General features: G+C 42.2%; 1 protein-coding gene across 7 annotated transcripts; it reads left to right on the forward strand.

Annotated features, from left to right (window-relative positions):
* The first annotated feature begins 10,191 nt into the window (after positions 1-10,191).
* On the forward strand, positions 10,192-33,496 carry LOC134533707 (coiled-coil domain-containing protein 86). 7 transcript variants are annotated; one of them, XM_063371274.1, is made up of 3 exons: positions 10,192-10,302; positions 23,354-23,438; positions 31,155-33,496. In XM_063371274.1, the coding sequence occupies exons 2-3, from the start codon at positions 23,403-23,405 to the stop codon at positions 31,632-31,634; spliced, it is 516 nt and encodes a 171-aa protein (XP_063227344.1). In that variant the 5' UTR covers positions 10,192-10,302; positions 23,354-23,402; the 3' UTR covers positions 31,635-33,496. The 7 variants fall into 7 exon arrangements, with proteins under 7 accessions (XP_063227344.1, XP_063227343.1, XP_063227346.1 ...); XM_063371273.1 differs by lacking the exon at positions 10,192-10,302 and adding an exon at positions 10,309-10,515; XM_063371276.1 differs by lacking the exon at positions 10,192-10,302 and adding an exon at positions 15,977-15,996.
* Positions 33,497-72,089: the final 38,593 nt, after the last annotated feature.

The raw sequence follows: 72,089 nt of genomic DNA on the forward strand, positions 1-72,089 counted from the left end.
TAGCATGGGTTGGGAGAGGCTAATGATACGACCGCATGCTTTACCAAGGAACAGTCATCTCTCTTTCACGCTTAGTTTGTACATATATGGGTTTAGAGTTAGATTTTCAATGTTGTATATAGTTTGTGCAGGACAGTGTGTCAGTGGTGGAGTAGGTGAACAATACTCGCGTTGCCGCACAAAGCTTCAGACTGTCGCAGGCAGAGCCGGGCCAGCCCCATGTAAAGAGTCCCTCTGCGAATAAAACAGACCTTCCGCTAATACAGGCTTTGAATAAATACATATTCGAACTGCTACCTCCTCTTTATTTAAACAAAAACCCGGGTCACAGCCCTGTTCGCGGCGCAACACTCCAGCCATGGCCCTGGTAGTGCCACCACTCGTCACCAGATGGCAGTTGTAAATATAAAGAGACAATGTATTATAGTTATGTTATATATGTTGGGCTGGCTGGCAGCCCAGCGGGAAACAACTAAAGTCACCCCCGAAACAACCAGTGCCACCCAGAACAATGCGGACAGCAATGTCCAAGCCGCCAATCCCCCCACATGGTAGACTCTTTTCTACTCTGTCCAACTCTTCTTCCAGATCCATCCCTCTGTTTTCCCGTAAGCCTCCTGCTTGATACTAATGCATGAAATTTTGCATCCCGCATGTCAGAGCCCAGGGTTTTCCCTGTGTCTATGCAGGTTTTACCTGGGCTCAACTTATCTAGTTTTAGTCTAGTATAGTCAGTGAGGGGAGTTAGTCATGGCGCCAATCGCTGCCATGGCTGGCCAATCCCCTCCTAGCACATGATGCATGCTACCCCTCCTGCATGGCTAATACCCTGCATGATTAGAGCGTATGGGCTTCGGCCTGAGACGCACTTGGTCTCCCTCCCTAACCCGGAACCCTCCCCAACACACTTAGATTTAATTTAGGTTAGGAAAAAAAAAGAAAAAAAAACCTAGACAGTTCTTCTCTCCCAGCCAATCTGGGAGAAGAATTACCATTACAAGCTCTCCTCTCTCCCAGCCAATCTGGGAGAAGAAATATTGACACAGGGAAAAGTGGTATTAATGGCTTGCCTTCCTCACTTTCCTTTCCTCAGCTAGCGACTCTTTTTAAGACCGCGGGCTTCCCTTCTCTCTCTCTCTCTCTCTCTCTCTCTTGCACCTATCCCCTAGCGACTCCTTGTGAGACTGCGGGCAATCCTCTGCTAGCGACTTTTCGTGAGACCACGGGCATCCCTCTCTCCAACTTCCATCCTTTCCGCTAGCGACTCTTCGTGAAACCGCGGGCATCCCTCTTTTCTACACCCAATCATCCTGCTAGCCACCCCCTGTCAGCACGTCCTCGGTCAGCTGCACTGGGCCGAACGGTCCACTCCCGCCTCAGAGTGTGAGGCTGCTCTACCCAAGAGCTGACGCCGGGCAAACATCACGACTACCGAACGACCGAACGACGTCCACCCCGTCTCCACAGCTTCACCAGAGACGAGGCCGCGACAAGGTGATGGCATATGAAGCACTAAAACATGAAGAAAGACATTTGATGAACTGCTTACCTTAATTACATACAAATTACAAAGGATACTATTAATATTCGCCAATGACACAGAATGATCGGCAACCTAGAGGAACACTTGAGCCTCGTTTTAAATAGATAAAAATACTTGAAACAAAAATGTGTCTCAGAGGAACCAAGTAAAAATATTTAGGCGAACGGCGGTGTCTGGCTGAGTCGAGGGAGGCCGGCCTTGGAGCAGGTAGAAATGGTTTTGAAAAGAATTTCACTTTTGCTGCTATTCAGTGATGTTGAGAAGGTGATGGCTCCATTATGCATGGATGCGTCAAGCTTCGGCACCAGGTGATGGGCATCTCCTGTGTCCATCAGAAGGCGTGAACCATCCGGGGTCACTTTCGTGCATAAAGTGCTCAAAGCGTGGGAAGGGAATTAGGCTAAGTATTAGATGTCGTACAGTGAATAAAATTTCATCATTAAATCGTTATAATATAATTATTAGATAATTAATACATGTCTTTTAAACAATTTTGAAATTATATTCAGGAGAAAGAATACATATACACTTTTGGTGGAGTGATACCTGATTTAAGGTGGATAGTCGCGCAAGAGGCTATCGACACATCGGCGTTGCAGGATTATTCGGCAAACTACACTTTTTTGCATCGCACTGCATACATGAACATGTTCGTTGCACATGTACTGGCTGAGGTGCCGATAAGGAACAACGGCCTGTGCGACCAGAGGGAGCCTCGATGTTCAGCGTCAATAAAGTGATGGATGCTAAAGGTCCTAGGAAAATCTAAGGGCTGATATTATAACCTCCGGCTAAATCCTCAAGTTAGCTAGCCTTCAGGTTAGGCTAGCCGCCGGTTAACGAACGAGGGGTGTATTATGACCCATACTTAGCCTGCGGTTGGCTAACCCGAACCTTACGAAGCGTGTGGTGTAATAATGGGTGTATTGGTAATGAAATAAACTAGAATTTGGTAACTTTTGTTGCAAGACTGTTTTTTTTCTGGTAGAATGTTAGTCAGCTGTTTTTTTTTATTGTGATTCGGAATGTTTACAGCTGCAGTAAAGAAATATGTCGCTAACTTTATCTTGCAACAGATATAATTAAATTAACCAAAAACTACTTTGACGTCAAACCTGCTTTGTATTTGACGCCGCCGTCAGTGCTCCCTCTGAGAGCACAGGCCGTTATGTGTCCCAACACCTGATCAGTGCCGTGCCTCGAACACGCCCGTGCGTGCAACGTAGTGAAGTGCCCCGAACGGCGTGACGTCAGTCACGGCCTCCTACGTGTGCAAATCGCCCGGCCGGGTGTGGCACTGCGAGACTAAATAATCTGTTCATGCATTCGATAAAATAAGCAAAAACTAATACTTGTAAAATAACTAATAATTAATGTTAATTAAATAATCTTTTTGTAAACCAATATCGTTCACAAAAATGGCCGAAATCATCTTCCCGCGCTTCGCAGTTTCCCGCGGAATTTTCCCCCTCCCTGGCCCCGGTGGCCAGGGAGGTTAGTCAGTAGTCATCCAGCACTCGCCAAGGCCGGCAGCCCCGCGCACGGGGAGCATTCATCTTTCGCGCCAACCTCACCATTAACAGCAATAGGTAATTATAGTCAAACCGTTTCAACAGCTCCCCGGTCGGCCCTAACCGGCCGTACGATATTTCGTGCGGTCTTTCAATATAATGAGTGACTTGCCACCGGGTCTTTCTTGTGCTACGTAAATTAATTAGGTAACCCACCGTGGCGCCCACGCCTCACACTACTGAAACTCCCCACGTGGGCAGCATCCAAGTTTCTTTCATTGATTATTTTTATTCAGTACTAAATCTTTAAATTTAAAACCTTTTGTTAATTCACCGCTGCCCACGTCGACTCGGCGCGTATTTTGCGGAGCCGGGCCTATCCCAACCGTCTTCAGTGTGATACCGCGCTACGTATCGTATCACAGAACGTACGGTACTCGCCGACTCCAGCGAAAGTGTTTTTACTTAAGGACGCCGTGCATATGCCTGCCGGCTGCACACACGTAAGTGTTTCGCCGAATTTAGGAGCCCGCTCATATGGTCACCCCTGCACCCGTTAACTTTCGGCGCTGGCCGTCTTCAGCGAGCATCGACCCACGCCCCGCGAGACTGCTGGGGTAACAATTACTCATACGCCCCGAGACTGGCCGCGTCCGTTGTCGGACCGCTATGACACGCGTATCTCTAAACGTGACGGTTCGCGCGACCAAGATAGATTGCAAAGTTATATTGACACACTGAAACCGTGGCTTCACGTCCCTATGGAAGGTTTAGCATGTAAATGAATGGTTATTGCCACAATTTTGGCTGGCACGTAAATACTTAGAAAAGATCCTATGCTCAGGATAGTTTGCAGTCTAGCCTGCTACGAGATTAACGTCTCTGAAATTACGTGGGCACGCCGACTGAAGACGTGCACGTAAAAGTTTCTTACACATAAAAGTTAGTCACTTAATAACACGTTACACTTTGCACAATAAAACGGAGAAAGTTACAAGACGAAAGTTAGTCAGTGTTATTCTCAACACTTATTACTGAGGATCTACGACGATAACGATTAATTGGCTCATTAGCCGGAAACTGCGTATCACTACTACGCGGTCCTTAAACTGGACATGGATTTACGTATGACAAGTTAAGCTCCCTGGTGGGAAGAATTTAAATTAATTAATAGCCGCACGAAATATCGTGCGACTGGGTTGGGGTCGGCGCCGAGTTAATCAAAAGGTTTCCGAAAACTTACACTATTGCTGAAATGTTGAAGAGATGCTAAAGTTGAAGACCCGACGATTGCGGAGCGTCCGACCCCTTCGAGTCCCAGACGGTAACTGAGCGCGAGACCGCCCTGCGGCCTCGCGCCTAACCACGTGAAACGCGGGAAAACCGACCCGGCCAGTTTTGGACTTAAAGACAAGTTACAAAATATAGGCTTATAAAACAATTAGACATAATTACCCTTACATGAACCCTTCTTTTAAATTGTTATTAATTTGGTTGTTCTAAACTTGACCAATAATTATATATAATTAGTTAGGCGCATTGCCACACCCGGCCAGGCGCTGATGTCGTCGCGGCGTTCGTTGCGGTGCACTTTCTTACACTTTGTGAAGATCACGCTCGGGTGTGTTCGGCGCACTTAAGAGTAAGTGTTGTTGTGACATAACGGCCTGTGCGAACCAGAGGGAGCACCGGCGGTCGGCGTCAATTTAAGTTTATATACATTGCATACGTTTATGTACTTCGTGATCAATTAAAGTCAAATAATAATACACGACTCGACGAGAATAGAAAAGCGTGACTACACTTTCATCATGCCATGTAATTTTTAATAAAACTTTGACGAATACGGCGAAGCATTTTATATTTAGTAAAAAATTATTCCATCGCATCCTGCAAATATTCAATAGAATTCCTCAAATAGTCATCATCACTATCAACAACTAACCTCGCATGATACATCGCCATTTTATTTTCTGTTGCTTAGCTTCCGGTTAAGCAGCTAGCGGCAGGTTCATCCACCCGCTAGGTTAGCCGGGACTTTAACTGGAAGGTAGACGTTAACATAGAGTCATAAAACCAAAATAAGAGCTAGCCTGTGGTTAAATTTTAGCCGGAACTTTAGCCGGGGGTCATAAAACCTGCCCTAAATATTTAGTTCTGCTTCGTTTGAGACATATTGCAATCATTACTACCAGATATAGAAGACCATTTACATTCCAAAAATTTATAATATTCTTTAATTTGGAAATTAGGGTGCTAATTGGTGCGCTGCTGTGCAGGCATCACGGTGCCAGATGAAGCAGATGCACAAACAGACATTAATAATAAAAACTAAGGCTTAAGCCGAGTCCACACAAAAAGCTATGCTATATTTGTGATGTTTGCTATATTCGCTGCGCCAAGTTGGAAAACAGGACAGTCTAGTTCGCGATGTCGGAGAGACGCAAGCTGTGGGTTTCGGGTGATGTTTTTGACGATGATAATATTCTTTTGGCTCTCACAGTATGTGAACTTAAAAAGAAAATGGTTCATGAATTCAATATTATGACGCTACTCCCGCTGCCTGTTTTTAGCTTTTATTTAATTATTAATAATGTGAAATATCTCAGGGGTTTTACGGGGGTTCGGCCTCGTGGCTGCAGGCAGGAGCGCGTCTCGGAGTTTGAAAATTACGTTCAAAATTACCTGGGCTGTTCAGGCCACCCAGGACGCCTTGTAAATAAATGGTAAACGATTTATAGGACACTGCACTTTATTCAGTATCGATACACTCATACGCCCCGAGACTGGCCGCGTCCGTTGTCGGACCGCTATGACAAGCGTATCTCTAAACGTGATGGTTCGCGCGACCAAGATAGATTGCAAAGTTATATTGACACACTGAAACCGTGGCTTCACGTCCCTAAGGAAGGTTTAGCAAGTAAATGAATGGTTATTGCCCCAATTTAGGCTGGCACGTAAATACTTAGAAAAGATCCTATGCTCAGGATAGTTTGCAGTCTAGCCTGCTACGAGATTAACGTCTCTGAAATTACGTGGGCACGCCGACTGAAGACGTGCACGTAAAAGTTTCTTACACATAAAAGTTAGTCACTTAATAACACGTTACACTTTGCACAATAAAACGGAGAAAGTTACAAGACGAAAGTTAGTCAGTGTTATTCTCAACACTTATTACTGAGGATCTACGACGATAACGATTAATTGGCTCATTAGCCGGAAACTGCGTATCACTACTACGCGGTCCTTAAACTGGACATGGATTTACATATGACAAGTAAAGCTCCCTGGTGGGAAGAATTTAAATTAATTAAGAGCCGCACGAAATATCGTGCGACTGGGTTGGGGTCGGCGCCGAGTTAATCAAAAGGTTTCCGAAAACTTACACTATTGCTGAAATGTTGAAGAGATGCTAAAGTTGAAGACCCGACGATTGCGGAGCGTCCGACCCCTTCGAGTCCCAGACGATAACTGAGCGCGAGACCGCCCTGCGGCCTCGCGCCTAACCACGTGAAACGCGGGAAAACCGACCCGGCCAGTTTTGGACTTTAAGACAAGTTACAAAATATATGCTTATAAAACAATTAGACATAATTACCCTTACATGAACCCTTCTTTTAAATTGTTATTAATTTGGTTGTTCTAAGCTTGACAAATAATTATATATAATTAGTTGGGCGCATTGCCACACCCGGCCGGGCGCTGACGTCGTCGCGGCGTTCGTTGCGGTGCACTTTCTTACAATTTGTGAAGATCACGCTCGGGCGTTTTCGGCGCACTTAAGAGTAAGTGTTGTTGTGACATAACGGCCTGTGCGAACCAGAGGGAGCACCGGCGGTCGGCGTCAATTAAAACAAAAGTATTTGAAGAATTTAATTTTATGAAGTAGTTAATGAATATGAAGTCAAATTTTTGGATTATTAATTTAGGATAAATTAAACCAAGTTTGATAGCATATACTTGGAATAAAATCCCAGGCTTTGTCCTCCATAGAGTGCCTTCTATCTTCTTCCATCGATTCATTCAAAAAACATGGATATTTTCGAAATATTTTAATTAACTATTTTGTTGACTTGACTATTTAGAGAACCATACTGTGAGTAATTAAACTTCATAAAAAGCACAAATGCAGAAGTACAGCACACTTCTGTGCGAAAACAGATTTTTGTTATCTGCACATGTGCGAAGTAAGCGACGCTTAAGAAAAATAGCAGAGAACCAAACACCTGGTGACGTCGCTATCATAGCGAACATATCGAATAAAGTGAACATAGCGAACACAGCTAAATGTTGCCATTGTGACCTAAGATGCAGCTGGCTATTTTTTTACTTGCGTAACGAACACCGCGAACATATTGAGCATAGAGCCCTGGTTGGCCATATATTTAGAAAATTAATTTCCTAATTTTAAAGTTTACATGATAAAGTTTCTGTCTGTAATGAAAAGTTAAATATTAATTGCGTGACATTTTTGATCTAGTCAATGTCCTTCGAATGGTTGTTATTAAGGAACGAATACACAGACATTCTCAACTAATTATTCCAAACATAATATTGCCTTTGAATATATATACTAGGTTAGGTTAGACTAGGTTAGGTTAGGTTAGGTTAGGTAAGGTTAGGTTTGATTGTGGTATTTCGGCATTAAAATACATTTAAGAAACACACACAAATTCATTCAGTTGTTATTTCGGTGTTGTGGTACACAGCAGCTGTCGGCGTTGTGGTCAATTTTGACATTCGGCGTTATGGTATTACGGCGTTGTGGTAACGACCCCTCGTAGTGAAGCAACTTTCCGTGACGTCCGTCATCGGTGGTGACGAAACCTAATCTCACGAGTACATATCTAAAAAAATTGTGTGAGTGGTCTGATCTAGACAGGCAGACACAAAGAGACAGACACAAAGAGACTGCCTTATGAAGTGCACTCGACATTGTAGAATGATGGTGATGTTAATTATGATCACGTGAAGATGGTGCTGTCGGACCTCATGCAGTGCCAAAGTCATTGATTAACGTAAACAAAGAAACTGTCCTTCCTTCAACCTTTGAATATATATACTTGCCGTCACCCGACCTATGTGAAAGGTCCGGGGGGTACCTGACGGGCGCTACGGGCGTCGCGATGCTCTGGTTGTCCGGAGGGGCGCCAGGCTAGCGGGCTGCTAGGTCGTTGGTGTGGGGTCGTGGGTACTCTGCCCCCGTGTGCCCCGCCAGGTACATGGCTTGAATGTAACCTGAATGGTTCTACGCTTGACTGTGAAGGCCGCTCGGACGTGTGGAGGACGGGGAATTACGGAAAATTAGTGTACACGAGTTGGCGAGAATACGTTTAATTTGTGAGTTTCACCGGGGGTCCATGTGGGTACACGGTACACTCTACAAGTCCGCTCCGCGGTTCATTCTCGCTACAAAAATTCTCACCAACACTAACACAGAAAAACATACCACTATGTGACACTGATGGTTACCGCGGCAGTCTCGCGGGACGCGGGTCGATGCTCGCTGGAGACGGCCAGCGCCGAACATTAACGGGTGCAGGGGGGGCTCTATGAGCGGGCTCCTAAATTAGGCGAAACACTTACGTGAGTGATACGATCTGCCGCATGGTATCACTATGAAGACGGTCGGGATAGGCCCGGTTCCGTAAAATACGCGCCGAGTCGACGTGGGCAGCTATGAATTAATGAGGTTTAAATTTAAAGATTTAGTATAGAATAAAAATTAATAAAATGAAAGAAACTTGGATGCTGCCCACGGACACACGTCTGTTCCCGGCGCGGAGTGGTTCGAGACTGCCGGACATGGCCGCCTCGCAAGGAAGAGAAACTTTCTCTTCTTTGTGAGTCGGCGTCAAAAAACATATATCAATTTAATTTACTATATTACCAGTTAAAACATGTTACAGGTGCCCAATTAAAATGTAGCACCTGGTAATTGGGTGCTTAAGGCTTAACAATAGTTTTAATGTATTTAATTATTTAAAATGTGACATCAAGTTGGCGACTGTATTTATCAACATATTGTCTCACTGTGAGCTGTAATAGTTGTATTTCTTCTAATCTGACACGATCCTAGTCACGGACATTTTAATTAAGGCCAGTGGCCGCGGTGACTTTTAATAAGGTTTGTTGTCTATTGGGGTCACGCCCGGGACGCTCGCCTGACTCAATCCGGCTGGGCAAGGGGCGCGCTCCGAAAACGGGATACGGTACTGGCGGTGCGGAGCACGGGCTTAAAGGCCATGGTCGGTACGACGTCAGTATAGAAGTCGCGAGTGGATAGGATTTACTCTACGTTTTTCAAAAGCGTATGATGAGCAGCTTGGGAACTTCACCGCTGCAGTGCGCTGCCGTAACGCCCTGTATCGTCTTAGTTGTTATTTACACGTTAGAGCGCAGCACTGTCGCCCGCTCTCATTCCCCGCACCCCCCATCATTCATTCTATGCAGCTCAAGGTCGTTCAACGGGAGGGGGAAGGGGTGTTTGAAGAGTTCGACACTTGTCCGCCAGGGACCACCACAAGTCGATGCCCTAGAGATGGTGGCGATTGCGGCGGTGAATTAACCAACTACCTCAAACCGTATTAGAAATTTTAACCTGGGCTGGCGACTTCTATACAGTATATATATTCAAAGATATTTCTGTCAAAAATTTAAATGGTTATGAAATTTTTTATTTATTTATTTATTTATTATTTTCCTGTTTTATACACTCACAAGGTGAAATAGGAGTTGTCAATTGATTACAATATTATAAATGATAAAAATCATAACAAACAATATAATAAATATCATACAAAGTATAAAAAGGACATATTATGTAATAGCTAATAAATATAAAACAAAAATACACGATAAAATAATAAAATTGACAAGACAATTAATAAGTATCTATACATTAATCACAATTATGAGAATATATTAGGTATTCATCCACACTGTAATAGGCTTTCTTAATAAGAAATTGTTTTAAACTTTCTTTGAAAACTGGAAATTTATTTATTTTAAAAGATAACTGACCCATACAGCACACTTGGTGTAAGAAACGTCGCATCGACGTGGTAATGTCGAAATGTGGTCACGTCACTAAAACCGACGTCGAATCGACGTGGTCTTTGAAACCATGAAGTAAGTGTACGTTGTCCACGTCGGAGCGACGTGTTTTTCAGTTTCCCTGAGGTTCGAGTCGCCTACAAGACGTCGGCATGACGTCTATCTTTCGACCATCATGTTCCGTTTTAGAAAGTAATAACTGTATAATTAATTAATGTAAAATTATAATAATATAACATTAATAAATGTTCATTGTCCTTTTTACTAAATGTAATAAGTATTTTTTAAAATTAGATTTAAACGGATGTTTGAATTGTTTCTGCGCAGTTGGTCATTAACGGTTAATGGCGTGTTTTTGGAATATTATTGGCGTTGTTCTGAATTCTGTGGTTCTGGACTAGTTTGGTAAGTTTAGATTTGTAACGCTATGTACTATTTGATGCAGTTTTGTTTGTTATGTTTAGAATGATGAAGTGTATTTTATATTGTGGTTTCGCGAATCCCATGTTCTATACATAACCTCCATAGACACACTTCACGTGCGGCCGTTTTCGAATATAAAATGTTGGACTTGTGTACACAAAAGTTCCCGTCACTTTTTGTGAATAATATATTGAGGACTTATTTTGTTAGTTTTTAAAAGCATTTGCAGGCGTATTGTAGAATACGATACCAAACAAACAAAGGTTAAGTTAGGTTGGGTACGTTACGTTGCGTGTTGTTACGTAGGAAATCGGAATAATGCATGTTTATGATTCCTGTTGCAGTGGTAAACGGTTACAGGTAAAATAGGGGCAGTAGCTCACTTTAACCTACTGAAATTATACTTTGAAGTTCTGATGTGCTACCATTAAAAAATCCCATTGCAGTATCAATACAAGAATTGTGGGTAATATTTGGGTAAATATGTAGATTAGCTGTATTTCCTTAAAAAAACACAATGTTACTCTCCAGTTTTACAAAAACGGCGATATCTCCTAAATATTTGGAATTTCTTATCTCCGCCGCCTTTAATGAAAAGAGGAAGTCAAGGAGCTCAAAATGACACTAATTTGGGATTTTTAATATATTTTTTTTAACAGATGTCGTTACTCTCCAGTTTTACCATATTTTAATGCACGTAGGTACGATAAATTCATATAAACTATTATTCTTATGATGTCACACATTTATTTGTAATATTGGTAAAAGTTTCGTATTGCGTATTCAAGGAGATCACTTGATCCTGAGGACACGATCCTGTAAATATTGATGCTGTGGTACATGATGCTTGCTGTTGTGATTTAGTACGTTTTGTTAGGTTAGTACAGCTGCATTAAGTATACTTGAATAACATGCCATCATAATGAAGGTATCTCCTTGGATACGCAATACGAAACTTTTACCGTGATATTAATATTGTGATCATGACGTACAAAATGAATTGTACGGAATTACTTTTACATGCTGACTAAAAACGGCGTATTATTGCTGAAGGTAATTAGAGGAAATCACTTACAAGGAAGTGTCGCAAATTTGTTCAAAAGAATGTTGACAAATCAACTGGCACAAGAGTACAGTTGGTGGGGAGCAAAAGGGAAGAAAAATTTCAGAAAATTGGAACTTTCACATGTTGTTATGAGTGAGTATCCAGTATTAATTTGGTTAGCCAAAAAAATTTTTCAATTAGTTAAAAAATTAATAATTGCAGTGTCTTAGTCAAGTATAAACAGATGTGTATTTGTGTACAGCTGAGGAACAATTTCATGTGTAGCTTGATTTTGCTGCCATGGGAATTATTGTTGTGCAGTAAATTATGAAGCAAGCGAGAGTTGGTATTAGCAGAAGATTTCAATTACAGTTATCACTCTATTTTTGCCACTCCTTTTGGATCTGTTCCTCCTCTGCCACGTCCAAGAATGGTAAATCTGTGACCTGATGTTTCCGAAGTTTTTAGATATGCTAAACCCCTTGTAATTTCAATTTTTTCTTTGGCCATTCACATACTGAGTAAATTCATCTGCATTTATAATTATTGTAATATAGTGAGTTTAGAAAAATTGTCATAATGCATCCCGTGTGATATCAGGCCTTAAAATATAACGTAAAAGCAACAAAATACCAAAATAAATGTTTGTAGTATATGCACTGATTCCCTGTAACAAAACAATATTTACTTCATGTGGAACTCATTTACCTTCAAAAATTTGTTTCAGGGGTGGTTCGTTTCCATTATCCGTCTGCTACCGAGACTGAAGTGTCCATCATTATTTCTAATTGGTTAAAACATGCGAAGAAGAGATGTAGCTAGTGTTGTAAATAAAAAAAGCATGTGTTTTTTTCTCTCAAATGTTTTTTTTTTTTAGAAAAAAACTTTGTCCCTAGTTTTTTTCCCCCACTTTTCAGGTTTGTTTATTATTTTATATACTGTAGCTCATACTTTACAGTTAATCTTTATTGTGAAAAAAATACTTTTTTTTGTTTTTTGTAAAATAAAACAGGTTTTTTTTATAGAAAAAATGCTTAAAAAAAGCATTTTTGTATAAACTCTACACGTAGCACTCTAATAAGTAATATATTTTGTTTAGTGTTTATTTGTGATATGGGCCTCCAGTCATCATTATAAGTTAAATTATGGCTTGGGCTTCTACCCTCAAATACGTGTCGTTAGAAAAATTGTGAAATGTCAACATGCTGCCAATTTTTGATATTTTGAATTATATTAATTTGTTTTCAACTACTTTGAATACTATGTAAATAATATCCACTTTTTTTAATTTCATTCAATAGACCGTACATAATGGTATAGAATATGTCAATAAAATTACAAATAAACATAAATACAAACACATAAACAGGTACAAGAACAGTATTTAAAGCATTACAATATTAAAATAATACAATATAACAGCTGCACTTCCATGAATAAGCACCTATTTAGATAATATATATAAAAAGTAATAAATAAAAACAAAAGCTACCCTCTGTTCATAATCATCTATATTATAAAAAGCCTTATGTGATAAATAAATAAATAATTCCTTTTTAGATAAATTATATTGGTCCATATTTTTTGGAACTGATGGTAATATATTGAGTAATCTAATACCAACATTTCTAACTGACTGTAAAGTTTTTTTTCTTATGAACCCTTTGCAGATGAAAATCTGCATTAATTCGCGTGAAATGCTCATGAATATTAGTATTTTTTATATAAATTAATTTGTTTTTATGAATAAACAATAATACTTTGTAAATATAAATACAGGGCACAGTAAGAAGACCTAAGGATTTATAAATATTACGACAACTGTCCAAACGTTTCATGTGGAGTATAATTCTGATTAATTTTTTTTTGTATAATAAAAACTGATTGTAGATGATGTCTATTACTCCCCCAATACATAATTCCATAGCTGATTAAAGAATAAACATAGCCAAAGTAGGCAGACCATAGGCATTGTTTGGTAGTTATATGAGAAAGTACAATAAACATATAACACATAGGTACTGTTTAATTTATTTAGCAAACCAAACGTGTGTTTGTCCCATGAGAAAAATTCATCAATCTCAAGTTAGTATTTTTTAACAGAGTATTTGGTTTATTTGATTTAATTTAGAGGGAAAAAAAATAAAATTTGTTTTACCATAATTCAGTAGCAGTTTATTATTTGTAAACCAAGAGTTTAATGTATGTAGTGTATTCATAACCAGAGCATCAAGTTTAGAAGCTGGATTGGCTTTAACCAGTACATTAGTATCATCTGCAAAATAAATGATAGGAATATCAGTAAAATGATAACTTAGATCATTTACATAGACCAGAAAAAGAAGTGGCCCTAAAATGCTACCTTGAGGAACTCCTACATTCATAAGTTTAGGTAGGGAATTATAAGACTCTAATATATTGTTACTATTGACTCTAGTAACTTGAACTATCTGCATTCTGTTTGTGAGATAAGACTTCAACAATTTATTGACTACACCTCTAATTCCCAAATTATATAATTTATCAATAAGTAATTTATGATCTACTGTGTCGAAAGCTTTGGACAGATCAAGAAAAATACCGACGACATCCTCTGATCTGTCCTTGCGTTACTTGTTTAAGTGATTTTGAGTTGTAATTTGTAAAAAAAAATAATGAAAAAGTTATATTTGTGAAAATATTTAATTATCATGTTACATTCTCTTCACACTTTTTAAGGTTACTTAGCACCCAATGTTTTCAATTAATTTGTGTCATGGAGTGTACTGATACTTTAAGTTTCAGTGTGAAATATTTTTTTGACGTTTGCCAATTTAATTGAAATGGTATTTAATTTAAAAAAAACCCACGAATTTTGCAATTACTGATGCTTACAGCTGACTAAATATGGAAAATGTAATTAAATGCAACTGTATTGGTTTTGGGGGGGGGGGGGGGGGGGGGGGGAGGTTGTTAAAATCAGTGTATAACTATTTTGAATGAGTATCAATTTTTTAGATGTCATTCTTAGGCACTGTAAGAACACTTACAATATGTGCTTTTTAAGCAATTTTCATGCCTCAAGGTAGAGAATTTCACTGGCAGGAAAAAAAATATTTTTTCCTTGAGAAAATTGGTATGTTTGTTGTACATAATCAACCTCCACCAACTGATATTGAATCCATGTTCCCATGGCCACGTAGATTCTACGACTTCCGATAGACATGGCATCAACGTCACCTAGCCGACGTGGTATCCACGGCCTCAACCAAACGTACAATCAACCTCCACCAACTGACATTGAATTCACGTCCACATGGCCACGTAGATTCTACGACTTCCGATAGACGTTTCATCAACGTCGCCCAACCAACGTGGTATCCACGTCCTCCGATCGACGTAGAATTAACGTCCATCTGGCGACGTCGCCTGTCGCGGACATTTCGATGTTCTTTCTACGTTGATAAAACGTTGAATATACGTGTAATAGATGATGATTTAACGTCAGCAGGTTTCCTAAACAACGTATATTTCACGTTTTTTCTACGTCACTGTGCTGTATGGGGAAGATTTTAGGAAGTTTGTTTATTAATTTTGCTGCTGAAAAATAAGGATTCTTTTCATATAATGTTGTTCGATGAGATTTAAAATATATATATCAGCCTTTTTTCGAGTGTTATAAAAGTGGATATCATTATTATGGGGAAACCTAATATTTGTTAACCCAAAAATTATTGTTTGATATATATATATAAACTTGGCACAGTAAGAATTTTTAGGTTTTCAAAATGGGGTTTACATGTAATTGAAGACTTAACGTTTTGAATTATGCATATTTTTTTTTGCAAAATGAATACATTTTTCCAATAGCTAGATGCCCCCCAAAATATAACCCCATAGCTGATAATAGAATTAACATTAGCAAAATACATTGTTCTTACTGTATCATGAGTACATGTTTTCCTAAGAGCATTAAAGCTGGGTTTACGATTGATTTCCTTAAGAATTATAACTTAACATCGAGCACACGATTAAGTCAAAACTACATTTTCCAGTTTATGATTGACATAGAAGTCGTTAATTCTAACCAATCACAGCACAAAACACATGGTCGGCCATTGTTCGAAACGGAGAAGCAGGTTTGAAATAGGTAATTGACAAATGGGATATCTATTTTTCGAAATGGATGATGATTACAAATGACAAATATACGAATTCTAACCCAAAATACTGCCTATCTCGGTCGAATAATAAGACATAAACTTCCGGTTGAAAGGTTCCGGTTTGTTGTGATTGGTCGCTTCCTTAAGTCTTAACGAAAAATATAAAATATAACCATTTCTGTTAAGTCTTAAGTCATCATATGGTTTGCACACGACCCGTCAAAATTCACACACGACAATCATAAACCATTCCACTAGTTTACATAGAGTCATATGGTAAGTACACGACTAAGTCTTAAGTCTTAATTCTTAATTTTCAATCGTAAACCCACCTTAAAAGTATAACATATAACATAATGAGCTTAGTCTGCTACATAAATTTGTGATATGTGTTTTCCAAGACAAGTTATTGTCTATTGCTAATCCAAGTAATTTAATGTTATCATTTATAGGAAAAATGTCATTTTTTAATTTTATTGAAGTCACAGGTACTTGTGATGAATAAATAGTTTGAATAACATTTGCGAGACTGTTTCTGCATGGTTATATGTCCAAATTTATTATTTGGAGAAAATTGGAAGTCATATTCCGTCAAATACTATCACTTCTACTCTTACTCAAATATAGTTGGTGATAAATAATTGTTAGAGTGAAAGGGCCGTAACCGAGTGTTATTTGGGGTAATCTATGGAGTCTATTTTTGTATGTCCACGTGCTTTGTGTTTATGTGATAGATATTGAAATTTTAATTTGCATTAATTTAAAGGTATTCTCGACTGACATGTACTTAGTTACTTTCAGAGTTTTAGGTGATATATTGAGAGAGATATTTATATTGGTGTGATATTGTAATCCCTCATTTGTAAGGAAGGTATTGCGATGTTTCAAATAATTATTTATTGAATGGTTGTTTAGGTTAGATTCGCTGCATTTAACGTATTATAAAATCGTTTTTACGACTTTTTAGTTTTAAGTTAGTTACATTTGAGATACTAGTAAATCGTGTGAATGATTGGTTAGGTTTGCTAAATTTAAAATACATACTCTAAAATGGTGGGAACGAATGTTTATAAAGGAACGGGAAATAAGCAGTTGAATATGACTTTTTTAAATGTCAGTTTTTAAAAAATAGTTTTTACTAGGATATTTCTAGGAGAAAACCACTTGCCCGAAAAATGTTTTTTCCAAAATGTTTGTTTTAATTTTTTGACATGTTCATACGTTCATAGAGTCATTTCTTAAGAGGGTTGTTTACCGTTACAACGTGTGTGCTTGTTTAGCGGTGCAAGTTTTATTATGTAACTGGTAACATCCAGTTTTTTTTCTTGATTCTGATGACATGCTCCTTAATACATTGATCCTGTGGTACATGATACTTGCTGGTTTAATTTAGTAAGTAGAAAATCTTGGCCAAATAAAAAGTTGTAAATGACAATACTTACAAATTTTGTTAGGTCTTGTGGATTTTATTTGTATTCATTAATTATCGGACATCGTGCTTTTTGAAAACGGAAAGTAAAAACCGGAGAACATGGTTTTCACACACTACACATGTCCCTATATTTATTCGGTAGAGATGGTTTCATAATTCCTATTATTTTGGGTAAATCTGTATTGTACGGATTAGCGCCAAAAAAAATCGTACAAATATGAAATAACTTTCATTATATGCTCTTTTACGTCCTCTTTTCAAAACCGCCTGCGGAGATTAAAAATTCCAATTACTTTTGGAGATATCGCCGTTCTTATTTTGCAATTCAAGCCCTATGTAATCATTCAACAGACGCCATTTTATATTTTGCCGTGTGCGCGTGAATGCCTAAATAACAGAAATTTTCCATTAAGTAAGGTTAGTTACATGATAAATACTTCAAAATAAACGGAAATGAAAAATATCAATTAATTTTACTTGTATAGTTTTAAGTATTTATAATGTAACTGACCTGACCTAACAAAACGGGAGAAAGGTAGAATAGGTCAGGTCAGCTACAGTATAAATACTTTGAATCTGAAGGGACATTAAAAATAATAAAAATTAATTTTAATGGTTGTTTAGTTTTAAAGTATTTATAATGTAGCTGACCTGACCTAACAAACCGGGAAAAAGGATGAACAGTAGGAACTCACGTAATTTTCATTTTACGTGATGTAGTCGTTCAACTACGTCGCGAAAAAAAAAAAAAAATCATACTTGTAAACAAGCAACAATGGTGAACGCGGGAAGCCTACAATTCACTCATCTTTCTGGACATACCCGAATACTCACGTTGGCAAGCCTTCTTTCAACAGACGAGATCGCGCATCTTCGGTTTTTTTTTGTTTATTGTAAATAAATATGCAACTCATGAAAACTAATGGTCAATTAGGTTATGTTAGCTACATTATAAATACTTCAAAACATTGTGGATGGTTGATTTGGTTAGGATAGCTACATTAAAAATACTGTGAAATCATGTAAACGGTTTCCTAGCGCTGGATAGCTACATATTAAAAAGTTATTTGCTAAGCAACCATAAAATGATTTTACAGTTTTTTTAATGTAGCTATACTTACCTAATATAACCAACCATCCACAGTGTTTTAAAGTATTTTTAATTACTTCTTGCTAATTTTAAGAAAAGAAGGCTTGCCAACGTGAGTATTCGGGTATGTCCAGAAGGATGTGTGAATCGTAGGCTTCCCGCTCAACGCCGCATCAGTGCACATCATGAAAATTAAAAAATTCCATATCTCCTAAAGTATTTGGAATTTCTGATCTCCGCCGGGTTTAATGAAAAGAGGAAGTTAAAGAGCACAGAATAAAGGTATTTTTGGATTTTTAAAAATTTTTTTTAAAAAAATCGCCAAAAAGTGAATATTAAAAACATTCGATATCTCCAAAAGTAATTGGAATTTTTTATCTCCGCAGGCGGTTCTGAAAAGAGGACGTAAGATAGCATATAATGAAAGTTATTTCATATTTGTACGATTTTTTTTGGCGCTAATCCGTACAATACAGATTTACCCTATTTTGTGAAAAAATTAAGTTTTATATCTTACATTGCAATACCTGTGCTTTTAAGCTACTGTTGCAATTCATTGTTTACTCTTGATATAGGAATACATATTTTCCATATACTTGAGATGTTACAGAATTATCCCTGAAAGGAAGGTTTCTTAATTCCTACTGGTTTGTACATTACAATATAGGCTAGTCAACAAGAGGAAAAGTAGGCCTAAGCACTTTTTACCAGTAGACCTGAAAACTTGATGTAAGGGTAATTTGATGACACTGAATCGAATGGTGCTAATTTTTTTGCAATTGGACGTGAAGTTTTTGGAGAAAAGGGAAAAAAAATTGGTTTTAATAAGTTTTTCTCAGAATCTAGGCGTTTGATCAAAAAAAGTTTCAAACAAAAGTTGTGGAGAATTAAAAAATACATAAAAAAAAAGGTTCTTAGGTCCATCTTTGTGTTTGCAAACATGAGCGAAAAATATTGGAGAGAAATTAGTAAACCGTAATTGTAAAAGTGGGGCTAGTGTGCGTGCGAGCGAGCGCACGTGTGAACTAAACACAAACGAATGGTCTCCTGCTATTCTCGGGCCTCTCCGTCATGACTAGAGAGTGCGAGTGAGAGAACCGTTTGATCTCTCTTTCTATTTTCTCATGGGTTAGCGAGTATTTTTCGTCTTTGGCCGTCAAGTGTCGAGCATTATATATATATATATATATATATATATATCTATATCTATATACCCTCTTTTATCGCATAATTGTCGCACCCATATATTAGGGCGTCAAAATTTGGATAAAAAAAAAAACCTCTCGCGTAATTGTTGCATGATGTTTTTGGTCCTGCTATTATATTCCGAGCTCTTTGTGTAGGTATTTTTTTCCGTATAAAACAATGTAAATTAAAGTAGAAATCTAATATTTATTCGGACATTACCACTTAGGTAGTTATTTAATTAACAGAAATACGAAGTTGTCTGATGTTTAAATTTTCTTTTAAAGACGTTTTCAAACGTTATAACTTGCATTGCCACGGTGTACTGCTTATAAAAATGTAGCCAGCGCTAGTTGGCATCATTAATGTTTGGTTATGTTGCTTCCCGTATAGAGGCGCGCATACGTAGTCGAATATAGATATCTCGCCGATTGCATGCAACGCGTGCTATCTGTCGAGTGTCGAGTTAACTGCATCTGATAGCTTGCACTCTTTGTGGGAATTGTGTGCTATGATGATAGTTATGCGTTCGTTCAGGCTCGCATTCGGGTCACAGATTTTGTTTTTATATTTAAAGTTGAAGAAAGGCTTAAATATTCCTTTCTGGCTACTAATCTCTGCCAAAATACCAAGATATTACTTTACAGTGATTTGATGGTATCAGTAAATCTAGTTTGTAACATTCCATATCTCCCAACTAGCACAAACATTCAGTCTAGAGTGCATATTCATGAACACTTGCAGTAATAAGTTGGGCAATGAAATAATTATGTAAGTTCCAGAAGAAATATTACTGTAGACGATTGGTTATTGAAATAAGTCTCTCGGATATAAACTGATAGTCAGTGTTTTTTATTAATATTTCTCAAATATTCACAAGTTGTCATGGCCGCCATTTTCAAACCATGAGAACAAATGCAACCCGAATTGACAGACAAGTAGCACAAAACATCTCCACTGATGTCAACAAACCAGTTGACTGTTCCTAGGTACTGAAAATTGAATATTAAAATATATTTTGCAAGTTAATCCAGTGGTTGCTTGCAACTCACGGTACAAGCTGAAGGACTTATGTCCTCGGAACAATGGACAAAGTTTACTCGATTCTTGTTGTGGGATAAATACCTGCTTCTGAAGTCACAAAATAAAAGTTCCAAAAAGCGAAAAATGTTGATTATAACCCGGATCACAGCCGTGAAATTCTCTCTTCAAACCATTAAAATGTTATTTTTGAGCCACTGCCGGACATACGACCTCTCGGTTCGTAGTATAGACGTTGACTGTTAAGACTACATGCAACTGTGTATCACCCAAATCATCTCACCACCCAATCACAACGCAAAACACACAAAAACATAACAGTATACAAATTTCTTAATCCTCGCGAGGCTATTCTGGCAAAATGACAAGAAAAAAATCTCAAAGTCTGTAGACATCATTTTTAACCAATCACATAGATAAATGAAAAAAATATCAGCCAATCATGATGCATGGCAACAGCACTTTGACTAACTTCAGTGTTCTTTCTCACAGCTACCGAACTCTTAGTCTCTTTCTAATTATTACACAACTGGCAAACCACTGCATCTACATCTTGCCTTCAGACAAATTACCATGAAAAAAAATTATAAAAGTAAATAATGTTAATGCTCCTTTATGAATAAAGCACAAACCAGCAAGCCTTAAAAACTATGTGAAAGCACATGAAAACATAACTTCACAAATAAATCAACGGGTAAAAATAATGTCTAAGGGCTCATTCATCATCATAAAGCAAGAGAATCATTAGACATACTTTAAAAACAGGTAACAATGTAAATTATGATCATAAAACAAGTTCCAAACACAGAAATCCTTCTTTAAAGGAATAAAAATTTTTTTAAAATTATATTGAACAACATAGCCAAAGTATTGAACATGACGAAACAACATAATAAATTGCTAATTAAATTGTTTAGCAAGCAGGGCAGTAACCTGGGTTGCTACAAGTTGTTAAAAAAAATTGTACAAAAATTTAAGTTATAAGTTAATTCTTATTACTGATTCTGTACCAAGTTACTACATACATACCAAAACTTAAATCATAAATAAAATCTGAAAGTAGGGATGCTCACAAAATTATATATCTTTTTTAACGCTGCCTCCTAGATTTTTTGGTACTTATCTGTTGTATTCCCACCTGGAAAATTGATACTTTGTCATATCGATATTTCCTCCCATTCGATTATTGCATATTTTATTGATAACATTACAATCCGTAGTTCTGATGTCAAGGTGGTGTTTGTTTCTATATTTCAGTGACAATGAGTGAAATTTTTAATTTTAGGAAATTATGTAGACTTATTAAAGATCAAACATAAGCAGTGATTTTTTCCCCCCAATGCTATGGGATAATTCCTTCTGAAAATGTATGCATTAATAACCACAAAATGTACTTTTAATTTGGAAAAGTCATAAAATTGAAATGCACAATGAAATATTGTAAACGTGGTGTTCGGACAGGAAACTGGCTGGAGGGATATAAATTATCATTGGAGTCGATTGTGTTATTTATATACTGTTGGTCAAAAGAACTGACGAATGCATCGTTTTGTAATAAAGAGTTGAACATGTGCATTGAGTGAGGCTTTAGTTCACTACAACAATTACTTATATGTGTGAGTTTTTCATTTGGCAAATGCAACAGGAAGAAACTCAAATCGGAGGAAATGGTCTCTATGTCAAAATTGATGAAACCTTGTATTCCAAAAAAAAAAAAAAAAAATGTCTTTAGAGTATTACCTGAACATAGGTCTTTGGCAGAATTTGCAGAGAGACTAATGAATGTTTTTTAACGTCTGTTCCAAACAGAGATCTCAAAACACTGTTTGTCACTAATTTGTAAAAAAAATTAGACCGGCCTTTATAATTGTTATTTTTGGAGTGCATACAGAAACATTTGGCGTGAGGGTTATATACATTATACTTTGAATTATTGGTACAACTTCATTGATCTGCAAACGCTACAATACACTCAAACAGTTGAAAATTGTGGGGCTCTGTGAAATGGGGCAACAAAAAGAGAAGAGGAACGAAAAGGGAATTCCTGACATCTTAATTAGCCAAATTCATGTGGTGAACACAGCTACTAGGAAAAGACCCATTTGTTACAGTTTTAAATGACATTAAAGCATTTTCCGAGTTAGTAATAAAATATTAACATTTTTGGATTTGTAAAATACCTTACATTGTAGATTTATAATGTTATAAAATCATGCAATTAATATTGATGAATCATAATAGATTTTTTCAATGGTAGGTTGGTAGATAACAGATAAGTACCGATTTTTTGCCTGTCTCCTAAACGTTTCAATTTTTTTGTAGAGGCCTTCAAAAAACTGTTCTTGAAACAACAAATATTGGAATTAGAGGCTTCTGGGATATAAGGAAAATAATAACTAAAGTAAACGTAGGTTATTTTATGTCAGGTACCTTAATAATACGTATGTTTGAACTCTAAAAAATTTCAGAAAAATGTTATTTTTTTTATTTTCACCTAAAACCCTTCTTTAATTAAGGTATTGGTAGCCTTATTTCCCAGAAGCCACTTTGAATATTTAACCTTTCGATATAAAATCCTATGTGATTTCGGAACAAATTAAAAAAAAAAAAGATGGGTTAGTTGTGAAGAGTTGAATAGAAAAAAATTCAGTAAATTCTATATTTTTTGTTGGGTGCCTGCTACTAAAGTTTTCTTGATTTTACCCCAATGGAGTAGTTTTCCATTTTGACTGGATTCTAAGAAACTGTACTGGGGAGGGCTAATAAGATCTGGATAATCGTATGGTAGAAAAAAAAATGAAAGTGTAAATGGTAAACTGCTTTAAATGAATGTGATTAAAACTCCCTACACACACTACCTGCTCACTCTGTGATCTCTGCTGCAGGAAGGTGGGTGGACTGCTGTGATCGCTCCTTTCGTCCCCTGGAGGAGAAATGCCACAGATTTGTGATACAACTGAAACTAACACGGTAAATGTGCCAAGTTCTGACTTTCCATGAATAACCAAATAATTTTTGAGGTGAAACTTCTTTGGGCACGATGAGAGTAGAATATCAAGGTTGAAATTTAATGCAATGTTTTCATGAAACAAGGTTGTGAAATGTGTGTGATGCAAGAAAAGGACAGAGAATAGGTACTTGGCCAAAGAGCACTATGCTATATACGTTGGCTGGGCTCGTTTTCGTTCTCCTAATTGTGCAATGATTCATACCCTGCCCAAAAAATAGAATCAAGAGAGAGATATATGAATGAAATAATAAGACAGATTGTGCATGGGATTGTTGCAGAAAGTAGATGTAGTTATGCTTATTTAGTCAGTTGTGAGTGCCTTGAATTTTACATTTGCTACCAGTGTGCTCCCATTCCTCCTTGTTCAACTAGCAGTGTAGAGAGCGCTATTGAGAGTCCTTGCATTTCCCGCATAGATAGCGCTACCCGTTATGAATTTAATATTTAGTTCAGAGATTTGGCATTTTCCAAATGGCAGAATTGTTTTAAGAAACAGTAACATGCACAGTGTTTCTTCATGGTGTGTGTTTTTCAACAGTGAGAAATATTTATTGTTAATTAATCATTATTGAATAGTAATATTGATATGCTGAGTGGTTATTTTGAAGGAAGTAATAATTTTGTTAGTTCATGTTTATTTAGAAAATTGTCTCTCTCTCTTGCTGCCGTTTTACCCCTTACGATAAATTTACGAGTCGAGGTTTGAATTACCAAAGAAGTTTCACTTCTACACGTGTACTGAGTTACATGTGCTCTTTTTTTATGCCCTCTTTAATATTATAAAAAGTTATAATGTATTTGGGGCATGCACTATTAACATACTTATTTTCAGCAGGATGTTTTGTTATTTAGGGCAGTCAATTATTTACCCATGAATATTTATAATTTGGATACTTTCCCATTGACGAGAAATAATTTTCCTCTTTCATGTATGAATTTGACATGATTGTAATTCGTATCCTGTCATGAACAAACAGATAGAGGTATAATTATTTCTTCTAATTGGTTGGTGCCTATTTCAGGGTGGCCACTCACCGGAAAAACCGGGATTTATCAGGGAAATCATGTTGATCAGGAATTATCAGGAAAATGTCAGGGAATTTTTTTAATAACAGGGAATTTTTTGTGTCATGTATATTTCCGCAGAGCTGCCAACCATTATGGATTTTCTGTAATTATTACGGATTCAACAAAGAATTACGGAATTACGGAACATCGCCGGTTTATTACGGAAACGAGGCTTTGTGCTGCACGGTAACGGAAAAAAATTCGTTTTCTGGTGTGCGTGTTGGAACAAATAAATGTGCGCATGTACTGTCGAAATAAGTAGATTAATTCTTGTGTTTTGTAATAGAAATGGTACGGTATTACGTCCGTTGTACGATACAACTAGTACATATTCTCGGACTTTTCGTTTGTTAGCTACGTACATCACGATAATTTTTGTACGGTACTTTGGCTAACCTGTGTTGTGTTAATTACTCTCTTGAAAGCCATTTTTTTCATCAAAGTGTTTTTGCCGTATCTACAGACGTGAAACCTTTTTATGTTGTTCGATAGTATTGTGTTCTTCAGTGCCGGTTGTAGAAATGAAGCATGTGACAGAACAATGTGTATCTGGGGCAAAAAAAAAAGAACGTTATTCTTCAGAACTTTCGACCAAACTATTCAAAAGAATGGCCATGCTTGTCATCTTCAAATGATTTGGAACGCCACACGTTTTGTAATGTATGCATGTGTGACTTTTCGATTGCGCATGGTGGAAGGGATGACTGTAGACTGCATATTGAATCAAAGAAACATGCAGAACATTTTAAAGCCGTGACGAGCAATAAATCTATATCGTCTTTTTCGCTACATCTGAAGAAACGAAAGTAACAAACGCAGAGTTATTGTTTACAAGTTTTTTGGTAGAACACAATTTACCGATAGAAGTAGCCGATCATTCAGGTAATTTGTATAGAGCTTTGTTTCCGGACTCAAAAATTGCACAGAAATACAGCTGTGCGAGAACAAAAACATCTGCCTTAGTGGAGTATATGGCTGGTGAAACTAAATTGAAACTGTTGAATCTTTAGTAAGTGGACCATTTGCTTTAGCTACAGATGGGAGTACTGATTGTAATGCAGTGAAGATTTATCCATTAGTTGTTTCATTTTACATGCTTTATATTAGCTTCACCTGTATGTTTGTTTGTCTGTCCGTCTGTAACTCTTTCGATTAAGAGTGAGTGGCTCATCACTGTAAAATGTCCCACCAATTTCATTACGTTCGTTAGCCGAGCGGTCTAAGGCGCGCGACTTCTGTGACGTCAGCTTTCGGATTCAGCGATCATGGGTTCTACTCCCGGCCACGCCGAAAAAAGAAATGTTTCCCCCCCCCCCCCCCCCCCCCCGGTAAATTCTAAGATTATATCCATACATCTAACTGTAAATGATTTGGAGAGACTTTACCATTTCTTTGTGATGTTGCAACTCCAAATAGTTATCTCGGATGGTAATAGGTAGTGTCGGTAACTCATTTCCCTATGATAATTATACATAAATATAGTTTAAAAAACTAAAAAAAAACATGCTTTTAAAGAATATCAAACTAAAAAGTAATAATAAATATAGTTTAAAAAACTAAAGAAACATGCTTTTAAAGATTATCTAACTAGAAAGTAAAAAATAATTTTAAAATTTAATTTATGACAATAGTATATAAGCAATACTAGTATAAATGAGAAAAAAGCATGGGGCGCTTAATGTACAAAAAATATGGCACAAAGCGCCTCAAGCTTTTTTCTCATTTATACTAGTATTGCTTATATACTATTGTCATAAATTAAATTTTAAAATTATTTTTTACTTTTTAGTTTGATAATCTTTAAAAGCATGTTTCTTTAGTTTTTTAAACTATATTTATTTAAATCAAACACAAGGTAAAATTTGCACTGTACTGTTATCCCTTTTTGAGAGTACTAAGACTAAGAATATTTCACAACTAGAAATGTTACACTTCAAAAATGAATGTAAGAACAGTTATCAAAAGTTGTGTGAAAAAATGTTTCAGCGTTCGCCACTGAAATACCCCATTACTAGGGACAGGAAAAATTCGTGGGTTCAATGACCTGTAGGATGAACTCCATAGTTCTGCGTACTCTCGGTCAAATGCCACCCACTCATTGGCTGCTGTCTTGTGAGACGTCCCAACGTAGCAGCCTGAGATTCGATAAAGCTTTGGTCGGGTATTTCTCATTGGCCCAGAGTCATCCAGGTGAGTTGTGAGCCAATAGCAGAGGCAGCACTGAGGTATAGCTATTTGTATTTTAGCCTATCGCGAAATGAATTCGCAAATTTTTCCGGTCTCTAGACATAAAACAAAACACAGACTGCAGGTCATTGAAAGGGACGCTATAATGTAAAGTGACATATTTAAAATGTATTATGTTATTTAACGAACTTTTGTATGTATATAATGAAGAAAATACAGCAGGGTGCTAAAATGTGAGTAATCTCTGTCTATAATATTATACTATTTCATCAAAAATATGTTTTTTTGTAGTTGTAAATATCAGGGAAATTTTGAATTTTTAATCAGGGAAATCAGAGGAAAATCAGGAAATATTTTTGGTGACTGTGAGTGGCCACTATATATTTAATATAATTTAGGATTCATAGAAATATTCTTATTCACATTATTTCTTTAAATGTACTTTTCTTTCTTTTGGAATTTTGGATCTCTTATTCTTTTAAAAATTACTTTTTTAAAATTTTTTTTTATAAGAATTACATATTTGAGTAGGTAGTGTTTTTGTAGTTATTGAACATTCAAAACGTATGAGAAAGTATCTAATTGTTAGTTTACTAGCAATAGGCAGTGATCAGGAGTTGTTGCAGTTTTTTTTGTAGCTTAAGAGGGTGATAAAGGGCTTCATTTAGAGCTGTTTTAGTGGTCAATGCGACGGCAAGTAGAGGTCAAACCAGTTAATGCAGATGAATGAGATTTTTACACATCATTGAGGAAATGTATAATGAATGATCCCAGTTGTCAGAATGCGGTTAATGTTGTTATTAATAAGTAAAATTAATTAGTAAAAAGGTTTATATTAGCACAAATTTGACAACTTGCAGAAAATAAAGTAATCGGAATAACAAAAACGTAAAAACTGAACGATTTACATGTAACATTCCTTGATAGTATATGATTTTTGGAAATAATTATCTTCATACAATTGCGAATTACTTGCACACGCGTAAGTCACTGCACATTCATGTTTGAGCTGAAAATTTGCCTGACACTATTTGGAGATAGGACACTTTTATTCCATCCCTTCAGCAATACCCGAGCGCTGTAGATAATCCTGGCCATTAGAGTGGTCGGGTTCCGGCTGTTATCTGCGCCTTGTTGAGGAATGTGTGGAAGGGGTGTAGAGGAAGGTCTGGTTTTCGATAACACATGTCTTGTCAGTTTACTCTGCATTTCTTTTGTCATTGCATTCGCTTACACCTCATTTACATTATTCTTAGAGTATTCTTTGCACACACACACACACACATATATATATATATATATATATATATATATATATATATATATATATATATATATATATATTTATAGTACCGTTTATTTTCAAATATTTAACTGGATTGTGGATATACAATTAATAATTTTTAGTTGCTTTTAGGTTAGGTACTTGGCATACATATTATTTTCAACCAAATAATAATAATTGTATAAAATTTAATGAACTAAATATACAGTGGGATATTACTTTGCAAGGAATTTATTGGGGGATAAGTTTTACAGATTTTGCAGTTCCAACACTATAAGCACAGCACAAAATACGAATAATTACACAAAACTTTAAAGCTGATTTGTAAACAAAACACATAAGTTACAATATTTTACCTTGCGGTTACATACAAATTGATAATATACATAAAAATATTACAAGTTTTCAAAGCTATCATGTTGTTTCATTACGTAGCATATAAAAGTATCTCTTGTTTGTATCCCATTTAACACTAAAATGTATTTTATATATAATGTATCACATATATAACACATGTATATTTCATGAATTTCCTTTATTACAAAATAAAATACACAATATAAACTATTCATAACGTAATTTCTTCTTGCTTCCTTTAACATTCTCAGATGTAGTTTCTGCAATTGGCGTACTTTCTTCATTCTTTGTGCTTTCCTTTAACCTTAAATCAAGGTTAAAAACACATGTTTTTATTAATAACACTGCCTGAAGCTATACACTGAAAACGACCCATGAATACTATAAACAAATTGTGTACTTACTTATTTTTCTCTCTCCAATTTCCTAGATTTTTACCTCTATTCCGTTTTCTTCGCACAGACAAATGCAATTTACCACGAGCATTACCTTTGCAATCATTATATGCACAATGTACAAAATAAATACAGTGATGTATATATATATATAGAACATAAACAATACTTTGTTATTTGTAATATAATAAATAATTATAAAATTATAATAGCAGCTAATTTATACATTACAGTTTTAATGAGTTGTTACTACATTGAATTATTTTGTTCACTACCATTTTTATTGCAGATCAGTCAGTCTTTTGGAATTATATATCATAGCATGCATGATGATTAAATTTTCATGCCATTATATATATGAACAGCCTCTGTATACATGAATGGCACAGCCTGACATTGTAGATACTGGTTGAAGACAGCTGTTATGTGTCTGGCCATTGCCATGTGTGACTGAGTGTGGCAGTTTGCAGCCTTGATATCACCAGACAGTTGGTAGGCAATGACTTCAGCTGTGTTTGAAAGTGTAGGGAATCTAGGATTGTAGAACTTCTTATGTGATAACTGCAGAGTGGCCATGGCAGGAATAGTTAGGAGGTGAATTCATCAGAATAATGACTTTTGCTTTTGTACACATGGTCGTTGGCTGGCACATGTTGACTTCTCGGATGCGCTCACTCAAACAGCTTAATAAAAAGTAACTGGCTAATAATAATTTTTCGACATGCTATGTGTTTCACTGTAAAGTATGGCAGAGCCAAATGTCTGCTTATTTGGTTTTTTGTGTCTTATTGCAGCTAAAAAATTAATATCAGTCAATATTGTCTTTAATAGCTGTAGAAAAATTATAGTTGTAATGCAGAATGAATTTTTAATTAAATTTTATGACCGTTATAATTTTTAAAATTAAAATGCATTTTTTATAGGTTATTAGTATAGAAAATGAAATTTTATTTCGCAAGTAAATGCACTACATCATTTGCAATAATATTACAACATTTCAGGCTAAATGAAACAGATTTATAGACATATTTATGCTCTCACACTACAAATTGGCCTGGTCAGGCAGTTTATAAAACACTTGAAGATTTGATAATGTTGGTATAAAATAAAAATGGTTAACTGATTTGTGAAGTTTTTTTATTTTATATTACTTTTCGTTCTTATTATAAAAGAAAAGAAATTTGTCGCATTTCTGACTATGGCGAACATTTCAACATTCCGTAAAATTCCTCAACTACATTTGTAGTGAGTACAAACCAGGGCACAAGGCCACTGAAGTAATAGGTGCATGAAAATTTGCGATCACCGTGGGCCAATGCCAATGCTTGCAGTGAATTAACTACTAAATAACATTTCCGATAAAGAATTGTTTGCGACTGATCCGGACTAGTGAGAATTAAATTGTCTCCCTTTATTCTTCATTTTTTTTGGTGCAGCTACCTTGTCAAAAGTGAAACAGAGGAAGGTAGCCTCATGGGCCAATCACATCAAAAATTACCTTATAATGAAAAACATAGAGAGAGCCCTTCAGCTTCAAGGCCAGCTCCATAAGGAAACAAATACAACATTTGTTCCCTGAAGTTTTGGAGGAATATATCACGCAAGGGCATGGTGTGTCATGATTGGCTGTTGAAATAGTGTGCTCTGTAATGCGACCTAACACAATTTTCAATCTGTGCAATCACGTGCCTATGTGCAAGATTTTCCCATTATGATAACAAGATAATAACTATGTCCCAGGCAGTCAAAAAATTGTCATGCCCCCAGTCTTTCTTTCGTTTTGAGACTGGAAAATGGTCCAACTGCACCAGAAACAATGACATACTAATGTAAAACTTACGTTGGAAATATTATATTAATGTATAATAATTAAAAGCAAACCACATTTGTTTTAAATGAAATATAATTTTTGTCTCAAAATTCAATACACGAATATAGTTACTTACTACTTTTTAGAAATAAATTGCTGGAACATTGCCAAGAAAAAAATTCAAAAGCTTTACAAATTAAATATACACTATTAAACAACAGCACTATGACTCTGAATTTTAGAATCAGCTGTTGTAAGGTAAAAAAAAATGTTGGAGAGGGCAATAATCTGCAGTGTTACAATTATTAAAATTTTAAGTCTAATGTGACTATGGTATACTGTTTTTATTTAATTTTCTAAAATTTTTCATTTTTTTTTTCTTTATATTCCAATACTGCAGGGCTTTATAAAACATAAAGGATTTTTTTAACCCTGAAACAAAAAAAATGAACCTAAGTGCTTTAAAAATGACCATGAAATATGTTTTTTTTATGTCCATCTATGAATACTCTCCAGGATTACCTTAGGATTTTTTATGTAATGATGCTACCATTTTTTAATTTTTGTTTTTCAGGAAGGAGAAATGGAGATTGTGCGGTATGAAGACTTTGTGAAAGACACGGCGGAACCAAACAAAAATGTGGGCAGTGATGTTGATGAAGGAGAGGATGAGAACAGTGATGAAGACAATAAAGTGAAAATGAACATTGTGAAAGGCCGCAGAAAGTCTGGGAAGTTCTGGAAAGACGACAGGAAGAAGGCATCTTCGATGGTGAAGACGAGAGGACTGAAGTTGTCCCTGGAAAAGAAAAGGAAATTGCGTGAGGAGTTGAAGCGGGCGAAGGAAATATCGCGACAGTTGGAACAGCGTCGCAAGCAGGAGAAGGAGGATCACAGGAAGCGGCGTGAGGAGAATTTGAGGCGGAGGGAAGAGAACCAGAAGAAATCGGAGTTGGTACAGGTCATCAAGAACTCTGCTAAGATTAAGAGGATGAAGAAGAAACAGCTACGCCGTATTGAAAAGAGGGACACTTCAAACATACAAAAGAAATGAGCTTTTGTCTGTTTTGCAAGACGTCAGACACAGTCATTGAATTTGTAACCATCAAAGTAATATATTATTTGGTGACACTGTAATACATACAATATTTATACAAGTGCCTATTACTGTGCATTGAAGTTCCATTGTGTCAATGGGTTTCACTATTATTGTCTACAATAATGACTTGCAATGTGCAAGATATAACTTGGAATTAGGGAATGTGTTTCTACATTTCCTTTTGAATGTTTTATGATTTTCTTTAGTTCTTATTAAGTGTAAAAAAATAATTACACTGTATAAAGTTGAGGTGTATATATGACAGGTATGTAATATTTTTATAGGTAATATTTACATTAATATACATTATGAAGTGCCGAAATAAACTTTTGGCATACGAGGTGTGGCAATAAAATAACCGAACTGGTGCTCCAAAACCTTTTGTTGAAGGTTTATTGCCTTCAATGTACTTTCCTTGCCGATCCCTACAGTGCTCCACACAAATTTTCCATTGTTCAGAGCAGTGCTGGAAGTCCGCTTCTGTCAGCCTGTTGAGAACCTTCGTCGCTTTTGCTTTCACTACTTCCACACTGTGAAATATTGTCCCCTTAAGCACCAATTAGACCATAAAAAATTAAAAAAATGACAGGGGGGAGAGGTTGGGCGAGTACGGAGGATGATCCAACATACTTTGATGTCGTATTTTTGTAAAGAATTCCTTCACAGACAAAGTGTAATGGGCTGGCACATTTTTTTTGTAAAGCATTCAGGACTTGATTTTCCACAAATCGTCTTCTCACTTGTTGTTGAAGGACTGTTAGAATCTCAATGTAATAATGTTGATTGACAGTTTGATATTCTGGGACATAGTGAACATAGACAATTCCTCGCTTGTCAAAAATACATCATGGCTTTGGATTTTTATTTGCTAATTTTTTTTGCAGTGTTGAGTTTGGGCTCTTCCAATGCATCAATTGGTGCTTTGTTTCAGGATAATAGGTAAAAAATCATGATTTATCACAAGTAATCACTCTGTCTAACAATTGTTGATCATTATCAATGTTGTTTAAATGTTCAGCACAAACATGCATTCTCGATTCCTTTTGCTTTAGAGTGAGAAGTTTTAGCATCATTTTTGTGCAAAGTGTGCATGTTGAATGATTAATGTAAAATCTGACACACACTTAATTTGTTTTGAGATTTCAGCAAGAAGCTCTGACAACAATTTTTGTGTATTAATTTACTAATTTTCTAGATGTCCGTTTTTGATGTTGAGTGTCATCCAGAACTCAGATTGTCTTCATTCATTTCATGTCCTTCCTTCAACCTTTTAAACCATTTAAACACTTGTGTATGCAATAACAATTCACTTCCATACATTTCTTTAACAACGGCATGATCTTCTGTAACTGTTTCCACAGTTTCACAAGAAACTTGAACTCTCTACTCCATATGAACACTTCACATTTTTCTGACGAGAAGCTAGCGCAAGGACTTGAACGGACAATTGCTACAGCGAGACTGAGTGGCTACAACCGTGCCCATTTAGCTCAGGGTGGGGGAAGCATTAACAGGCACAGATTTGTTCAAACCTGTTATGGCAAGCTCACTGTTTGCAGTTACAGTTCGGTTATTTAATTGCCACATGGTGTGTATCTCATGATGAAATAAAAAAAAAACTTATTGTTTTCATTAGAAATAAACTAGAACTAAAAAAAAATTATTGAAAAAAAAATTATAAATTTACCACAATATTTTTTGTCTTTTGGTAGTTTTGGATAATATATTGTATAATATTTATGTGCAACCTTAAAAAGTTTACAAAAAGTGCTAAACTTAAATGTAATTGTAAAAAAAAAATACTTTTAAATTTAAAATGTGTTTTTATAAAGTTTCTAATCTCTACACTTACTACATTTATCATAGTTCGGTACCTTTACTCAATTGTAAGAAGTTGACGTTGTCTGGCCGACGACCACCCCAGAGCCCGACCAGCACCCGCCAGTATACGCTCCCGCTAACGGAACACACCCCTGGCCATGGCCCACCCGAGTCAGGCGAGCCGAACAGCAATTAAAGGCAAAGCCGCAGAAACCTGAGTAGAAAAGAGAAGAACCGTACCCATTCCTCCTGAAACATTAAATTAGGATTTTAGCGACAATAAAATCTCTTCCAGACACACCCGTTTGGAGTCTAGCGTAATGAGGTCACGCCTGGCGCGAGAGAGGCCGAGCCTCCCTCGGACGCCATGCCAGTTCGGCAGTTCAGCGCAGCTCACGGACCGGGGCGGACCTACGTCCCACGGAGAGGCAACATCCTTTGTCTACATCGAAAGTAACGTCCGGTAAATATAGTCACTAATTAACAGACCCCCTTTTATTGCTTAACCTCTCCGTGAGTACCCGGTCCCTTTTTTCGGTCCAGGACCTAATCCGGCCGCATCAATTTAAAGACACCCCGCACCACACTTGGTCAGCGGGGCTGCTCTTCAGTATACGGCACGGGCCGCCTCCCGCAACTTACAGAACTTTATTTAAGGTCACGCGCACGGCGCTGACCACAAACCCGCAAGGGAACTTGGACAAACTTAATTGCGGTGCGTGTTTCACCACAGTGGGCACAACACCCGCGCCGAGACATTTGCATACGGGATTGGCCGTCTCCAATTGTCCACCCCCTTAATTCAGTGTATTTTTGTATCCCGTATTTTGTATTGCTAACTTACGTTACCCGAGTAACGAGTGCCACGTAACTTGTGCGCGCCCCCTTAATTCAGTGTATTTTGTGTCCCGTACTTTGTATTGCTAACTTACGTTACCCGAGTAACGAGTGCCACGTAATTTGTGCGCGCCCCCTTAATTCAGTGTATTTTTGTGTCCCGTACTTTGTATTGCTAACTTACGTTACCCGAGTAACGAGTGCCACGTAACTTGTGCGCACCCCCTTAATTCAGTGTATTTTGTGTACCGCCTTTGTTTTACGAAATTACGTTACCCGTGTAACCAGTGAGACGTATGAGACGTAACAGCGTCCAAGGCCACGTAACGCGGAACACAAACCATACGGCGCCACGGAATAACCAGTAAAACCCCCCCCCCCCCCCCCCTCCCCCCCGGGAACCTCTGTAGAGTGTTGTATTGTGTACGACTCGTTCCTATGAATAAAAGGTACGACACCACCACCTCAACTCCACGACTCCTATTTAAAATCATCTCACGCAACACCGCCGCCGGCCCTAGTGGGCCACGCAGGGGCACATACATCCACGACCCCAAACTCACGACTAGAACCGAGCTAGTCTGGCGCCCACCCGGACAATACGTAGCAAGAACCGCCTTTTCCCACTAGGAGCCACACCGGGACTCGAGCCCGAGACCCCGGACGACGGCATTTGGCGCCCGCTGCGTGGGGCAGAAAATAACGTGAACATTTTTTTTCCCCCCTTCTGGACATTTTCGAGATAAATTCACCAACAGGCGACAACGGAGACACGAAACGGCCATTTTGGACACAGGAAGGGTCGAAGGCCAGACAGACCGGCGCGACGAGGCGAGCGGACAAAGGACACGCCAACCACCCCCACCCCCACACGTCATCACGGCGAGGCGAGCAACGAAGCGACGTCACCACCCCCACTCCGCGCGGACCGTTTTCGCGTCCTCTTTGTGCGGCTGTCCGGGCACCTGCCCCCACCTCTCCACCCCTCTTCACGCTCTCCGCTTCGGGCAACCATCCTGATACCCCCACTCGGCACGGACTCTTCGCGCTCCGTTTTGTGCGGCTGTCCGGGCACCTGCCCAGCCGGCGAACGCGCCCCGCGCGCAGACTTGCACAGCGCGCACAGAGCCGCGAATGAAAAACACGCATCGACACAGCTGAACACGCACGATAACAGGAGCACCAAGTGCGCAGAGATGTATGCGGACAGATGCATCGGGTGTTACCACCCCTGCCTGAGTGGGTACTTATACGGCAGGACCGCCGCTGGGTACGAGTGCGGCTATAGTGTAGAGTACCGCACATACGGGATGACGATGTGTGGAAGCCGGTCGTGTCCCGGAGGAAGTAGCGGAGGCTACCACTGCGACGAATGTGACAGCCTGTGGCATCGTGACTGCACCAACGAGCGTGAAGGGACTTTGAAGCGCGAGTCCTTCACGTTCACGTGCACGCGATGTACCGCAGAACGAGCCACCCAGGTGCAGTACAGGGCAGCGACGCTAATAATTCCTCCCCGACGATACGCCGCGACGATCCACGACATTCGGAAACAACCCACGCCGATGCACGACGTACCACGAACGCACGTCCCGACGACATCCGCACCGTTACGTACCATGTTCCCGCCACCTTCCGTCCCGACGCCGACGCTCGGCTTCCTGACGCCAGCAATCCCGCTCCCACCGCCTCCTGTCCCGGAGCCACCAACCTCGGCGTCCCTTGTAGACCTGACGCCTCCCGAACCAAGTCTGGAAACACCGTCACCAGTTGGTCCACGCTTCATCGACCTGACGCCACTCACGCCGACGCACTACGCCTCACCAAGGACGCCTTCCGTCCCGACGCCGATGCTCGTCACCCTCTCGCCGCCAATCCTGCTCCCTCCGCCTCCGGGCCCAACGCCACCAGCCTCAACACCCCTCGCAGACCTGACGCCACTCAACATGACTGTGACGAAGCTTGACCTGCCAAAACCGACCGAACGACGCACGACGCCGACCGTCCCACCGCATTCTGCCACGACGACCCGAACCCGCATCGTGTCGGAGACACCTCACGACGCCGGGATGGCCTCGCCACCGCACCTGACCACTGTCACAGTGCCGCGAAGGACCGTTCCGACGCAACCCGCGTCGTCTCCGACACGCCTCATCCGGGACGCCACCCGACTCGGCACCGACACATCGCGCCACACCGTCGCCACCGCCTGGCTTCAACGACATGCAGCCGTCGTCACTACACGAGTACGCGGTCTCAAAAGGGACGCTGGAAAACGAAACGCCCAGGGCCACGACGCCAAGATGCCTGTGCAAGGCCCCGCCACCGGGACTCGCCCCGCGGTGCCCGCCTGGCTTCGAGGCACAGGGGATGGAGCCCACCAAAACGAGACAGACGCGCACGACGTCGACGCCGACGCCGTCTTCGTCACCGCCTGAAACATCAAAAACGCTAGAGGCGCCACGATGCCGCCCCTCGGCCGGCCTGCCACAGCAGCCACCGAGGCGACGCACACTCTGCCCTCAAGAGGCGCCACGACGCCGCCCCTCGGCCAGCCTGCCACAGCAGCCACCGAGACGACGTGCAATCTGCCCTCAAGAGGCGCCACGACGCCGCCCCTCGGACAGCCTGCCACAGCAGCCACCGAGGCGACGCGCACTCTGCCCTCAAGAGGCGCCACGACGCCGCCCCTCGGACAGCCTGCCACAGCAGCTGCCGAGGCGACGCGCACTCTGCCCTCAAGAGGCGCCACGATGCCGCCCCTCGGCCGGCCTGCCACAGCAGCCACCGAGGCGACGCGCACTCTGCCCTCAAGTAGCGCCACGACGCCGCCCCTCGGACAGCCTGCTACAGCAGCTGCCGAGGCGACGTGCACTCTGCCCTCAAGAGGCGCCACGACGCCGCCCCTCGGGCAGCCTACCACAGCAGCTGCCGAGGCGACGCGCACTCTGCCCCCAAGAGGCGCCACGACGCCGCCCCTCATGCAGCCTGCCACAGCAGCTACCGAGGCGACGCGCACTCTGCCCTCAAGTGGCGCCACGACGCCGCCCCTCGGACAGCCTGCCACAGCAGCTGCCGAGGCGACGTGCACTCTGCCCTCAAGAGGCGCCACGACGCCGCCCCTCGGGCAGCCTGCCACAGCAGCTGCCGAGGAAACGCGCACTCTGCCCTCAAGAGGCGCCACGACGCCGCCCCTCGGACAGCCTGCCACAGCAGCTGCCGAGGCGACGCGCACTCTGCCCTCAGGAGGCGCCACGACGCCACACCGTGACGACACCGCGGCTACCGGGTCGCCCGAGCTCCCTGCATTTGCCTGACGCAATGCAGGTCGACGCCACGGCACCTGTACCTCCGACCGCCCCACCACCGCACCTGACCGTCACTCAGACGATGACGCCTGTCATCCGTCTGGCACGACGGGCCGCGAAATGCCCGCATGTCGTCATGGCTGAGCCGGGCCGTGCCGAGCGCCACCCGCGCTTGCTGCCCGCCTGCCGAGAGCCACCTGACCTCGGTCGCCGCCGCCCCTGCCGGCCGGCACCCTGGCCACCACCGGCACCACGACGCCGCCCTCGGCACGCCTGCCACGACGGCAACCGGGGCGGCGCACACGCTGGCCTAGTCGGCCACGATCACCAGGTCCAGTGCGCTGGCCCTACCAGCCGCTGACCCCACACCGGCACCACGACGCCGCCCCCGGCACGCCAGCCACGACGGCAACCGGGGCGGCGCACACGCTGGCCCAGTCGGCCACGATCACCAGGTCAAGTGCGCTGGCCCTACCAGCCGCTGACCCCACACCGGCACCACAACGCCTCCCCCGGCACGCCTGCCACGACGGCAACCGGGGCGGCGCACACGCTGGCCCAGTCGGCCACGATCACCAGGTCCAGTGCGCTGACCCTACCAGCCGCTGACACCGCACAGGCGCCAGGACGCCGCCCCCGGCATGCCTGCCACGACGGCAACCGGGGTGGCGCACATGTTGGCCCAGTCGGCCACGATCACCAGGTCCAGTGCGCTAGCCCTACCAGCCGCTGACCCCGCACAGGCGCCACGACGCCGCCTCCGGCACGCCTGCCACGACGGCAACCGGGGCGGCGCACACGCTGGCCCAGTCGGCCACGATCACCGGGTCCAGTGCGCTGGCCCTACCAGCCGCTGACCCCACACCGGCACCACGTAGCCACCCCCGTCATGCCTGCCACGACGGCAGCCGGGGCGGCGCGAACGCTGGCCCAGTCGGCCACGATCACCAGGTCCAGTACGCGGAGCCAACCAGCTGCTGAGCCGCGAACCACGCCGGGATGGAGCGGCCAGAGCTAGGGGTGGCCCCATGTTAGCGGGACCATAAGCGGCGCAAGGTCGGGCTTCACAGGGGGGGGGGGGCTTTTGACGTCGTCTGGCCGATGACCACCCCAGAGCCCGACCTGCACTCGCCAGTATACGCTCCCGCTAACGGAACACACCCCTGGCCATGGCCCACCCGAGTCAGGCGAGCCGAACAGCAATTAAAGGCAAAGCCGCGGAAACCTGAGTAGAAAAGAGAAGAACCGTACCCATTCCTCCTGAAACATTAAATTAGGATTTTAGCGACAATAAAATCTCTTCCAGACACACCCGTTTGGAGTCTAGCGTAATGAGGTCACGCCTGGCGCGAGAGAGGCCGAGCCTCCCTCGGACGCCATGCCAGTTCGGCAGTTCAGCGCAGCTCACGGACCGGGGCGGACCTACGTCTAACGGAGAGGCAACATCCTTTGTCTACATCGAAAGTAACGTCCGGTAAATATAGTCACTAATTAACAGACCCCCTTTTATTGCTTAACCTCTCCGTGAGTACCCGGTCCCTTTTTTCGGTCCAGGACCTAATCCGGCCGCATCAATTTAAAGACACCCCGCACCACACTTGGTCAGCGGGGCTGCTCTTCAGTATACGGCACGGGCCGCCTCCCGCAACTTACAGAACTTTATTTAAGGTCACGCGCACGGCGCTGACCACAAACCCGCAAGGGAACTTGGACAAACTTAATTGCGGTGCGTGTTTCACCACAGTGGGCACAACACCCGCGCCGAGACATTTGCATACGGGATTGGCCGTCTCCAATCGTCCACCCCCTTAATTCAGTGTATTTTTGTATCCCGTATTTTGTATTGCTAACTTACGTTACTCGAGTAACGAGTGCCATGTAACTAGTGCGCGCCCCCTTAATTCAGTGTATTTTGTGTCCCGTACTTTGTATTGCTAACTTACATTACCCGAGTAACGAGTGCCACGTAATTTGTGCGCGCCCCCTTAATTCAGTGTATTTTTGTGTCCCGTACTTTGTATTGCTAACTTACGTTACCCGAGTAACGAGTGTCACGTAACTTGTGCGCACCCCCTTAATTCAGTGTATTTTGTGTCCCGCCTTTGTGTTACGAAATTACGTTACCCGTGTAACCAGTGAGACGTATGATACGTAACAGCGTCCGAGGCCACGTAACGCGGAACACAAACCATATGGCGCCACGGAATATCGAGTAAACCCCCCCCCCCCCCCGGGGACCTCTGTATAGTGTTGTATTGTGTACGACTCGTTCCTATGAATAAAAGGTACGACACCACCACCTCAACTCCACGCCTCTTATTTAAAATCATCTCACGCAACACCGCCGCCGGCCCTAGTGGGCCACGCAGGGGCACATACATCCACGACCCCAAACTCACGACTAGAACCGAGCTAGTCTGGCGCCCACCCGGACAATACGTAGCAAGAACCGCCTTTTCCCACTAGGAGCCACACCGGGACTCGAGCCCGAGACCCCGGACGACGGCAAAGTTTGCCGTCGTCCGGGGTCTCGGGCTCGAGTCCCGGTGTGGCTCCTAGTGGGAAAAGGCGGTTCTTGCTACGTATTGTCCGGGGTGGGCGCCAGACTAGCTCGGTTCTAGTCGTGAGTTTGGGGGTCGTGGATGTATGTGCCCCTGCGTGGCCCACTAGGGCCGGCGGCGGTGTTGCGTGAGATGATTTTAAATAAGAGGCGTGGAGTTGAGGTGGTGGTGTCGTACCTTTTATTCATAGGAACGAGTCGTACACAATACAACACTCTACAGAGGTCCCCGGGGGGGGGTTTACTCGTTATTCCGTGGCGCCGTATGGTTTGTGTTCCGCGTTACGTGGCCTCGGACGCTGTTACGTCTCATACGTCTCACTGGTTACACAGGTAACGTAATTTCGTAACACAAAGGCGGGACACAAAATACACTGAATTAAGGGGGTGCACACAAGTTACGTTGCACTCGTTACTCGGGTAACGTAAGTTAGCAATACAAAGTACGGGACACAAAAATACACTGAATTAAGGGGGCGCGCACAAATTACGTGGCACTCGTTACTCGGGTAACGTAAGTTAGCAATACAAAATACGGGATACAAAAATACACTGAATTAAGGGGGTGGACGATTGGAGACGGCCAATCCCGTATGCAAATGTCTCGGCGCGGGTGTTGTGCCCACTGTGGTAAAACACGCACCGCAATTAAGTTTGTCCAAGTTCCCTTGCGGGTTTGTGGTCAGCGCCGTGCGCGTGACCTTAAATAAAGTTCTGTAAGTTGCGGGAGGCGGCCCGTGCCGTATACTGAAGAGCAGCCCCGCTGACCAAGTGTGGTGCGGGGTGTCTTTAAATTGATGCGGCCGGATTAGGTCCTGGACCGAAAAAAGGGACCGGGTACTCACGGAGAGGTTAAGTAATAAAAGGGGTTCTGTTAATTAGTGACTATATTTACCGGACGTTACTTTCGATGTAGACAAAGGATGTTGCCTCTCCGTGGGACGTAGGTCCGCCCCGGTCCGTGAGCTGCGCTGAACTGCCGAACTGGCATGGCGTCCGAGGGAGGCTCGGCCTCTCTCGCGCCAGGCGTGACCTCATTACGCTAGACTCCAAACGGGTGTGTCTGGAAGAGATTTTATTGTCGCTAAAATCCTAATTTAATGTTTTAGGAGGAATGGGTACGGTTCTTCTCTTGTCTACTCAGGTTTCCGCGGCTTTGTCTTTGATTGCTGTTCGGGTCGCCTGACTCGGGTGGGCCATGGCCAGGGGTGTGTTCCGTTAGCGGGAGCGTATACTGGCGGGTGCAGGTCGGGCTCTGGGGTGGTCGTCGGCCAGACGACGTCAAACGCCCCCCCCTGTGAAGCCCGACCTTGCGCCGCTTATGGTCCCGCTAACATGGGGCCACCCCTAGCTCCGGCCACTCCATCCCGGCGTGGTTCGCGGCTCAGCAGCTGGTTGGCTCCGCGTACTGGACCTGGTGATCAAGGCCGACTGGGCCAGCGTGCGCGCCGCCCCGGTTGCCGTCATGGCAGGCGTGCCGGGGGCGGCGTCGTGGCGCCTGGGCGGGGTCAGCGGCTGATAGGGTCAGCGCACTGGACCTGGTGATTGTGGCCGACTGGGCCAACGTGCGCGCCGCCCCGGTTGCCGTCGTGGCAGGCGTGCCGGGGGCGGCGTCGTGGCGCCTGGGTGGGGTCAGCGGCTGATAGGGTCAGCGCACTGGACCTGGTGAACGTGGCCGACTGGGCCAGCGTGCGCGCCGCCCCGGTTGCCGTCGTGGCAGGCGTGCCGGGGGCGGCGTCGTGGCGCCTGGGCGGGGTCAGCGGCTGATAGGGTCAGCGCACTGGACCTGGTGAACGTGGCCGACTGGGCCAGCGTGCGCGCCGCCCCGGTTGCCGTCGTGGCAGGCGTGCCGGGGGCGGCGTCGTGGCGCCTCCTAGCTCCGGCAACAGCTCCACCCGGGTGGCGCTCTCGGTGGCCGCAGTTGGTAGGGCCCGAGCACCTGTCCCGGGTCGTCCCACGCCGAACATCCGGGTGCTGGCCTGTTGACGTTGGCCCTCAGCGTCTGGTACGGCGTGGATGGGTACAGCCTCCTCTCCCGTTCCGGTGTACCGGGCGGGTTTGGAGTAGAGGCCTCCTCGTCCCCGTCGTCCAGTTCCATCATCATGAGGGTGGTGTCGGCGTGGTCGTTGTGCGGTTGTGCCCTAAGCACCTCCCCGGACTCGTTCTCGGGGGGTGACAGTGGTTCCGAGTGTGGCTGCGGTGTCTCGCAGCGTGCAGCGGTGCGGTGGTGGCCAGGGTGCCGGCCGGCAGGGGCGGCGGCGACCAAGGTCAGGTGGCTCTCGGTAGGCGGGCTGCAAGCGCGGGCGGCGCTCGGCACGGCCCGGCTCAGCCTTGCCGACATGCGGGCGTTTCGCGGTCCGTCGTGCCAGACGGATGACAGGTGTCATCGGCCGAGTGGCGGTCACGTGCGGTGGGGGGGGCGGTCGGGCGTCCAGGTGCCGTGGCGTCGACCTGCATTGCGTCAGGCAGATGCAGGGAGCTCAGGCGACCCGGTAGCCGCGGTGACGTCACGGTGTGGCGTCGTGGCGCCTCTTGAGGGCGGAGCGCGCGTCGCCTCGGCAGCTGCTGTGGCAGGCCGGCCGAGGGGCGGCGTCGTGGCGCCTCTTGAGGGCAGAGTGCGCGTCGCCTCGGTGGCTGCTGTGGCAGACTGTCCGAGGGGCGGTGTCCTGGCGCCTCTTGAGGGCAGAGTGCGCGTCGCCTCGGTGGCTGCTGTGGCAGGCTGTCCGAGGGGCGGCGTCGTGGCGCCTCTTGAGGGCAGAGTGCGCGTCGCCTCGGTGGCTGCTGTGGCAGGCTGTCCGAGGGGCGGCGTCGTGGCGCCTCTTGAGGGCAGAGTGCGCGTCGCCTCGGTGGCTGCTGTGGCAGGCTGTCCGAGGGGCGGCGTCGTGGCGCCTCTTGAGGGCAGAGTGCGCGTCGCCTCGGTGGCTGCTGTGGCAGGCTGTCCGAGGGGCGGCGTCGTGGCGCCTCTTGAGGGCAGAGTGCGCGTCGCCTCGGTGGCTGCTGTGGCAGGCTGTCCGAGGGGCGGCGTCGTGGCGCCTCTTGAGGGCAGAGTGCGCGTCGCCTCGGTGGCTGCTGTGGCAGGCTGTCCGAGTAGCGGCGTCGTGGCGCCTCTTGAGGGCAGAGTGCGCGTCGCCTCGGTGGCTGCTGTGGCAGGCTGTCCGAGGGGCGGCGTCGTGGCGCCTCTTGAGGGCAGAGTGCGCGTCGCCTCGGTGGCTGCTGTGGCAGGCTGTCCGAGGGGCGGCGTCGTGGCGCCTCTTGAGGGCAGAGTGCGCGTCGCCTCGGTGGCTGCTGTGGCAGGCTGTCCGAGGGGCGGCGTCGTGGCGCCTCTAGCGTTTTTGATGTTTCAGGCGGTGCCGAAGACGGCGTCGACGTCGATGTCGTGCGCGTCTGTCTCGTTTTGGTGGGCTCCATCCCCTGTGCCTCGAAGCCAGGCGGGCACCGCGGGGCGAGTCCCGGTGGCGGGGCCTCGCACAGGCGTCTCGGCGTCGTGGCCCTGGGCATTCCGTTTTCCAGCGTCCCTTTTGAGACCGCGCGCTCATGTGGCAGTGACGACGGCTGCATGTAATTGAAGCTAGGCGGTGGCGACGGTGTGGCGCGACGTGTCGGTGCCGAGTCTGGTGGCGTCCCGGATGAGGCGTGTGTCGTAGACGACGCGGGTTGCGTCGGAACGGTCCTTCGCGGCACTGTGACAGTGGTCAGGTGCGGTGGCGAGGCCATCCCGGCGTCGTGAGGTGTCTCCGACACGCTGCGGATTCGGGTCGTCGTGGCAGACTGCGGTGGGACGGTCGGCGTCGTGCGTCGTTCGGTCGGCTTTGGCGGGTCAAGCGTCGTCGCAGTCATGTTGAGTGGCGTCAGGTCTGCGAGGGGTGTTGAGGCTGGTGGCGTTGGGCCCGGAGGCGGAGGGAGCAGGATTGGCGGCGAGAGGGTGACGAGCGTCGGCGTCGGGACGGAAGGCGTCCTTGGTGAGGCGTAGTGCGTCGGCGTGAGTGGCGTCAGGTTGATGTAGCGTGGTCTCGCTGGTGACGGTGTTTCCGGACTTGGGTCGGGAGGCGTCAGGTCTACGAGGGATGCCGAGGTTGGTGGCTCCGGGACAGGAGGCGACGGGAGCGGGATTGTTGGCGGCATGATGAAGGTCGTCGGCGTCGGGACGGTTGTACGTGACGGTGCGGATGTCGTCGGGGCATGAGTTCGTGATACGTCTTGCGTCTGCGTGAGTGTCGGTGTCGGGACGGTTGTACGTGACGGTGCGGATGTCGTCGGGGCGTGAGTTCGTGATACGTCTTGCGTCTGCGTGAGTGGCGTCTCGATGTCGTGAATTGTCGCGGCGTATCGTAGGGGAGGAATTAGTAGCGCTGCTCCCGAATACTGCACTTGGGTGGCTCGTCCTGCGGTACATCGCGCGCACGTGAACGTGAAGGACTCGCGCCTCAAAGTACCTTCACGCTCGTTGGTGCAGTCACGATGCCATAGGTCGGTACACTCGTCGCAGTGGTAGCCCATGCTACTTCCTCCAGGACACGACCGGCTTCCACACATCGTCATCCCGTATGTGCGATACTCTTGACAATAGCCACACTCGTACCCCGCGGCGATCCTGCCGTTTAAGTACCATCTCGGGTAGAGGTGGTAACACCCACTGCATTCGTCTGCATCCATCTCTTGTTATCGTGCGTGTTCAGCTGTGTCGAGTCGTGTTTTTCACTCGTGGCTCTGTGCGCGCTGTGCAGGTCTGCGCGCGGGGTCGCGCTCGCCGGCTAGGCAGGTGCCCGGACAGCCGCACAAAACAGAGGCCGAGAATGGCCGCGGCATGGGCGGGGGTGCGGATGGGCGTGTGAGGCGATGGCCGAGAGCGCCCGGACAGCCGCACAAAGAGGAGGCGAAAACGGTCCGCGCGGGGTGGGTGTGGTGACGTCGCTCCGTTGCTCGCCTCGCCGTGATGACGTGTGGAGGTGGGGGTGGTTGGAGTGTCCTTTGTCCGCTCGCCTCGTCGCGCCGGTCTGTCTGGCCTTCGACCCTTCCTGTGTCCAAAATGGCCGTTTCGTGTCTCCGCTGTCGCCTGTTGGTGAATTTATCTCGAAAATGTCCAGGAGGTGGAGAAAAAAAAATTTTCACGTTATTTTCTGCCCCACGCAGCGGGCGCCAAATGCCGTCGTCCGGGGTCTCGGGCTCGAGTCCCGGTGTGGCTCCTAGTGGGAAAAGGCGGTTCTTGCTACGTATTGTCCGGGTGGGCGCCAGACTAGCTCGGTTCTAGTCGTGAGTTTGGGGGTCGTGGATGTATGTGCCCCTGCGTGGCCCACTAGGGCCGGCGGCGGTGTTGCGTGAGATGATTTTAAATAAGAGGCGTGGAGTTGAGGTGGTGGTGTCGTACCTTTTATTCATAGGAACGAGTCGTACACAATACAACACTCTACAGAGGTCCCCGGGGGGGGGGTTTACTCGTTATTCCGTGGCGCCGTATGGTTTGTGTTCCGCGTTACGTGGCCTCGGACGCTGTTACGTCTCATACGTCTCACTGGTTACACAGGTAACGTAATTTCGTAACACAAAGGCGGGACACAAAATACACTGAATTAAGGGGGTGCGCACAAGTTACGTTGCACTCGTTACTCGGGTAACGTAAGTTAGCAATACAAAGTACGGGACACAAAAATACACTGAATTAAGGGGGCGCGCACAAATTACGTGGCACTCGTTACTCGGGTAACGTAAGTTAGCAATACAAAATACGGGATACAAAAATACACTGAATTAAGGGGGTGGACGATTGGAGACGGCCAATCCCGTATGCAAATGTCTCGGCGCGGGTGTTGTGCCCACTGTGGTAAAACACGCACCGCAATTAAGTTTGTCCAAGTTCCCTTGCGGGTTTGTGGTCAGCGCCGTGCGCGTGACCTTAAATAAAGTTCTGTAAGTTGCGGGAGGCGGCCCGTGCCGTATACTGAAGAGCAGCCCCGCTGACCAAGTGTGGTGCGGGGTGTCTTTAAATTGATGCGGCCGGATTAGGTCCTGGACCGAAAAAAGGGACCGGGTACTCACGGAGAGGTTAAGTAATAAAAGGGGTTCTGTTAATTAGTGACTATATTTACCGGACGTTACTTTCGATGTAGACAAAGGATGTTGCCTCTCCGTGGGACGTAGGTCCGCCCCGGTCCGTGAGCTGCGCTGAACTGCCGAACTGGCATGGCGTCCGAGGGAGGCTCGGCCTCTCTCGCGCCAGGCGTGACCTCATTACGCTAGACTCCAAACGGGTGTGTCTGGAAGAGATTTTATTGTCGCTAAAATCCTAATTTAATGTTTTAGGAGGAATGGGTACGGTTCTTCTCTTGTCTACTCAGGTTTCCGCGGCTTTGTCTTTGATTGCTGTTCGGGTCGCCTGACTCGGGTGGGCCATGGCCAGGGGTGTGTTCCGTTAGCGGGAGCGTATACTGGCGGGTGCAGGTCGGGCTCTGGGGTGGTCGTCGGCCAGACGACGTCAAGTTAATAGTAAATGTTATTTAAATACTAGTAAATGGTGATTAAAAATACAAGTACTTACATATAATATATATACATATTATGTAATTTCTTTATGCAAAGAGTATAAGGCTAAAACAAGTTAAGTGTGTAATTCTGTTTAATATCTTAATTAATAAAAAAATAATGGAACAGGGTTCACACAGATTGGGACAATTTGCAAAATGGAATACTCTGGGAAATGAAAGGATGTCTTCTAAACTTGAAAATAGAGGTCATAAATTAATTTTCAGTTAATAATCTGTATCTCATTTTGATCAAAATTAACTAAACATAATACAAGCAAATGGTAGTTTCGTGTTGCAAAAATCCAGTAGTCTTTATTATTACATATTATTATTAAATTATTATTAATCCCTATGTATGAATACGAAGTTATGCAACAAAATTTTTTGGTGTGTTTTGAGATATTCACAAAACAGAGTGAATTTTTTTCTTTTTTTGCTTCTAATTCCAACAGTGTATGTTGTAGGGAATAAACCACTATTTGAGCCTAATATGGCTAAACATAATGATCCTATAAGTAAAATTGTCAGGAGTGAAGTTGTAGCAAATCTTTGTAACTACTTTAATTCTAGCACAAAACTACGAATTTAAAATATGAAGAAAATCGTATTTGGGATCATTAATCAAATGGCAGTGTTACGAACGCGAGAGACAAGATCGCAATGCGTGCCAGGTTCGGAGTGGGCTGGTGGCCACGCAGGGTCACTAATGTCACACGCCGTCCATTGATGTAAGGTATGCCACATGTGCCTGGCCAGATTCCAATGGTCCTCGCTATCCCCTCCCCCATCCAACCCCCACTCATCGTCTTGCCTCTGGCTACTATCACCTTAAGTGGCCTGGAAATTTCGGTTTACAGAGGCCGCCGCATGGATTGGAGTGAATAAGCATTGCCATTCTCAATGTTTTGGGCATCCGGTCGGTCTCGCGTCGGTTCAAGAAGGGCGCCACAGGTATGAAGCGACGCCGGCCTTCGCTGAAGTTCAGTGAGTTTCGAGAGTTCGGAGAGTTCTGCAACTAAAGGGAAGTGTGACATCGGTGAAGAGGATGAGAGACCCTCTCGAGAGCGGCGCGATAAGGAGCAACGGGGTCGAGAGATTGCAACTGAGTGAAGTGAGGCTGTGTGTGTGAGGACAGGCGCGAGGTAAGAGGCAAACTACTTTTGAGCCTATCTCCAGTGAAAAGTGCGAACTGTGGTACTCAACAGACATTGAGTGCCTTGCGAATAAACATTTTTAAGTGCAAGTGATTGATAAGACATTTTTAAGTATAATAGTTTATTAGTAATGTAAATATTAGTAATAAATATAATGGTATTCAACATTAATTGAGCGAATCCTTACAAATCCAGTTCTACCCCACATACTCGTAGAAATATGTTGCCACTATACCTCTGCGTCTATCATTGTATTTGAAGGATACTTTGAATCATCTACTAGCACCAAACATGTGGACCACTCAAGGAGGGCAGTGAAAAAGCATGCCATTGAAGTGGTTTTCACTGAAAACATGTCACCAGAAGTCTCTAAAGAACACTTCCTGGCAAAAGAATGCATCAAAAGTCTGAAAAGGGCCCTAACTAAACGTGGAGGGAGGCCAGAACCTGGCATGGACTGGGGTATACGTGAATGGAGCAGATCAGGTATGCAAGGTAAATGGTTTCAGGTACACAGACATTTTATTCAAATACAAAGTCAAATCAAAACATTACGTTTAACATTAATGATAATGTTAAGTGAAAACAAGGCAAGGCCAAATACATAAATTGAGAACAATTTCTTTTTTGACAAAACGTGTTTGTCAACAATAATAAAATTGTGGGGTATGCCGGCTACACCGTAAACGATCCAAACAACTGACCCTTAAAGGGGGGAATGCCCAGTTGACTCGAAATAAAAGCATTGCCAAGTATAAAGTTAAATTCACATTAAGTAGAATTACAAAACTACTGCAAAGTGCAGGTACAAAAAAGGAAAAGAATTTACATTATTCTTTAATAAACAAATACGTGCGACGACGTCTCAGGGGGAGACAATTACAAACAAAAACGGAAGCGAAGATGAAGATAATTTACAGCAAAATTCCAAACTTATTTTTCTAGGTGGCGGCCGAAAAGGAATTTAAACAGAACAAATTTAAGAATAAATGACTCTACATTAGGGTGAGGGCCACCGCCTCACTGACGACTCAAACCAACTTACATTTTTCCCCTGAGGTCGCACATGCACGTAGTTCAAATAGAACCTAACGGACTACATGCTAGTAGAGGTACAACAGATCAGCTACCGCTGACAACCGAGCCTGACTAAACAAACCAGTAGAAGAAGGCCCCCAACATGGTTGCAGCTCAATTTATAAGCTCGCGCCGCAGCGCGCGCATGCGCCTATCAAAGGGGGGTGGGGGGTCGGGAACGAGTACAAATTGAACAAGCACTAGGAGGGGGGGGGGAAAGGAGGGAGAAGGAGGAGGGGAGCGGAGTGCCGGAGGCCCGCGATGGCGCGCGCCATTTGAAAGTAGCGGACCCGACCGCTACAAGTCACATGATTTCATTGTTGAGGGCGAAACTAAACGAGGCCCATATTGTATCCTATCAAGCAGAGGATGATGCTGACAGACTGTCACCACCACCATTTCATTGGTATCTGATCACAACACAGTGGCAGTTGTAGAGGAGGATGTTGACTGCCTTGTACTGTTGATAGGTCTGACAGCTACAACCAATGTCTACTTCCTCAAACCAGGGAAATGGATAGCTCTTTTTCTTCAATTAAATAAATTAAATGTAATGCTGTCTCTACACATCCTTTTCTTGCATGCTTTTAAGTTGATGTGATACTACATCTACCTTATTTAACCAAGGAAAGGCGAAAACCTTGAAAACTTTGGATAAAAACCCCGACCTCTGCCTTCTGTTGCTGACCTTCAAAATACCTTAAAAAACATTGATGTCAAGACCATCTTAACAGATGGCGAGAAATGTATATTGTTTTTAATACATCAATCTGACTACACATTCTGATCTGGTTGCTGACCCGCACACCCAAAAAACACTACATATTTTCGCAGCCCTTTTGTTGGCTGAATGTCATCTTCAGTGGTACCAACCTGAATCCATGATTTCTCCCCTTTTTTACACAACAAATAGAGGCACTAGTATTTTCTCAGTAAAATAGCAGTACACAAAAACACAACCCTTATTCACTTTAAGGATCGTTAACATTAAGCCACATTAGGGAGGAAATAGTTATGCTACAGATCAAGTCTTAGAGGAGGCACTACAATTCTTCCACTTCGTGTCATCTTAAGTGATGGTTCTTCCTCAGGTTCTGGATCAAATCCCAGAAAATCAGGCGAGCTGGCCCTAAATCTTGAGTCTGTGTTGGCTGCTGCCTGTGACTGAGTTTCAGGAATGTCTTCTGCTGAAATCCCTGCCGGTTGTCCTGCTTCCGCCTCGGTTCTCATTGGAGGCAAAGTGGCTTTAGAGGGTTTGAGAAACCAACAATTTCTCCTGTACTTCCCACAGGGTGTGTCAATGACATATGATCGAGAACTTGGTATGGGATCTACCACTTTTGCTGGTACCCATTGTTTGCGTGCTTCATGATACATGACACTATCACCACTGTTGAGTTTACCTGGCATGTTTTTGTTAAATACGTCCCTATTCTGTTGTCGCAGTGTTTTAAGGTGTTTGACTACGCCTTTCACTAACGCAGGTAGCAAAAGCTTGTCACTTGTTGGTATCAATGTTCTTGTTCGTCGTCCCATAAGGCAGGGGAACCGATCCTGCCTCTTGGTGTGTTTCTATGATGCAGAAGCGCTAACATAACATCTGTATCTTCCTCATGGCATTTTGATATGAGATTTTTAGCTTCTTGAACATAACGTTCAGACAGTCCAATTGAGCAGGGAAAATGGGGGTTGGATATGCGTAGGTTGAATTTCCATTCCACTGTGAAGGATTTGAATTCCCGGGAAGTGAACTGAGGGCCTCCATCTGTTCTCAGTTCATCTGGTGTGCCATGCAGGGAAAACCAACGCTTTAATTCTCTGATTATGGATTCACTTGTAGTAGATGTCAAATGTGCAAAATCAAAAAAATCCAGAGTAACTGTCTGCTATAACTAGGTAATTAGATCCTTTGAACTGGAATATGTCTGAACCAACGTACTTCCATGGGCGAGTGGGGATGTCTGACTCACTAAGACATTCTTGCGGAAAGTCCCTTTGTAGTTTCTGGCAAGTAACACATTTTTGCACGTATTCTGTGATGTCTTGAGTGATTCCTGGCCAGAACACGTGATCTCGTGCTAATTTCAGTGAGCCTTGGATTCCCTTGTGAGCACATTGCACGTGTGAAATAACTCGTGCCTTCTTGGTCTCTGGAATGAATGTCCGTGGCCCTTTAAATATGATGTCATTGTAAACTGCTAAGTCTTCTCTGTAGGTCCAGTATTTCTGCAGTCTTGAGTTTAACTGACTAAGTTTTTCTGGCCATCCAAGTAGGATGATATTGCGCAGGTCTGACAGCTCTTCACTTGAGTCAATTGCTTTTTTAATGTCTAGAGTTCGTTCTTTCGTCATTGGAACCACCACCTGAACTGATAATGTTGGTAGTACTTCAGTTTCGACCATGCTGTTACAATCTCGACTAAGAGTATCTGCAATAAATAATTTTGAACCTTTTTTGTATGTCACGGTGAGATTATACGGCAGTACTTCTAACAGGATTCTTTGAAGCCTTGCAGGCGCATCCATGAGCGGTTTTTTGAAAATTGCTTCTAGGGGCTTGTGGTCTGATTCTACTAGCAAGTGGTGATTACCCCAGATATATTCGTGACATTTCTTGCAAGCTGTTAATATTGCAAGGGCTTCTTTTTCAAGCTGACTAGTTTAGCTGAGCTTTAGTAAGTGGTTTGGAAGCATATGATATTGGTTGATCTTGCAGAAGCACTGATGTCACTGAATGGCTGCTTGCATCTACAAAGTCACTGGTTTTGTATGATCATAATACCGTAACACTGGTGGCGACCGGAGACACTTCTTTAGTTTCTCAAATGCAACATTTTGCTCGTCCCAGTGCCATGCCACATGTTTTTCAAGGTTCTGTCGAAGTGGAGCTGACAATTCAGAGACATTTGGCGTGAATTTGGATAGGTATGTTAACATGCCAAGAAATCTGTAATTCTTGCACAGAGGTAGGTTTCTTGAGTCCTTCAATAGTTTCTACCTTTTCCGGGTCAGGTGACATCCCTTCACTTGACAGGATATGTCCAAGAAACTTTAGCTGTTCTTGGTTAAATACATAGGCATTTGTTGGGATTTAGTTTCGACCCGGCGTGCTTCAGTTTGTTAATAACATTCGCTGTATGGGCTTCTAACTCAGCTTTGGAAGAGGCATAGATTAAAGTATCATCCATAGAAGATTCTGTGCCTTCACTGTCTTTCAGTATGTGACACATGATTTGCTGAAACACTTCAGGAGCTGAGGCCAGTCCAAAGGGCATGCGTTTACTTGCATATCTTCCCCAAGGTGTGGCAAAGGTAAGGTATCTTGATGTTCTGTTAGATACTTTAATTTGCCAAAAACCTTTTCTACAGTCCAACAAAGTAAAGTATTTGGCTCCTTTTAAACAGGTTGCAATTTCTTCTATTGTTTTAAGAGGAAAGTGACGCCTCTTCAAGTTTTTATTGATGTCAGATGGGTCAATACATATTTGGACCTTGCCATTTTGATGTACTACCACCATCGGTGAAATAGCTGGAGTTGGTTCTGTGATAGGTTCAATTATACCCTGGGCTGTCATGCTATCTAATTCTTCTTTAACCTTATCCCTTATAGGGTAAGGAACCTTCCTGGGTGGGTGCACTTTGTCGCGGCTCATCTCTGTTGAAGATGTGAAGACGGGGTGGACGTCGCTCGGTCGTTCGGGTGTCGTGTTGTTTGCCCGGCGCCAGCTCTTGGGTAGAGCAGCCTCACACTCTGAGGCGGGAGTGGACCGTTCAGCCAAGTGCAGCTGACCGAGGACGTGCTTGCGTGGGACGGGCCTTTGGGGACAGGAGGTAGAAGGAGGGAGGTGCCCACTGTCTCGCAAGGAGTCGCTAGCGGAAAGGTTAGAAGTAGGAGAGAGGGATGCCCGTGGTTTCACGAAGAGTCGCTAGCAGAGGATTGCCCGCGGTCTCACAAAGAGTCGCTAGCGGATAGGTTAGAAGTAGGAGAGAGGGGTGCCCGCGGTCTCACGAAGAGTCGCTAGCAGATGGGTACAAGAGAGAGGGAGAATGAGAGAGAGGGAAGGGAAGCCCGTGGTCTCTAGGAGTCGCTAGCGGAGAAGGAGAAGGAGAGGGAGAGAAGTTGGTCAATAATACAACTATTTACTGTGTTGGTATTTATTCTCCCAGAATGGCTGGGAGAGAGGAGAGCTCTCTAGGCTTGTTAGCCCGCACGATTTATACAGTTTCCTTCTACAATCGTTCGTGTTAAACTTTACATATTGCTATCCCTTTGGATGTTTTGCATTTACAATGTTATTTACAAGGCTACGAAACATACTTACACTACATACTTAATAATCTTCATAAATATTTACAATCATAACATGTCTTAACATAACTATAATACATTGTCTGTTCATATTTACAACTACCATCTGGTGACGAGTGGTGGCACTACAATGGCCATGGCCGGAATGTTGTGCCGCAGACAGGACTGTGACCCAGGTTTTAGTTTAATTAAAGAGGAGGTACGACGTCAACTTTAAGGTTTGGTTGATCAACGAGGTCTATGTCATACTAAAAATCCTTTAAACAACCAATGCCATCAAACAATGGATCATGCGTGTCGACTGTGTCAAGTCTTTTGATGAATTCTAGATCTTCACAAGTCCTCCTTCCCAGCACACACTGATACCCATTTTTGACTATCAAATAATGCACCATGGCAACTGTTTTTCTATTAGTTAGAACTTGTGACTTTGTTTCGCCTAATACTGGAACTGAGTCTTGGCTGAATGACACTAGATATTTTGTTTTGGATGGAAGGACTTTAAGTTTACATTTGTCTACTATTGAAGCAGTTAGGATATTACACTGTGCACCCGTATCAAGTTTAAAATTAACTTTACGATTTGTAGGAAAAGTTAGGGTTTCCATCCAATCAAGCTCTGTTTTGTTGTTAGACAGGCTGGAAACTACAAAAGATTCCTCTTCCACCTCCAGTGTACATCGTTCACCTGGGGAGAATGGATGAGTCATTGCATTCACTTGCCTGGCCCTACACTTCTGCGCAAAATGCCCCTGTTTTCCACACTTTCTGCAAGATTTTCCAAATGCCGGACACGATCTTGGTGGGTGTGTAAATCCACATCTGGAACACTGGAATTCTGTTGGTGACGATTGTTTCTTGACCATTTTTTTTCTGTCCCTAAGTTTTCTAAACGAGCTGCATCAACATTTGCTGAATGATGAGCCACCATGGTACTCAGTTGTTGTTTTGCGAGTTCTGTCTCTCTGTATATTTTCACTGCTTGATCAAATGTCAGTTTTTCTTCAGCCAGCAGTCTTTCGCGCACTTTGTCACTAGTGATACCCACAACTATTTTATCACAGAGTAAACTGTCTGATAAATCTCGGAACTCACATTTTTTCCTTGGTTAATGATTGTTGTAAGAAAATCATCAAATGGATGGCTTTCCGCTTGCATGATTTTATTAAAAATGTACCGCTCATAGGTTATGTTGGCCTTTGGTGTGAAATATGCATCAAATTTTTCTTTAATAACCTCAATGTTATTTTCTTCATGACTTTTGAACGAAAACGTGTTGTATATATTTGTTGCATCTGGTCCAATAATCGTCACGAATGTAGCAACTGGAACTTCAGGACTTTTTTTCATCAGGTTAGTGGCTACAGAGTACCATTCAATTTGTTGAATCCACGATTTCCAGGCGACTGCCATACCATGTTATGTTATTATTAACTGTTTCGGCGGCTTAAGAATCACTCCCAATTCCGTTGCCATTGATAACACTGCTTTGAAGACTTTGTTCTTATAATTTCAGCATGTCCCGGGTTTCGGCACCATGTAGTTAATTACTGAAACGTTTTTAATACATCGATCTGACTACACATTCTGATCTGGTTGCTGACCCGCACACCCAAAAAACACAACATATTTTCGCAGCCCTTTTGTTGGCCGAATGCCATCTTCAGTGGTACCAACCTCATGACACCTGGTACTGTGAAACATGCAAGGGCCTCTAGATGAGCTGTGGTACAAATGCTATTAGTCTGAAGCTTACAAATTCACTTATAATATGGCCACTCTTCCCTAGCCAGAGCTAGAGCACACCTACATTTTCTGCACGTTTATATGCAAGTGCAGCACTGGGTAGGCCAACCAGTTTGTTGACCGGGGGGGGGGGGAGAAGTGTTTCGGTGGAGGCATACAAGCAAAGGCCCATTACTTCCAACCAGCCCTCTGCACCTGAGAAGTTCCTTCAACTGGTTGCATGTAAGGGCAAAAAAGGGTGTGCAACGGCAATGTGCAGGTGCAAGAAGCTGGGCTGTACTGCTTTAACATGTGTGAGCTGTGCGAAGCATCCTGGTAGCATGAAGATCTATATGACAAACACCAGCCACATTTTCAAGGTAAACTTAATTTAATTAACTGTTGCATCTGCGATCAACCCTTCAAATTCAAACATCTCTCACTTTTTCGGCATTTCTCTCTTACAGATGTTCCAGGTAGAGCCGCAGCCAGGGCCTTCTGGAATACAAAGCCCATCTGTAACGAAACGTGGCTGAACAAAGCTTTATTAACCAAAGTTTTTGATGTAACATCTTAGCTCTCAGTGTATTGCAAATGGTAGGAGTAATTTCATGAATGGAATGGAAGTGGCATGGAACGGAAATGTGTAACCACGGAACTACCATCTGTAGCGGATGGTGCAGACCCAAGTTCACCAGACAAACGAAAAATTTGATATTATTTAGTGTTTAATAAATTTTAACAAGATGAACTTTGTTGTAATAAAATTCCTTGTCAAAAATCATGTCCAAAGTCGGGGTTTAGTATATTTAAAGTCTTGCTAATCAAATAATTCAATAGTCGACGCAGCTGCTCTGGTAGTGAATCCTAGGGGCAGGTGTGGAAACTATGAGTGATTCGCGTCCAGAAATGTTGAAAACACAATTTGCTTATATGTATCATACTCTGTACTATTTTTAAAGAATTTTACATTAATAACTTATCCGAGTTTCATATTAGTTTATTTGCTAGTTACCAAAGTTAGATGTTACACATCTCTGGTGTGTAATAATGACTCGCTTACATTTTTTTTACATAAGTATGTAAATAATCTTTAATATTTTTTTCACTATAATTACAATCTGACATATAAAACAAAAATATTGAGTATTTAGTTGAAAACCGCGAAGTTTTTAACTAAAGGATTTAGATCACACCATCCCAAAATCCAATTTTCTAATTTTTGATTTCTTGCAAATTATGAGTCAACTAATGGATATACATTTGTCATTTTGTGCTAGAATTAAATTTAAGACATATTTTCTACAACTTCACTCCTGACAATTTTATTTGTAGGATCATTGTTTCCCAATATTAGGCTCAAAATTTGACTCAAAACTTAAAATTTCACTTATGGGAAAAATGACCAATATTTGATGTGCTGTCTGTATCTCAAGAACTATATGACATATAGAGCTACAGTTGAGCTGATATTGCACATGTAGTCTTCTTTAAAAACTGCAATAGTGGGTTTATTGCTTTCATATATACTGTTGGAATTATAAGCAAAAAAGTAAAATAAAGATCTAAAATTTTGCTGTTTTTATGTGAATATCTCAAAACGCACCAGGTAATTTTGTTGGATAACTCAGATGTCAGAGCCGCGATCGTTCAAATCACAGTGTAAAAAATTAAGATTAATATGCCAATAAGGATTATAACAGCTCTAGTAGGGCATGGAACATCGATCTTATATGCATGAAACAGAGCGATGCTGGCACTCTCTAGGATACAAACACCAAAAACAAAGATGACAGAATCCAAGATGGTAGCCTCTAGCAGAGCTAATAAAAAAAAAAAAAAAAAAAAAAAAAGGCGACTGTGACAGCATCCAAAATGTCGGCCTCCAGCAGACGAAAACAAGATGGCGGATATGATGGCAGAATCGAAAAAAGTGGTTGTAATATCAGATCCAAGATGGCGAATGTGACATTAGGATTCAAGATGGTAGCCAACATGTAAATTGCAATGTTCTAGTATCCAAGATGGCGACCGTAACGAAAAGAACAAAGTTGATGTCATACAATCAAAGATGGCATGTGTAATGAAAAGTGAAACAGTGAGTGGGGCGCTTGATTTCAAAATGGTGAATCGAAAATGGCCACCGGGTTCAAGGACATCCAATATGGACGCTCTGATGTCATCAAATATGTAGGTTCCAAGGCAGCAGACACCACCACCGACACCATGCACCAGCACCAGTTTCAGGACATACCAAGATAGACCACTTATATCAATGTCTTTAAGATTCCGAGAGTATATTTATTGATAGGTATATAGGTATATAGGAAAACTTAGCTATGATTTTTGAAATATGCATAATCACAGTAATGCTTCTTTATTTTTTAAATACAATCAGGACAGATTTTATTAATAAAATTTAGATTTTCGTTTATTTATACAACAAATTAAAAGTTGAAGTTTTTTAATGACTTTGAATCATACAAATCACCAGTTTGACTGTAAATAAAAGTCAAGAATCAAGCACGAAACATTTGTATTTCAAATAGATACAATTATTGTATCATATATGCGCACACAACATAAATTAAAAATTGCTTATAGTAAATAGCCTTTATTTAGATACTCAAATTTAAATAATTAATGAAGACAAATTACGTACATAAATAAATTTGTTAAGTTTGTAGACTATACTTTATATCTATTATAAAATGAAAATAAATACACATAACACGAAGTATAAATTCAAATTGTAAAAATAAAGTTGAACTTGATGAGCATTGATTTATTAATGATGATTAAAAATATTTAAAAAAATAATTCTTCATAACAATATAAATCAAGAATATCCAATGTAAAAACGAAAACATTACTACACAATTTGGTTTCAAATTAATTAAAAACAAACAGAAAATTATTGAAACTACCTGAATCCCGAATTAAACCTAGATATCATTAGAATAAAATAAGAAACCTTAAAACAGGATCCAATAGGAAACATTAAAATACAACAGGAAAACCCCATAAAAAACCCAACATAATACGATGAAAAACACTGAAAGACAACACAAACCAATATACAATACAATGAAACCCACTGAAATAAAACAAACCAAACAGAATGCCTTGCAACAGAATCGAGTGAAATCGCATTAATTGAATGGAAACCACTAAAACATACATAAACTAATTATGCCCAACTGAAATAAATATATAGGCACCTATCATTAATGGCCTATATATTAAAAAAAATTGTTCTCTGTAAAGTATGTTTACAGACGATAGTTTAACGTGACAACGTCATAACAAAACATTGATGAAATGATTGCATACTTTTATGAATAAAATTGAATAATTTTTATTGAATTATCACTATTTTGTATGGATACAAAGAAGGAGTGAAATGAAATCTACAATTTAATTGATAAATTTACTTTTATTTGCACTCATTAATTCAAATATGTTTATTATTTTAACTATAACTTTTATACGCGTTTGCTGTTTAACTTCTTCCAATCTGTGTTATTCTGTTAAGGATAGGACGATGATAGGAAAAGTAGGAAACGAATGGGAGTGTTTCAAGTTTAATGTGCCTCGAAAAAGTCAAATCGATGTTTGTTCCAATCGAGTGGAAGAGAGATAGATGCGGCGCAAGCGTACAATGAGCATAACGGGACAATGTGCGTTACGGGACACTTTTTCGTGCGTGCAGCCGGCGTTCATCGATTTATTATACGTCACGTCAAAAATGGAAAAACCAATACTTTTACATTTTACACTATAGTAAGATGATGTTAACCAAGTACATCTAGTATCTTATATACCACTCAATTGGATTTAGATATAAGATTTTGTATAAAAACAAACGTACCCCATGTATACACCCTTCGGAATTTAATTTCAGAAAACAGCTAAGAACATGTATAAATTTGTGTACGGAACAATGAAAAAATTGGTTGTCTGTAAAGTCGGTTTACGGACGATAGTTTAACGTGACGTCATAACAAAACATTGATGAAATGATTGCATACTTTTATGAATAAAATTGAATCATTTTTATTTTTGTATGGATGTAAAGAAGTAGTGAAATGAAATATACAATTTAATTGATAAATTTACTTTTATTTGCACTCATTAGTTCAAATATGTTTATTACTTTAACGAAGAGATTATTTTAACTATAACTTTTATACATGTTTGCTATTTAACTTCTTCCAATCTGTGTTATTCTGTTAAGGATAGGACGATGATAGGAAAAGTAGGAAACGAATGGGAGTGTTTGAAGTTTAATGTGCCTCGAAAAAGTCAAATCGATGGTTGTTACAATCGAGTGGAAGAGAGATAGATGCGGCGCAAGCGTACAATGAGCGTAACGGGACACAACGTAACGGGACAATGTGTGTTACGGGACACTTTTTCGTGCGCGCAACCGGCGTTCATCGATTTATTAGATGCCACGTCAAAAAAAAAAAAAAAAAACAACAACATACACCAACTGGAAGAAGTCTATTTTCCATATTAAAACCAACATAAAAATTTATTTTCTATTGTAGGTGTGTTGTTTTTCTATTGTGATTAATTAATTTAGGTTTTTGGTGTAAATTTCATGTAGGAAACAGGTGCATAGCATACATGCTTATTATTTTCGCTTCTATTCATAGTCCACAGTCTTCTAGGTCTATTTTTTCTCTCAGTCATAGATAAAGAAACGTCTAATTAGCATCAGACAGCTATTCTTGTTGAAAGTATGAATATATCGAGAAATAATGACCGCGATAAAATACAGCGCGTTACATTCTCGTAAACTGATGAAACTTGCGCGTAATAGTTAGTGTGCACGAAACAAACTTTTATATTTATTTTCGTTATGTTTCATCACAAGCAGTCAAAGTTTCCGAATATGTGAGCAAATGTTTTTATATTTCCACTTCGATGGAGCCTGCGCGCATCTTTCGGGAGAGAGAATTCTTCATCCCTGAAAACTTCTTGGTGAATCCTTACCTTTTCCTTACCTGGTGTCTCGAACTCTCTCTGTTGGCATTAGTTCCTTGAACCGTGTAGCGAGCGGTATTCTTTTTGTAACTAACGATCCTCGAGAAGTCAGTGCAGAGATGCCCAAGTTGGCGGAAATGGTGTTGTTGACAAGTTGGCAGCGCGTTGCCGCTCGTCGGAACCGCTCGGGCGCAGCAGACCGTGGCAATTAAACGAGCAGCGAACCCTCTTATTCCTTTTCCCCTCCACACACACACATACTTCCTTACGCATGGGCATACGAACTGCTCGGGCCACTTCTGCCTGCGGCCCAGTGGCTCAGATCAGTTCGGGAAGCCAACACAAGGGATGCTTCAGTCTTACTGTAGTTGCTTTTTAAGCTTTTAAAAAAATTTTTCATACTAATTTTTAGTAACTTTTGAAAACACTTGCCCTCAATAATGATGACTTTTATTGAAGTGAAAATTCTTTACAGCTGTAGAATAAATCAAGGCGATGAGCATCATAAAAACAAAATGCAATGCACAGGATTGGGGCATTCAATGCAGAAGAGAGGGAGAAGAATACAAAATAAAGTAGAGTCAGACAACTGTTAAGATTTTTCAAGTTTTTCGTTGCCATGTTTGTTACAATGGCCAACCTTATTTCTGAACCTCCACTGTGTACTTTATTGTTAAGTTATATCATTTAAGTGAATTATGGAATACTTTAATTTATAATAGGGAATTATTATTGATGTGCGAAATTTCACTTCTAATGCACATGGTGGCAATGCACAATTTGTTTTCTTCATTCTATGAATTTTCAGTATTTACTATTTTGTTGTGTGCTTTTTGCATGTTCAAAGTTGGATGGTAATGAAGAGCCGGGAATGGAGCAAAATGTAGAAAGGAAGAGCTAAGTTGTTATGACACAGTTATGCATGGAGGCTAAAGGCGACTATACATACAAGATTATAGTGGGCGCCGAAATTGAATACCGACTAGGTGCTCACTATTTGAGTAATTACTCAGGGGTTTTGATCCTCGCCGCATGAGCGTGATGCATTAGCGCGCCTGACTTGAAATCGCGGAGTCGTAGGTCCGAGTCTCACTCTGGGAACATGTAATTTTAGCAGTAATTAGTTTTCAAGTCATGTCCCAATACAGTATAATTATCAGCGGAAATGGCCCAGTGGATCAAGGTATAACTCGTGCTTCCTCTAAATAAATATATAAACAACAGAACCTAATTAAAAACACTAGAAAACAATACAAACAGAATGTCTGGCAACATAATCGAGCGAAATCCCGTTAACTGAATGGAAACCACTAAAAATTAAAACAATGATTGTGTATAAAATATTGCTGTAATAAGTTTTGTTGCACTTCAACCACATTGCACAACATGATTGACTGTTCGCACATTCTGGGTAGGAAGTGTCCTTTCAAAAGTCTAAAATCTACTAAAATAACATGCTCCTTAGTCACAATAAAATTGCGATTGTCTTATACTGACTAAAATTTTTCAAGATTTAATTTACCTTTTCTCGTTATTACTTGGGCTTTACCTAGAAGCAACGAGTTTTGGTCTAGCAGAAAAAGACAAGCCACGTTTTGCAGTTACAATGATCTACATGTGAATCAAAATGCCTAGTATTAATAAGTAGCCTACTAAACAATTATGATCACAAAGGAAAGAAGATTATTTTTAAACACACTGGTCTGACTGCATTGAAAGATCGCACTATTTAACTGAGCCACCAGTGTGCATTAGTTTGGCCTTGTGACAAGATACACAGTGATGAACATGTGTCTTAGGCCGGTATTCCATGATACAAAAATAGTTGCTTAGATGTTGAATATGCTACACCTGTACCCTAACAGTATTCCTAGTGCACTATAGGACACGGCCAGTCCCTTATTTTTAGGGAACGGATTTTGGTGTCCTACCTGTGATCTATCTGTTGCCCAAATTCCGCGCATGAGTAGAGCTAACATTTTCGTTGATTTAGTCTAGATGGCGGATCCGCATATGGCGCTATTAACTTGTATTTATTCAATTTCGTGAATATCGGGGGACATACCAAATGTATTTGAGTGTTAAATTAAACTTTATGGTAGGGAAACTATCCTGGAATAAATGTTGTATATTTGAATTGGTATAGCAAGAAATAATCGCAACATAAAAAGTACCTGAGGAAATTTGAATAACACCATTTAACTCGTGCGACGGTGCTGATATCTCTAGGATTTTTGTTGTAACAAGTGTATCGATGGTTGCCAAACGTCCGCTAGAATGCGTTGCAACCAGTTTATTGCCTTGCGTAGAGTATAGTTTATTTAAATGCTTTCCATTTGTTTCCATACTGGGATACCGTTGCGTTAGGACATATTCTGGAATGCGACCTGTGAGTTAATTAACAGTTGTATCCCAAAAAGGTAGTGCTTAATTTGTTATCTTACCCGAACTTCTTGGAACACCACCCTTAATGTCGTGTTTCATTGTAGGCCAATATAATTTTTGACTCAATTTCTGAAGTGTTTTGTGAGTTACAAAATTGCCTCCAATTGGTAGATCGTTATAGTATGTAAGTAACTTGTAGCAGATAGATAAGGGCATGTATGCTTGTTTACGATCATCAATATAAGATACTATGGTTCAAGGTATTATGTAATAAAAATCACGAGAACGACCAATCGTGAGCGTAGAAATAATGTGCTGGGTCTATGGGTCGATTTGTTGCCATTTATGAGGAGAAACAAGAGATTAAGGAATTTCTCAAGCAATGGCACAGTGCTCAATGTCGGGAGTTTTGGTGATAGAAATAGGAATGAAGAATTCAGTCGGGACAAACATTCTGGATACAACATCCGCCATTGAATTATCTGTACCCTGAACATGGTTAATCTGAAATTTTAAACATGTCAACCGCATACTACAGCGACCTATTTTATCCAGTGGTTTGGGGCGCGAAAAGAGCCCCGCTAGAAATTGGTAATTGGTCTATTAAATAAATTCTGCTTATTCTAGAAATTGATGGAATTTTTCTGCCATATAGACACATGCGAGTATCTTCCCTTTCACACACGACATTTTATTGTTCTACTTCACTAAGAGTGTGACTCTTGAATTAAGTGGTCTGAAGACCTACAACAGATTCTTGTAAAATCATTCCACCTAAAGCTAGACTTGAAGCATCGACTTGGAGAATACTTTTTTTTTTGGTTATTTGGAATAACTGTGGCTGGTTCTGATATAATTCACTGCAAACACATAACTTTGCACTAAATACACCTACCGGGGCAGCCAAACAGCATGCGAGGGCATGTCTGAGTAACATGCATGTGGAGTGAGACCACAAAGTTGTTAGGAACTGTACTCGCAATTGGGACGTACGGGTTTTACAAGCTGATTTCAGCCATTCTGATTTACAATCTCCATGGTTTTCCGACATCACCCCAGAAAAAAATGCTGGAATGGTCGATTTCTCCCTTCATAGCCCTGTTCCATGTAGTTATTATTGTCTTATGCATTTGCTGTTGTAGCAAGGATCAAACCAAGCTAACTGCTACCATTTTTGTAGCAGCAAACCACGGTCTGATTACTATATTTGTTTTGCTGGGTGGATCTTTAGGTTTCACCAGTTTATTAGAAATGAACAAAAACAAGGTGTGATTCCGTCTGAAATATAATTACTCCATACTGAGGAAACTTATAACAGATACAAGAAAATATTAACGTACAATATTAATTACATTCTTAAACAGCTCTCAGGTATATTAAAAAAAAAATATTGGCCGGCCGTACATGGAATTATCAAAGTTTCATTTACTAAAAATACATAAACCAATAAAAAAATACAAATATATTTAAACTATCCCAGTATAGGTATGTACTTAAAGTCCAGAAATTATGTTTGTATGATTAACTTTGTTTGACGGCGTAATTTAGGAAAGTTCAAAAAAGGGTCAAAAGATACAGAAGCGCCGGAGGTCGTGGCTTCGTTTCCCGAAGCTCACGCGGGAACATGATGCCAGGGCGCTTGTGTCCTGTTGTGGAAAGGAGATGAAAATGCCAATTCGGCGTCCGGCTCTCGGACCCTGTCTGGAACAGTTCGAATCAAAACTGATCAGAACTTGTACACAGACAGTATACGGGGCAGAAAATGCCCGGAAAAGTTAAGGGGAGGTTGGGGAAAGTCGCGGATCGTCACTCACCAGACAGGGGAGTTGGCTTCTATTTACAGATGCGTCGCCAGCCAGGAACTGGATCCCGCGAATACGCGGCTGGGCGCGGTCGTTTTCTTCATTTCAAAAAAAAAATTAAAAGAAAAATAACTATTACATTTTGTACTACGCAGACGGACTAAACTACTTGAAAAAGATTATAGGGATAGCATCCCTTATTTAGGCGACTACATAGTCGGTTGCGGCCGGATGGAAGTCTAGCAGTGACTCGTCGACTCGCCGATAATCGCAAAATGGTCCATCTGCAGTCGCGACGCGAAGTGTCTCGCGAAGAACCGCGTCTCGTAATTAAAAGTAAATCTCGAATCAAAAGTGGAGGGGGTGACTGGGAGTCCGGACCGAAAGGTTCCGAAGTTCCCCGAGTGGGCATCATAAAAAAAAACTCTGACTGATGTCTCGAAGTTGGTAGCACTGGCCGACTTTAGCGCTACCTGTTGAGGGGTGTCTGAGATAAAAAAGAATCGACTCGCCCAAGGCGTCTGCTTAAACCAAAGGTTAAAGGGACAGTCAGGTGCGACACTTTGGCGGCCTACAGGGTAAGTTGGCTGGGCGGTTAGCGAGTTTGCCACTAGGTATCGTGTGCGGTCCATCTTGGCACACACATTTTTTATGCAAGGCGTCCTTGGAGACGGTCGCTGTCTGCTGGGTTTTCTGACCGGTCATTGGCCTTAGACGAATTCTTAGAACTAAAGAGGGGGGGGGGGGGGGAAACGCAACGACGCTGGGAACAAGCATCCATGACGTGCTTTTCGAGGAGAGAACCTAATACGTATTCGTGACAGTAAAGGCTATGGTCAGCTCGCCTCTGAGAAATGGTAACAGCTCGTCCAGAGCTGCTGTAGGCGGTTTTAGTCATGAAGTGAAGTAACGTTACAGGACTGGGACGTGCCTGGAAGCGAGGGAAATTTCAAACTGGCTGCCAGCAAAGTATTGGATCTGCAAAATATCAGATACGTCTCTGGGAAAGGTGCTTCTGTCTACTGGCACAAAGTTTAACTTAGGGGAGTACACCAGCCTAACAAAGTCTAAATCGCCCAAAGAAACCAATTTATAAAGAAAAATAAAATTTCCAAAAATAATTTAAATTATATAAACAATAATAAAAAAAAGTGTCGAAATACCAAATTTCTGGCACACTGTCTACGAGACAAAAAAAAATGCGGAGATAAAAAAAATTCTCAAGATATTTGAATGACTTCGGTAGTGGTGCTGTTGTCGCGTTTGTTTTATAGTTGTTTTAAGTGAAAAAGGTGTTTTCAAAGTAATTTTTATGTACATTGATGTTGCAGAGTAGAATATTGAAAGAACTTTTCATGATGCCCCTGTATTTGTTCCTACATCATACAATGTTAGGGTCACCACTCAAAATCACATATCGCACGACAGAGAGACTCTCTGCTCGGCCAGAGCCTTGCACTGGTAGGTTTCACTGCAATATTTACACTAGAAAGCGTTCCATTCGACATTTTGCCTTACTGCCTTAAATACATCCCTACATAAGAACCATTAAGTTAATGGATAGAGACCTGCAAAATTCGCGGATTAATTCGGTGATAGGCTAGAATTCAAACACATATACCTCTTAGATAATTTTGCTATTGGCTTACTGTTCATCTGGACGAATCTCAACCAGTTATAAACCCTCAACCAAAGAAGGATCGAATCACAGACAAACCAGCTGAGACGACTTACAAGTCGGCAGCCAATGAATCTGCGTTATTTGCCCGAGTGTACAGGGGTATGTGCAGTCTATCCTGAAGGCCTTCGAAACTGCGAATTTTGCAGGTCTCTAGTAATGGGACGTTACAAAACGGGTTAATGATTGGTATTTATAAATAAGTTATGTTTATGCAAGGCAGTGGACATATATCTGCACACAGACATAGGGCCCGGTTGCACGGTCTCGTCACGCCAGTCCACAGTGCACCATGCCTTGTGCACGTGGCACGCTCGGGTTCCTCCCGGTGCTCGGCGCAGCTCTGGTAGTAACGTCGGGGAATGCCACGGCAGCCTCGCTCCCACGCCGGGTAGCATTCCTGACTACCCCTCCTCCCACACTTACCAGTACTCGCCAGCACCGCAGCACTCGTATTCCTCCGCGAACTACTGTGCCGTAAATTAGGGATTTAGGCACGTTTTATTTAAAATTTTGTAATCTTAAATATTTTTGGAAATTTTTTTTTTACTCATCTTATTTCCTTACGGCCAGGCCCTCAGCCTCTGTTCTCAGAGGCAAGCTGATTTTCTTTCCCAGCCTCATGCTAGGCTAGCATTCTGGCTAATATTTCTCCCGTCTCCAGGCACGTCGGGGGCCGGTAACTTTATTTCTTCGCGTGTCTACTTTTGCATACAGCAGCTTGTGAAGCAGTGCTGAGCCCTGCTAACTCTGTCACGAATCGGTATAAGGTTCACTAGCAGCAAAACACGACAGGAGGATCCCGTGGGCCTTGCGTCCCACAGACCATGTGTTTTTTGAAGCCATCCCCCCCTGCTCACCCACCCTTTCTTCTCAGAAGTGAAGCTAGGAGCGACGACCGCACGGGGACGTTAACCGAATTCAAGGCCATCTCAGGCTTGACAGCCGCAGTTATGATTCTGGACTTTAACGACATCTAGCGACGGCTGTGGTCACTAACGCCACTTGTGGGCGTCGGCAGCGCCGACACCAGCGCTCGCGCGGAGGAAACGACAACCTTTCTCCCCCTTATGTCTCAGGCCGCTAGGTGGCACCTCTGGTTACTCCATTACCCCCTAGCTTGACACTCTCGTCGGTCACTAGTCGATTTATTAGTACTTCTTCTCACCACCAAAAGATAGCGCCTCAGTCGCGCAGTCACTCCAGTAAGATCTAATTTTTTTATGCCGGACACCTTCGGGTGGGATCGGTAATTTTCGGCTCAGAGCCTAACCCCCTCCCATTCTCTAGAGACCCCGCGCTTATGATATACTGACGATACCCCGCGCTGAAGTTACTTCGGTGCGTGCCTCCTGACTGACTGGTACCGTTTGTAACTGCGATCTTCGGCGAATCATCGACATCGCATCGTATATTATGTAGTCTTCTCAGACTAGAGGGATGAAGTCCCTATCTAAAATTAATATTAACCAGTCAGTAGTTTAGTTGAAAGTAGAGAACCTTAGTTTTTTTAAATTATATATACATATTTTTTAACTCATGATGACTTCCGTGTCTACCGCGCATCGTGGTTCGGGTTTTCGGAGACGAGACGCCCTCTCCTGAGCGCCAGGACCAACACCCTGTTTTGGTAAGTCTTGACGTCATCCCCCCCTTTAATTTCCCTCTATTGGCCTTTTGCGCCATTTAAGTATACTGTCTGGAAACAGGTCTAATTCTTTGGATTTTGGACTTCTGTTTCAGACAAGGTTCCAAGTTTGGGGCAGCCAAATTCCTCTGCCAGAACTTCTGGAGTCGGTTCCTGAGCAGAATCCACCATCTTTAGGCCTACTACCTCGATCACCGTCTACCTACAGCCCCGGGTGATACCCGCATAATTCTATCATTTTATTCACGAACTCAAAAATAGTGTAACCCAGTTAAGACAGCGGGCAGTAAAAGCAGTTCGAGGAGACGAAATTTATATAATGTTTTGCAAGGACTATATGTACAACCTGTAAAGTTAGCGATGTTAATTTCATTCATGTTTTTAAGTATTGTTATTTTTGTTAAACATTCAGGGTCGGCCCGATAGTAAATAAGTTCAAAGAATATAATTTAATAAGTGTAATTGTGAGGAATTTAAGTAAGATCAGTTATCAATGAAAAACAGATGTTACTAAGGAAAATTTAATCTATAAAAAAAAGAAAGAACAATGATTAATAAAATAAGGAAGCCTATAGACGTAACAGTTGTTTTTATTTATTTAATATATAATAACGATCCTCTTTCTCCCAAGTGTTCGTAGGGAGTCACTAAATTTTCTTTGTTTACTCCTAGTTTCGCCTCTGATGTTACCTTTTGATAGCTATTAATTGAGGGCCCCAGTATTCAGAGTTTCCAAATCTTTTTATCTAATTACTTAATTATTCTTTAAGACACTTGGGGTATTACACTACTTCTTATGTAACCTGGCTTCCCCTCCCTGCTAGTCCTTATACCGCTAGAATGTACGATCCGCCCTCCGGGACTACTTTCGCCTTCCTGGCGGACAATTACAATCAAGCCCCTTGGATCCAGGGCTCTCTACGAGGCGTAGGGCGAGAAATATACGGACCATCGTCGTGTCTAGACACGAGCTCCTTGTTCGCCCGGTTGCTTTCTTCCGACCTCAGCACCAGCTTGTAGTCGCCTACGCTTGGGAGAGTTTCCCAAAGACTTTCTCCACATTATGCATGATATATTTCATCTCTTTCTTTTCCGTCTCGTGTGTGAGCCACGCAACTGGATTATGGATTCTCCAGCACTCCAGCACCTCCTCTTGATGTCCTAAGGACATCGTTTGTACCCACATGTTTGGTAAGTGGAACGTTATGTTATCTGTCTTGCACCGCTTTTTGTATCTAAAATTTTGATGTTAAATACACTGCATTATTTTGTGCAGTGGGTTCCCAGTGTCCCATGGTTCTACGCCCTCTCCACTGTATTTGCTTCCGACTATTTACTGCACCTTCCCATCGTCTCACAGTTTACATAACATCTACCCAGCTACTGGCTTGAAGGGACGCAACTACAATTCTTTGGTGATATTAATGGCACTGAAAAATTCTGATCTGATATCTCTTTCAAAGTCGACGATTTGGTGACTAATTTCTTACAATAAACAAATGATGTACAAAGTAGCTTTTTTATGTTTCACTGCCGTTGGATAATGTTGTCTGATCGATGTTTTTTGAATAAAAAAAAATGTATAAACAAAACTACAGAAAGATGAATTTAAACGTGAAAGAAAAGTAAAGAATAGTTAATAAAACTTGAAGTCGATTTTGTTCTTATTTTTTCAGCTTTTATTCCTGGTCATTATACAGACTCCGATCCAATAAACTAAATTACATTTGTAACTTGTCCCTCAACCTCTGCCTTAGATCTCGGTACACATCCAAGATACTATTAACCCATTATCAATAACAGAGGGATGTTGCAAAGTGGTAGCAAATCAATGGTTATTCGTTTTCATGTTAGCAGTATGAATATACAGATTTGTTTGTTTTAATGATCACAGTTAGTTTTGAATTTGTTAGTTAATATAACAGATTTTCAGCTTCAGAGCTTCAATTTACTTACTTTAATATTTAATAACTTATGGTGGAATTATTTTAATTCTTGCTTTCCCTCCTGTTTCCATGGTAGAATTGGTTGATAAATCAATTTTAACATATCCACTTACCAAGTTAGGTTTCATTTTTTCTAATTAGACTGTTTTAATTCTCCTCTCGTTTTACGTGTCTTTTAGACACAGTTGGGTATTAACGTCCCTCACTTTCGTTTCACCTGTATGTAAGTGTAAGTTTTTGTCTATGTTACGTTGAAGTGTACTTCAGCCACATCGCCGATGATGTCTTGGCGCGGCCACCGGCTTCCATCCTTCCGTATACTCTCTCTCTCTTTCAGGGCCTCGTCGTCTCTCTCTCCTTTCTCGCTCCCCCTCCCGGCTGAGCTCTGCGCAGGCGCGCTAGGCCTGAGGCTATACTATTTAAGCCCAGGAGAGCTCTGACTCATTCTTATTCGTCGTAAATTTTTCGGCAGTTCAATACCTTGAGATTGAGTAAAACTGTAACTAGCATTTAGGAGTCCACGAGACGTAGGCAAAGAGCGGCGTGGCGATAGGAAACGAACATGGCAAGTATTTAATTATTCTGGTGTTCGTGGCAGACGGTGGCTCTGCGTAACCATGCGTTAGAATATAATTCTAAAGTACTTCTAAATTCATCTTTCGGCTGCCACCTTATGAAAATTTAAGTTTTGGGTTGACTTGTTATTTTTGTGCAGTTAGCTCGCTGCAGTGAATCCGCCTTTGGGAGCGTAGGTCCATGACGTTGCCATGTTTAGTCAACCTGGGCCAGGTTCTCGTGGTATGACTTTGTTTTATGTGTTCACTCGAATCTTAAGGAAATTGTGTGTGCAAATTCGCACACCGCTACTGATTTTTGTCCCGCTTCACTGAGTGAGAATTGGGCTCGTTAACACAGCGTTTTGTCGAGGAGGCGCTGGGTAGAAATTACGGGCTTGCATGTCTCACATGGTTTGTGTTAATGCTTGTATTGAAAGGCATGGCACGCACATGACGTACTGTTTCTTAATAATCTCTTGAGATAAGTTATTGTATTCATATATCTTCCTTGATAATTGTAATTTTTGTAATTTATTTAACCTTTTTGTGTGTTCACTATATCTCTTACTTGGGACATTGGCCAGTCCCGGCGTATTCCGCCCGCTAAACATGTGTAGTTAAGTTCACGTATTCGAGAGAGAATTTTTCGATTTTGTATGCTAGTGTAATCTATTTCTTTTAATTGTCTTTGACATTGCCCCATCAAGGTAACATTAATTATTGAGTGTAGCACTTAATAACCATTGGTGCTACTTAGCACGTGACGTTGCTGTTTCGTATTTATTCTTTTCGTATTTCTCGTATAGTCGGGCGCATAATTGTAAACCTAACAGTATTATTCTTGTAACAGTTATATTTTCTGTATTTTCTGTGTGTTCTTACATTGTTCAACCTATATAATTTTCCGGACAATAAGAGAGTTGTTTATGTTAATAAAGAAATATGATATAAGTTTTGTTTCTGTTGACAACACAATAGGCCAGGCTCCGAGCCTGTTAAAGCACAGGCCATTTACGAATTTTTGATAAACTGCTTCACGTGTGTGTGTGAGCAGTAAAGTCTGTGGCGTACTGGCAGATTAATCAGTACGTTGAAACGTGTTCTGTCACGCCTGCCTTGTTTACAGACAAGTATAATTCAGGCAGCTCTTGTTTATGCTTAACGTAACACTTTTCACCCGATGACCACAGTTTTTTATATATAGTTTTTTACTGCCAACAGTAGGAGTGACGAAGGGGTACTGGACCAATGTAAACATAGAAATGTAAACACCGCGCCAGTACCCCCCATGGGTGCCGCCATCTTGTCACGTGGGGGCCGCCATTGTTGTTGACATTGGCTACCAGGGCGCGCCACCATCGCCGCCACTGGGCGCCGCCATTGTTGTTGACATTGGTTACCAGGGCGCGCCGGTAGGCCGCCATCTTAGTTCAGCCTTTAGTTACCGGAGCGCGCCACCGTCGCTCCGAAGGCGGGAATTGTATACAAAAAAACCTGGGCACTGGGTGGATTCGATCCCGGGGACGCACCAACGTCGTGGTCAGGAGGCAGGCGCCTTGACCACTAGACCAGGGAACCTGATGAAGTATGGGGAATTAAATAACGAACATATGCTTTAAAGAAGCTATGCTTAAAAGAAGCTATGTGTTTAAAATTTCGAAAAGCACCCGCCATGTCTTTAAAAAAAATACTAGCTATGCCTATAGACCCCACCACTCCACAATCGCCGCCATGTTTAAATTTCGAAAAAAGAAATAATAGCTATGCTTAAATTCGAAAAATAAAATATCGCTATGCCTATAGACCCCCACCACTCCACAACCGCCGCCATATTTAAATTTCGAAAAAAAAAATGTCTTTAAACCCCCACCCCAAGTATGTCTAAAACCCCCACAATTATGCTTAACCAATATGTCTTTAACAAATACATGCTTAAAGACCCCGCCATACTAGCTATGCCTAAACATTTAAATTTCGAAAAAAAACCAACCCCATACTAGCTATGTCTAAACCACCATGTTTTTTTAAATTACAAAAAAATTATGCTAAAATCAATTACCGCCATATTAGCTATGACTAAAACCCTCCACTCC

The sequence above is a fragment of the Bacillus rossius genome, chromosome 7 (genome assembly GCF_032445375.1).
Source record: "Bacillus rossius redtenbacheri isolate Brsri chromosome 7, Brsri_v3, whole genome shotgun sequence".
Taxonomy (NCBI): Eukaryota; Metazoa; Arthropoda; class Insecta; order Phasmatodea; family Bacillidae; genus Bacillus; species Bacillus rossius.

What these genes read in the sequence shown, in the direction of transcription:
- LOC134533707 (XM_063371274.1), top strand. Translation starts at nt 23,403, where the DNA reads ATGCCACAGATTTGTGATACAACTGAAACTAACACG. An exon ending in ATACAACTGAAACTAACACG is followed by an intron (nt 23,439 to 31,154) that starts GTAAATGTGCCA and finishes TTTGTTTTTCAG; the next exon opens with GAAGGAGAAATGGAGATTGT.